General features: G+C 37.8%; 1 protein-coding gene and 1 long non-coding RNA gene across 9 annotated transcripts; both read right to left on the minus strand.

Moving 5' to 3' along the window:
• Positions 1 to 2,017: 2,017 nt before the first annotated feature.
• On the minus strand, positions 2,018 to 25,223 carry LOC141492494 (uncharacterized). The gene is made up of 3 exons (XR_012469938.1): positions 25,117 to 25,223; positions 2,603 to 2,688; positions 2,018 to 2,295 (listed from the first exon to the last, which is right to left on the minus strand). It is a non-coding gene; the product is annotated as an uncharacterized LOC141492494 (long non-coding RNA).
• Positions 25,224 to 27,727: 2,504 nt separating this feature from the next.
• Positions 27,728 to 57,275, minus strand: LOC141509851 (cytosolic phospholipase A2 gamma-like). Of its 8 annotated transcripts, none has more exons than XM_074219691.1 (18): positions 52,625 to 57,275; positions 50,972 to 51,042; positions 48,172 to 48,339; positions 45,931 to 45,987; positions 45,623 to 45,669; positions 45,289 to 45,400; positions 44,731 to 44,867; positions 43,952 to 44,153; positions 43,328 to 43,445; positions 38,968 to 39,030; positions 38,173 to 38,226; positions 37,986 to 38,051; positions 34,868 to 34,978; positions 33,982 to 34,119; positions 33,333 to 33,428; positions 32,094 to 32,245; positions 31,652 to 31,829; positions 27,728 to 28,033 (listed from the first exon to the last, which is right to left on the minus strand). In XM_074219691.1, exons 4-18 carry the CDS (start codon positions 45,946 to 45,948, stop codon positions 27,873 to 27,875), a joined length of 1,653 nt encoding a protein of 550 aa, XP_074075792.1. In that variant the 5' UTR covers positions 45,949 to 45,987; positions 48,172 to 48,339; positions 50,972 to 51,042; positions 52,625 to 57,275; the 3' UTR covers positions 27,728 to 27,872. The 8 variants fall into 8 exon arrangements, with proteins under 8 accessions (XP_074075792.1, XP_074075790.1, XP_074075787.1 ...); XM_074219689.1 differs by having other exon boundaries at positions 34,868 to 34,975; positions 38,875 to 39,030; XM_074219686.1 differs by having other exon boundaries at positions 38,875 to 39,030.
• Positions 57,276 to 72,089: the final 14,814 nt, after the last annotated feature.

Raw genomic sequence — 72,089 nt, forward strand, 5'->3', positions numbered from 1 at the left:
CTCTCCTGAGATCACAAGTAGGAAAGCACCAGTGAGCTGAGATCCTAGAAGGTTTTTGCCCACAATGGAAGATTTTCTATGTAGGGGTCCCTGAAAATGAGGTAGCAGGTGGAAGTGGAGACGTGGCAGGGGAATAGAGAGACTTTTTGGACAGTGAAAGATGGCAGGGGGGGAGGCTTTTCAAGACCCCACTCAGAGGATTTTTAAAACCATTGCCAAGGTTATGAGACAAAGAGGAATATTCATAAACAAGTGAGCATGCAGGACAAACCCTCCTTACCAAGAGGGAAGTTAAGTGTGATGCTCATATAGCATAGAACTGAAATCAAAGTGATGCCCATCAATCAGGAAAAGCTAAGCAAGATGGCAGGGTCAACCGGGAGACAATGTGAATAGAGTACTGAACTTAGAATCAGGAAGACCCATCTTTCTGAGTTCAAATCTGACCACAGGCACTCAATAGCTGTGTGACTCAGGGCAAGCTACTTAACCCTGTTTGTCTTAGTTCTGTATCTGTAAAATGACCTGGAGAAAGAAATGGCAAACCACTTCAGTATCTCTGCCAAGAAAACCTCAAGTGGGGTCATGAAGAGGTGGACATGACTCACCAAGAACAAAGTGTCACTCATTAATGAATGGAATTTACTATTATTGTGCTTTCAAAAGCAGCAAATGTAATGATGATAGAAAAATTGGGAAAGATTCCCATGAACTTATGCAAAGTGAATTCAGGAGAATCAAGAACAAGTTTCTGAGGAACTTCTTCCCTATCTTCCTTCCTCTTTAAGAAACAGATTTCTCAGAAAATATGAGAGAAGTATGTGAAATTGAAATAAATCAACAAACCATTATATAACAGATCTGGGCAAGCAATTCTTGAAAGCAGATTAGAATATAGTCCAACTTGAGCATGTCAGAAAGAAATCTCCCAACCCAACCAAATTCCCATCATTTCAGCATTGCTGGGGCAGCTAGGTGGCTCAGTGGATAGAGCACTGGCCCTGGAGTCAGGAGTACCTGAGTTCAAATCTGGCCTCAGACACTTAAAAATTACCTAGCTGTGTGGCCTTGAGCAAGCCACTTAACCCCATTGCCTTGCAAAAAAAAGAAAAAAAGAAGTTATTTCAGCATTGCTACTCAAAAAGGGGAAATGAAATCTATAATACACTCTCTTCAATTCTTGAATCTCTTGCGTTCTTGCTATTCCAACTTGGGCCTCATGAGTTGAACTCGAATGTGCTTCAACTCACATTCTGCTGAATGGAGAATTTCAGTCAAATGATCTACTAGACATTTAACTGCAGCCTCACAGAAATTCCATAATTCTCTTTCCGGCTGATTCTATCCACCTCCCAACAATGGCTCTTCAAAAGCTTCCCCTCTCTTCTCAGTATTCCTACACAACCTTGCCCACTCCCAGCAGAGGGTCATTCCTCATTACAGAGAAAATCGAGTTTATCAATCAAATCAATGATTTAGAAAGCATTTATTACTAGGCCCGAAATAATAGAGATACAAAGATTTAAAAAATAGGAAACAGTTGCTTCCCTCAAGGATCTGACATTCATTGGATGAATCAGCTGATACACATACATGTTGCACACAAGCACAAGGTCAAGTTAAGACACTAGCAGCTGGGGATATTGATTAAAGAACTTGTGAACTTAACTTTGAAGGTAAAAAAATAAATGCAAAGAAGCAGAGGAAAAGGGAGAATGCATTCTTGTCATGAAAGACAAAAAAACAGAGACCAGAAATGGAATAATCTGTGCAAAAAAACAGAACTATTTGACTAGATGAAAGACTATGGAAAGAGGAGCAATTACATAATCTTGGACATAGAAACTAAATTCATGTTATAAAGGATTTTCGATGGCAGAAGAATTTGTAGTTGATTCTACAAGTAACAGGGATCCATTACAACTTGTTGAGCAAGGTAGTGACATAATCAAACTTGTACTTTGGGAATATCACTTTAATAGTTATATGGATGATATATATCACTTCGATGGCTATTTGAATGAGAGGAAAAAACTAGAGACAGACAATCCAATTCATTAACTACTGTAGTCTTTGATACTGTCAGTCATGAGGCCTTGTGGAAAATTATGTCAAAATTTGGTTGCCCAGAGAAGTTCATTAGCATTGCACATCGGTTTCATGAGGACATGCTTGCCCAGGTTCTGGATAGTGATTGATGCTCTCTTGATTTTCCAGTCCCCAATGGAGTGAAACATGGTTGGTCCTTGCTCCCAGGCTCTTTTGTATGATGTTTTCAGCCATGTTGTCCAACACCTTCAATGAGGACAAACACAGAATCAAAGGTCAACTACCCAATTGATAGTAAATCCTTCAACTTGAAAGGGAATTTTAATGCATGGTTTTTTGTCCACTGGTCATTGTGCCCTCAATGCAGCCTCTGAAGTCAAGAAGCAGCAAAGTAGGGATCAAGTCTCTGCTGCTTGTGTCAATTTTGGCCTAATAATTAACATCAAAAAAAAAAAACCAGGTGCTCTATCTGCCAACACCATACCATCTATATGTGGAACCATCGATTACAGCAAATGGAGAAGTTTTGAGGACTGTGAACACATTCACTTACCTTGGCAGTGTCCTTTCCAGGGAGGGACACATTGATAATGAGGTTGTCATTCACAGCACCAGAGCTAACTCAATATTTGGGAGGCTCTGAAATAAAGTGTGAGAGAGAAGAGGTATTAGACTGACACCAGACTAAAGGTCTGCTGAGCCATTGTGCTGACTCATTGGTACATGCCTGTGACACCTGGACACTTTACCAGTGCCATGTCAGGAAACTGAATCATTTCCATTGAAATTGTCTTAGGGGAGAGAAATGAGATTAGGAGGAAAATTGCAAAATTTTAAATAATAAACAAATTTTTAAAAAAAAAGAAATTCTCTTAGAAAGATTCTGAAGATTGCCTGGAAGGAGAAGATGCCAGACACTGAGATCATTTCTCAAGCTAAACTACTAAGTATTCAAACTCTATTGCCTTCATACTAACAGATGTCAGTTCCCAGAAAAGGTCCCATGAGACTAAATTTCAAACTCAGATACCAGGGATAATTATGTTGGGGGGGGGGGGAACATAGGGATACACCTATTCCCCACAGAAACTCCTGAGCCCAGTCCAGTATGATTCTCATGACAGAATCAATCATTCACAACATTTTTAATGTATGTTTGTTAAGGGCAGAATATAATGGTATCCTTTCCCTCTTCCGTTATGTTGTGTCGCTTTTATCATAGGCTGAGGAATATGTGAATTGTGAGGAATATGTGGGTGTGTTTGGGTTCCACAACAAACTTCATCTGGAGTATTGTGCTCAGTTCTAGGCCTATCACACGTTAAGAAGGACGTTGTTAAGTTAGAGCTATGTCCAGAAGGGAGTAGCTAGTATGGGGAAGGGTTCTGAGTTCATGTCATTGGAGAATTGGTTAAAGGAAGTGGGAATGCCTAGCCTGGATAAAAGAAGACTCAGGGAAACTATCTTAGGGGATGCCATGTGAAGGAGGAATTAAATTTATTCTGTTTGGCCCTAGGGGCCAAAGTAAGAGAAGTATCTAGAAATTACAGAGGCAAAATTCAGTTTGATGTTAGAAAATATTTTTTGCTTAACAATGAGATCTCTGCCAAAGCAGAATGGTACCAGGTTCTCCTTGCTGGTAGGTATTCAAGAAGAAAACATCTCATTGGATATGACATCAAGGTGATCCCTTTTAGCAAGAGATTAAATAGCTTTCCAATTCTTCAATTCTGGGGACCTGATGAAATCACCATGAAAATATAGAGATTAAAAAGGAAGAAGAGACAAAGAACAGAACCTTCAGAAATGAGGGATCCAATAAATAAGATTAAGAAGTAGCTGTCGGGGCAGCTAGGTGGCACAATGGATAGAGCACCAGCCCTGGAGTCAGGAGTACCTAAGTTCAAATCTGCCCTCAGACACTTAATAATTACCTAGCTGTGTGGCCTTGGGCAAGCCACTTAACCGCATTTGCCTTGCAAAAAAACCTTAAAAAAAAAGTAGCTGTCAGGCAACATGGGGATGATGAACAGCCTTGATGGCCTTGCTCATTCCATCATTGGAACAACCAGGAACAATTTTGGGCTTTCTGCAATGGAGGAGGCCATCCATATCCAGAGAAAGGACTGTGGAGTTTGAACAAAAACCAAAGACCTTCATTTTAGGGGGGAAAAACCATTATCTTATTATGTAATTTTGCTATCTCTTTTACTTTATTTTTCTTCCTTAAGGACATGATTTTCTCTCTCATCACATTCAATTTGGATCCATGAATACCATGGAAACAATGTAAAGACTAACAGAATGCACTTAAACAAAAACTGACCACATACTAGGATGTAAAAACCTAATGATCAACTACAGAAAGGCAGAAATAGTGAATACATCTTTCTCAGATCATAATGCAATGAAAGTCATATATTGGTCCAGGGAGATATAGACCCAGAACTAATTGGAAACTAAATGACCTCATTTTAAAGAATGAGTGGATCAAGCAACAAATTATAGAAAGAATGAATTATTTCATCCCAGATAATGATAATAATGAAACAACATACCAAAACCCTATGGGATTCACTCAAAGTGGCTGTCAGGGGATATATTACACCTTTAAATGCTTACATGAATAAATTAGAGAAAGAGGAAATAAATAAACTAAATATGCAACTAAAAAATTAGAGGAAGAACAAATTAAAAACCCCCAATTAAATACCAAATTAGAAATTCTAAAAATAAAAGGAGAAATTATTAAAAAATCAAAAGCAAGAAAACTAGTAAACTAATAAATAAAACCAAGAGCTGGTTTTATGAAAAAACCAATACAATCAATAAACTTCTGGTCAATTTGATTAAAAAAAAGAAAGAAAACCAAATAGCTAGTATCATAAATGAAAAAGGTGAACTCACCACCAATGAGGATGAAATTAAAGTAATAATTTGGAATTATTTTGCCCAGTTCTATGCCAATAAATTTGACAATCAAAGTGAAATGGATGAATATTTACAAAAATATAAGTTGCCCAGATTAAATAAAGAGAAAATTAAATACCTAAATAACCCTATCTCTGAAAAAGAAATGCAACAAGCCATTATTAAACTCACTAAGAAAACATCTCCAGGGCCAGATGGATTCACAAGTGAATTCTATCGAACATTTAAGGAACAATTGATTCCAATTCTATATAACACTTTGGAAAAATAGGTGAAGACAGAACTCTGCCTAACTCTTTATATGACACCATTATGGTGCTGATACCTAAACCAGGAAGAATTAAAACAGAGAAAGAAAATTATAGACCTATCTCCCTAATGAATATAAATGCAAAAACCCTAAATAAAATCTTAGCAAAACGATTACAACAAGTTATCACTGGGATAATACAATATGATCAAGTAGGATTTATTCCAGGAATGCAGGGTTGGTTCAATATTAGGAAAACTGTTAGTATACTCAATTATATCAACAACAAACCTATCAGAAATTATAAGATGCTGAAAAAGCATTTGACAAAATACAGTACCCATTCCTACTGAAAACACTAGAGAATGTAGGAATAAATAGATTATTCCTCAGAATAATAAGTAATTATCTGAAACCATCAACAAGCATTATATGCAATGTGGATAAGTTAGGCATATGCTTAATAAGATCAGGGGTGAAACAAGGGTGCCCATTATCACCACTACTTTTCAATACTGTATTAGAAATGTTAGCTTCAGCAATTAGAGAAGAAAAAGAAATTGGAGGAATTAGAATTGGGAAGGAAGAAACAAAAACTCTCCCTCTTTGCAGATGACATGATGATCTACTTAGAGAATCCCAAAAAATCATCTAAGAAACTTCTAGAAATAATTAGCAATTTTAGCAAAGTCACAGGATATAAAATAAACCCTCATAAATCCCCAACATTTCTATATATGACTAGCAAGATGTAGCAGAAAGAGCTAGAAAGAGAAATCCCATTCAAAGTAACCTCAGACAATGTAAAATACCTGGGAATCTACCTGCCAAGGCAGACTAAAAAACTTTTTGAAAACAATTACAAAACACTTCTCACACAAATAAAATCAGATTTAAATAACTGGGAAAACATCAACTGTTCATGGATAGGTCGAGCTAATATAATAAAAATGACGATTCTACCAAAACTCAACTCCCTGTTTAGTGCCCTAGCGATCAAAATGCCAAAACATTTCTTTAATGAGTTAGAAAAAAGTTGTAAATAAATTTATATGGAGAAATAAAAAGTCAAGAATGTCCAGGGATTCAATGAAAAAAGTGCAAAAGAAGGGGGCTTAGCATTACCAGATCTAAAATTATATTATAAAGCATCAGTCATCAAAACTGTCTGGTATTAGCTAAGAAATAGAGTGGTGGATCAGTGGAACAGAATAGTTGCAATAGCAGGAAATGATTATAGTAATCTGCTGTTTGATAAACCCAAATAGTCCAGCTTATTGGGATAAAAAGTCTCTCTTCAATAAAAACTGGAAAATTGGAAACTAGTATGGAAGAAACTTAGCTAAGACCAACACCTCTCACCCTATACCAAGATAAGATCAAAATGGATACAGGGTTTAGACATTAAAAAAAAAAAAGCAGTGTTACAAACAAACTAGAAGGTCAAGGAGTAGTTTACCTGTCAGATCTATGGAAAGGGAAGCAGTTTATGACCAAGGAGTGGATGGAGAACATCATTAAAAACAAACTAGATAATTTTGATTACATTAAATTAAAAAGCTTTTGCACAGACAAAACCACTATAAGCAAGATCAAAAGAAATGTAGTAAATTGGGAAACAATTTTTACAACTAGTATTTCTGACAAAGGACTCATTTCTAAAATATACAGAGAACTGAGTCAAATTTCCAAAAAACAAGCCATTCCCCAATTGACAAATGGTCAAAGGATACACAAAGGTAATTTACAGCTGAGGAAATCAAAGCATTCCATAGTCATATAAAAATTTCTCCAAATCATTACTTATTAGAGACATGCAAATTAAAGCATCTCTGAGATACCACCTCACACCTCTCAGACTGGCCAATATGACCAGAAAGGACAATGATCAATGTTGGAAGGGATGTAGGAAATCTGGGACACTAATACATTGTTGGTGGAGTTGTGAACTCATCCAACCTTTCTGGAGAGCAAGTTGGAATTATACCCAAAGGGCAACAAAAATGTGCATACCCTTTGATCCAATACCACTACTGGGTCTATACCCTGAAGAGAAGATGAAAAAGGATAAAAACCTCACTTGTACAAAAATATTCATAGCAGCCCTGTTTGTGATGTCAAAGAACTGGAAATTAAGGGAATAGCTTAACAAACTGTGGTATATGTATACCATGGAACACTATTGTTCTATTAGAAACCAGAAGGGATGGGAATTCAGGGAAGCCTGGAAAGATTTGCATGAACTGATGCTGAGTGAGATGAGCAAAACCAGAAAAACACTGTATACCCTAATAGCAACATGGGGGTGATGATCAACCCAGATGGACTTGCTCATTCCATCAGTGCCACAACCAGGGACAATTTTGGGGTGTCTGTAATGGAGAATATCATCTGTATCCAGAGAAAGAATTGTGGACTTTGAACAAAAGCCAAAGACTATTACCTTCAATTTGGGGGGGGGGGATGTTATCTTATGTAATTTTGCAATCTCAGACTTTATTTTTCTTCCTTAAGGATATGATTTCTCCCTTAACACATTCAACTAAGATCAATGTATACCATGGAAACAATGTAAAGATTAACCCCTTCTGTGGGGGGTAGGGGGTGGGGGGTGGGGGGAGGGAAGCAAGAATGGGGGGAAGGATTGTAAAACTCAAAATAAATAAAATCTTTCTTTAAAAAAAGTAGCTGTCAGACAAAAGGAGAAAACCCAGAAGTTGACTATCCAGTAGGAGAGAGTAATTATCAGTCCTGTCAATCTTGCAGTGAGTTCAAGGATGAGGACTGAGAAATGGCCATTAGAATTAGCAATAAAACATCTTGGGCATTTTTAAAAAGAGAAGGTGCAATTGAGTTAGGTGGATTGAAAGGCCTGGTAAGGTTGCTTGAAAGTTTGTAAAGCATTGAGAAGTGTGGGAGAAAAAAGGAGAAAAAATTCAACAAGCAGAAGACATATAGAATAATAGCTTGAGGGAAAGCAGGGACAAGTAAAGGATTTTTAAGAAAGAGGAAAATTTGGGCATGTTTTTAGATAGTCAGGGGACAGTGAGCCAATATAGAGGAAACAATTAGACAGAAAAGGGGTGGTTATAAGCACAATCTGGCCAAAGAAATGAGATCAAGAGTAAAAGCAGAGGGACTGACCTGGGTGAGAAGGGTTGGTTATTTTATCAGACTAGAACAGAGGAGGAGACTTGTTTCCTGGCCTTCTCTCTCTCAGTCCAGCGCCTGATCCAGAGTAGGTGCTAAATCAAGCAACATACACAATGGCAATGTCTAGATATCATTGCAGAAATGAAGGAGAGGGAGAAAATGAGTAATTAAACATATATATATATATATATATATATATATATATTAAAATCTATTAACTCAAACTTATTTATAAACAGGTTGAAAACATTATCTAGAATAATGTTTGATTATCACAAAATTACTACTACCATATTTTAAAACACAAAATTACTATTACAAAATCAAGCTAGATTCCAAAGAGTTTATGTATCTCATTGAAACCTATAATCAATTAATTTTTTGACTTAGAAAAACTCTGATTCCCCTTAGCAAGAGGAACAGTGGCAGAGCCTTGATCCACTCAGAACAGGGTCAGAGTCAGAGCAAGGTCAGAGTCAGAGCAAGAGAGCAGCCAGGAGGTGATGAGGGCCCCATGGTGACCTCTGAGCAGGGACAGCACATTGTGGTAGATAGAGCACTAAAATCAGAATCAGGAAGACAGGTTCAAATTCTGACTTTCTTGGGAAAGTCACTTTTCCTCACTGAAACTCATTTTCCTCATCTGAAAAATGGGGTGGAGGTGGGGGGAAGCATTCAGTGCTCAGACCTCTAAGATCCATTCCAGGTCTATGTCTCTAATACTTTGAGCATTTCCTCATCAACCCTGAATGGATGATGACAAAGTTAAAAGTTTTCCAATTTATAATTCTGGTCAAAATCTGCTTTCTCAGCTTCTAATCAAACATTATAAATCTGAATATTAACTCTAGGTAAAATGTCAATTTATCATGTCAAGGTCTGCTTCTCTGAATGTTGACTCTGACTAGATCAATAGCATTGTAGTCATTCTTTTTTTTTTTGCTTTTTAGTTTTTTCAAGGCAATGGGGTTAAGTGGCTTGCCAAGGTCACACAGCTAGGTAATTATTAAGTGTCTAAGGCCAGCTTTGAACTCAGGTACTCCTGACTCCAGGGCCAGTGCTCTATCCACTGAGCCACCTAGCCTCCCCTATTGTCATCATTGTTGTAATGGATAGCATCTATATTCATTCATCTATAAATTCTTTTGTATCAGCAATCATACAATGACATCCATCTTGGAAGAGAAGAGAGAATTCTCTTTTTTAAGAGATTCCTTTTTTTTGCCTAAGAGGATTCTTAGTAATAGGAATTTGTAGCAAAATTATAATTCAATGAGAAAATCATCAATGTATGCAATGATATTTTTATGAAAGAATATATAATCTCAGGGCAGCTAGGTGGCGCAGTGGATAGAGCACTGGCCCTGGAGTCAGGAGTACCTGAGTTCAAAGCTGGCCTTAGACACTTAATAATTACCTAGCTGTGTGACCTTGGGGAAGTCATTTAACCCCCTATTGCCTTGCAAAAAAAAAAAAAGAATATGTAATCTCATTGTTATGTCCAGAAGTCTAATGGTTTCTTTGACTCTTTTCTATATTTAAAAAAGGTCCATTAAATTCACACTTTGTGTTAGGTAGTAGAATTGGCCCTACTCATGAGTACGTTTAAGCCTTAATATCTGTTTGCCTTATTTAGGACAAATCTCTGGAAGGTTTAACATACTTAAGTTGAAGCTTTTTGCTTTTGTCTTGTGAAAGAATAATTTCTCAGAACTATATTGTGATAGAAGATTAATTTCTCTGGGCTTCATATAGATGACCTTGCTCCCTAGTTAAAAATTAAGACTACAAAAATATCACTCCCTATGTTAATCACAAACCTAGGAGGAAAATGAGCAGGATATAAGAAGTCTATCCTTCCAGGAAGAGATAAGATAAGATAAGAATTTATACAAAGATGATAATCTTTGAGGAGCAGTTTCCAGGTAGCAAAATTATGGTTAGACCACTAAGGAGGTTAATTATTTTCCCTATACTCAGATGGTATTAAGTCCAATTTCTTTCCCAGTTCTTCGTAGTTATTACCTCAGAATGGCCTCCACCTCTAGTTTAGGGGTAATATCTTAAAGAAGAAATCTTAAAAATGTCTAAACTATATTTTCTGTCATTTTAGTTTAACCCTATATTCTTAAGATTGTAGATTTTAAAGTTAACAATTTTGGTGCAGTGACTTGGATGGATGGGAATTTTGAAGAGGAACACATCTCTGCGTGGATTCATATGTGCTCCTTGGAAGAAAAGAAGTCTATAAAACAGGTCCTTGGTCTGTATTTAGATGTGTTACTTGAGAAGAAAGAGGTCTGTAACTTCTTTAAAATCCCAGCTCTATTCCAAAGCAGTGTTTTAGTTGACAGATGTGGGTTTAGATAATTTTGACTTGGAAATGGGCAGACTCCCTTTTAAAAATGTTTTTTGTGGGAACCCTAAATAAAGGTGGGATAGTTTTTGAGCCTAGCCACAAACTGAACTTGGAATAAAGTGAAGCTACCACTTTTTTAATTCAATAATGAAATTAAATATTCTCTGGATTTTGTCTCTGGTTTGAGGGATTATCACCTGTGTTTTCCAGCTGGAGTGCATGATGATGACTTGTCCCTTGATCTCAGTGTAACTTTTTTTGAAAGGGCAAAGGGATAGATCCTTGTGGCATTTTTGATGAATCCACAGGTCTTATTTGGCATGCCATTTTCTTTGTCTATATTGTGTTTTGGGGACCCTCTATTGTGGAAAGCAATGTGGGTTTTACCTGGAGTTTGTTTTAAACTGTTTTCTATGTGGTACAGGCAGAATGGAGTTCTCCAACAGTTCACAGAACTGTGCCTAGTCAGGTTGCTGCCCTGTCTCTGTGTTCTGATTGACCAATTAACCTTTTCAATCTGCATGTTCAAATTTGATCTTTTCCTTTTCCAAAAACATGATTTGGTGCCACAGGAAAGATTTTCCTGAAAATCATGTTGTTTTTTTAAGGGGAAAAAAGGGTTCTATTTTTCTCTTCCTAATTTTTATTAAGTTATGATCTGATAAACTGGCAAGGTTCTCTCTCTCTCTCTGTCTCTCTGCCTGCTTCTCTCTGTGTCTTTGTCTCTCTGTGTGTCTCTGTTTATCTCTCTCTCTCTCCTCTCTCTGTCTCTGTCTGTCTCTAAATATCTGTCTCTCTGTCTCTCTCTGAATCTCTCTGTCTCTCTCTCTCCCCTCCCCCATCACTCTCTTTCCCAAAGCCTTTTGGAGAGGAACCAGCAAAAGGCAAAAGCTATTGTTTGGATTGACCTGTTGTACAAGTTTCTGAAGTCCCCTTCCCTTTTCTACCTGGGGAAGAAGATGGCAGAAGTTTCCTGAGTGATTGCTATTTATTCTATTGTTTGGATTTGCCAACTGTGACGTCCTGACTCTCTCTCTGAAATGAGAGTGGTATTTTCTCCTTCTATGATTTTTTTTCTCTTTAAGCTGTAAAATGAGAGAGATTAAATTTCTTTCTTAGAATAAGAAAAAAACTCTTGTTTTATCTATTTAAAACTGGCCCATTCAAGTCTTAAAGTTTGCTATGATAATGTGGTTGTACAGTTCTCCCTGTGGCCAGATCTCTTATCTCCCTTTGCCTATCTCATTTGCATTTTGGAGACTTTTCTTCCTTGAGCCTTCATCTCTGCCTCTTTCTAAATCTAAAAAAGGATAGCACAGGCTAGCAATTATTCTGAACTAAAAGTTTGTTTTAAAAAAATAAATATTTAAGTTTAACAAGGTATTTTAAGGGTTACAAATTAAGGATTGTTTTATGTAAAATGTTCTGTTGATTGGAAAGATATATTGTGGACATTTAGAATTTGGATACAAATTATACAAAACTTAAATACCTTTTTAAATCTGTATTTTAAATTTTAAAATAAATGTCTTATTCTCCATAAACTGATACAGTAACATGAAAATAATTTTATTACTAGCTTGTGAATAAATTTAAAGGGTTAGAAATATATTTAAAAGAAGTTTAGGGTGGCTAGGTGACTCAGTAGACAGAGCACCAGCCCTGGAGTCAGGAGTACCTGAGTTCAAATCTGACCTCAGACACTTAATGATTACCTAGCTGTGTGGCCTTGGGCAAGCCACTTAACCCCATTGCCTTACAAAAACCAAAAAAATAAAAATAATAATTTTGGTTAGTGGTTTTTTATCTTTTAAGGTATATCTAAGTTATAACAAAGAAAAATTTAGTGTGATAGATGTTATAACATTTATTTACTGATTGGTTATTTAAAAATCTTAATTTACAATACAAGGTACTTAAAAGAAATTAAATTGGCCCCCAAATTTTTCTCACTGGTCTTAATTAGCATGATTAAAAATATATATATATATATATATATATGTATATATATACATATATATATATATACCTGTATGTGTGCATGTATTTGGTCTGAAGAACTGAGAAATCACTGGGCTTTTCTTGGGGTTTGGGGAGTTGGGCCAGAGCTCCCAAATCTCACCATACAAATGAACCAATGCATAATCTTTATTCTACTGAGAATTGTCTCAATATATACATTAGAACTATAAATAAAAAAATATATAATGAAATATACCTGGGAATGTGCAATGCACATTTGAAATCATTTAGGATGTGTTCATGTCTGAGGTAGATTGAATCCTGCCTTCATGAAACAGTGCTGGTTCTGGTGAGTTCGCATGAAAGAATCAAGGGTTTGATTTCAGAATAAAGAATAGAAACTGAAAATTCTATTTTGATATTAACACTTTTTCAGTTAGAAACTGCAGGAAGAAAAGTTTGTTCTTTTGTTTTGTAGGGGGGAAAAAGAGAGGAATTTATGTACCAGAAGTCAAGAATCAAAAATACAGAATTGGTTTGATTTCATCCAGAATTTAGCTCTGAAGGGAAAAGGAATAGTACTACATAAATTAAGAAATGTATTAAAGCTATACAATCACCTTTTAAATTAGATAACCTTATATGAGCTGATATTCTAAATACTAAATATTGTATTATATTACAATAATTACAATACTAAAAATGTATCATTAACTTGAGAGGCTTTTAAAGTTTTAAAATGCATAATTATCCTTATGGTATATTCCTGGTGATAATAATGAATGTTCTAATATTAAGAAAATTTGTCATTTTAAAGATTTAATGTAGGATTATTTTTAGTGATACAGTTAAGATAAAGAGGAATGTAATGAGTAAACTGTCTCTCTCTGGCTGTCTGGCTGTCCGTCTCTCGCTCTCTCTCTCTCTCTCTCTCTCTCTCTCTCTCTCTCTCTCTCTCTCTCTCCCCCCCTACTCTCTTTCTCAAAGCTTTTGGAGAGGAACTAGCAAAAGGCAAAAGCTATTGTTTGGATTGGTCTGTTGTACATGTGTCTGAAATCCCCTTCCCATTTTCTAGCTGGGGAGGAAGATGGCAGAAGTTTTCAAAGTCACCAGTCCAGAAGGTAGGACTCAGAGGACTAGTCATCACTGGGTAACGGCCAAAGCAATGTACATAATCTAAGGAATGTGGTGTCTAGAACCTAGGAAGTGTTTTTTGACTGACAGACTGACCAAGTAGGAAATGCCTCTGGATAAGTCAATTTTCTGTCCTGACTTCCTAAGTCAAAGACTGACCCAGGCCCAGTTCACAGCTGATTCCCTTTTTTTCAGATGGTATTCTTTGTAGATGAGGTGGTTGCATAGATGTTGGTTGGGGAGTATCTTCTGGGTTCAAATAAATGTTGCCTGTCCATCCTTTCAGTGATCTAGGTCTCTAAGAAATGCCATCTCTCCTTCCAATAGGTCCCTTATTTTTTTTTATATTTTTTTAATTCTCGGGAAATAAAAAAATAAGGCTCGCAAAGAATTTAAAAGAAGCAACAGCAAATAAAAAGACAATTGACCACCAAAAAACAAACAAATAAATAATAAATGTGACTCTCATTCTGTTTTGGGACACTTTGTCATTGGGTATCTTCCCTCTTTCTTAGGCAAATAGACCTTTCCATTTGCAAAGACCTTTTGACTCAAGGAGAGTTGTATTTAGAAGAATGGGGGAGGGGGTATTTTAAAATACTTTAAAAAATGTTTTGTCCTTCCTTTCCAAAAAAGACCACGACATCAGGAAGTTGATATCATGACAAACATATAAATTGGATTTGAGTTGGGGGACTGTGCTAAGCCACTAACCTCACTTTCTCCTCCAGAGTCATCCAGATCCAGTGGCCAGAGATGAATCAGGATGACTGGATACCAGGCAACCAGGGGTTAAGGGACTGTCCAAGGTCCTATAGCTAGTAAATGTCTGAATCTGGATTTGAACTCCCATCCTCTGGACTCCAAAGCCAAAACACTATCCACTGGGTCAATAAACCAGTTTTAAGACTTATCTTTGCTTTAAGATTGAATAAGAGAGATGTCTATCACTTTACAAGTTCACAATTAATATATTGTCCTTCTAAAAGAAGGAATATTTAATGTTTCTTTTTTTAAAAAAATAACTCAGAAAAACATTCTTGTAAAAAAATTTTAATGTGATTTGTATAAGGTCTACTAAAATTTCATAATCAGTAAGCTTAACTTATTGCAATAATATGAAATATTGCTTATAGCTGCCATGGAAAAGTTTCTATTTTTCAAGGGAAACAATTTGAGAAACAATGAGCTAAAGGTTAATATTAAAAAACATTTAAAGTTACTGTAATAATTACAAATAGAAAAATTTTGTGGGGGCGGAGCCAAGATGGTGACAAGAAAGGATCGAGTCTTAGGCGCTCTCTGATAAAACTTCTAAACTAAGGACTCTAACTAAACTTTCGAGAGACAGAACCCACAAAGGGACCCAGTGAGGCAGTTCTCCTACTCAAGGTAACCTGGAAAAGAACAGAAAGGCTCTGTTCCCCAGGGTCGGAGGGGTGGCCCACCAGAGCGAAAGAACTTCAGCCTCCGGGAGGCAGCCCCAGGGCACTGGGAGCCAAGGCTCACAGAAGCCGGGGAGTCTCCTGAGCTACACCCCGGGGAAGACAGAGCACAAAGTGGGGGAACAGCAGGGGACTTCTGCCAGAGCGAACACATGGAGCCCAGCCCTCAGGGCACACAGCGAGCAGTGGTCTTTCCCCAGCCCTGATCTGGGAACCAGAAGCAGGCAGAGCCAGTAAGCAAGAGCCCCCAGGGCATGAGCCCATTGAGCTGAGGGAGGGGAGTGAAGAGAGACTGCAGAGCTCTGTCCTCTGCCCCTGGAACAGGACTTGGAGCTCTGACCACATTCAGATCCTGATCGCAGTCTAGGCCCCCCCATAGAACAGCAGGGCCCCCTCCACCTCAGGCAGGTGGCAGATGGGAGTGCATATGGTTATTCACAGACCAGGAGGGAGGACAGAGCCTCACACACTGAGACCCTTGTGGGAGTGCTCTAAAAGCTCAGGAAGCACCCTAAAAACAGGCTTAGGGTGGGAAAATGAGCAAGCAGAGAAAAAAGAGGAACACCATTGAGAAATACATTATCTATGATCCCAAGAAGGATCAATACACTCAGTCTGAAGATGAGGAAACACAAGCTCCTGTATCTAAAGACTCCCAGAAAAACAGAAACTGGGATCAGGCTATGACAGAGCTCAAAAAAGACTTTGAAAATCAAATGAGGGAGTTAGAAGAGAAACTGGGAAAAGAAAGGAGAGAGATGCAGGAAAAACATGAAAATGAAGTCAGCAGCTTAGTCAAGGAAATCCAAAAAAATGCTGAAGAAAATAGCATGCTAAAAACCAGCTTAGGTCAAATGGATAAAACAGTTCAAAAAGTTATTGAGGAGAAGAATGCTTTAAAAAGCAAAATTGGCCAGATGGAAAAAGAGATAAGAAAACTCTCTGAGGAGAACAAATCCTTCAGACAAAGAATAGAATTTAGGGAGATTGTTATACTTACCAGAAATCAGGAATCAATACTTCAAAACCCAAAAACTGAAAAATTAGAAGAAAATGTGAAATATCTCATTGAAAAAACAACTGATATGGAAAACAGACTTAGGAAAGGTAATTTAACAATTATTGGAATAAATGAAATCATGATCAGGAAAAGAGCCTTGACATCATTTTCAAAGAATTACTACAGGAAAATTGCCCTGATATTCTAGAAGCAGAGGGCAAAATAGAAATGGAGAGAATCCACTGATCCCCCTGAGAAAGAGATCCCAAAAAACCAACCCCTAGGAATATTATAGCCAAGTTCCAGGACTCCCAAGTCAAAGAGAAAATATTACAAGCAGCCAGAAGGACACAGTTCAAATATCGTGGAGCTGCAGTCAGGATCACACAGGACTTAGCAGCAACTACATTGGAAGCTCATAGGGCTTGGAATATAATATACCAGAAGGCAAAAGAGCTTAGAATGCAGCCAAGAATGAATTACCCAGCAAGGCTGAATGTCCTCTTCCAGGGAAAAAGATGGACTTTCAATGAACCAGGGGAATTTCAAATGTTCCTTTTGGAATGGCCAGAGCTGAACAGAAGATTTGATCTTCAGATACAGGACTCAAGTGAAGCATGGAGAGTGGAGGAGAGGGGGAAAATATGAGGGACTTAATGATGATGAACTGCATGTATTCCTGCATAGAAAAATGACATCGATAATACTCATATGAACCTTCTCAGTTAATAGAGCAGGTAGAGGGAGCTTTTATAGTTGAAGCACAGGAGAAAGCTGAATTCAAAGATAAAATATGGTGTAAAAATGGAGTCAATAGGAAAAAAAGGGAAATGTAATGGGAGAAAGAAAAAGGAGAGGGGGAATAGGCCAAGATATTTCATATAATAAGATTTTTCTTTATTACAATGAGCTATTGCAATGATATGGAAGGGGAGAGGCAAAGGGGAATGAGGGAATCTTCACTCTCATCAGAGGTGACTAGGAGAGGAAACAGCATATATATACTCAATGGGGTATAGACATCTGGAGTAAGAAGGAGGGGGGAGCAGGGGGAAGGGGTGCGGATGTGAATAAAGGAGGAGAGGATGGACCATGGGGGTAGAGTGGTCAGATATAACACATTTTCTTTTTTACTTCTTGCAAGGGGCTGGGATTGGAAGGCCTGTCCAGGACCATAGGGCCAGGTGGATTCTGGGCCTAAGGGGTGGTATGGGGGCTCAGGGCTTCCTGGCCCCAGGACCAGGGATCTGTCTGCTGCGCCACTCAGCGACCCTACAGCAGAGTCAGAGTGAAAGGAGAGAGAAAATATAGTACATGGTAGTGGAGAAATAAGAAAGGAGGGAGTTGCGATCAGCAATGGCAATGGTGGAAAAATATGGAAGTAACTTTTGCAATGGACTTACCATAAAGAATGCAATTCACCCACGATAGAGTTGTTGGTGTTGGAACAAAGACTGAAGCACATTTTTATTATTATTATTATTTGGGGGAGGGTGCAGGGCAAATGGGGCTGGGTGGCCTGCCTGGGGCCGCATAGCAGGGTGGTCTTTGGTGTCTAAGGCTGGATTTGGACCCGGGTGCTCCTGGCTCAAAGGCCAATGCTCTGTCCGCCACCCAGCCACCCCTACTATTATTACTATTTTATTTTATTTTGGGTCTTTTTTTTCCCCTTCTTTTTGGTTTTTGCAGGGCAGTGGGGATCAGGTGGCTTGCATGTCACACAGCTGGGTGATTGTTGGGTCTACGGGGCTGGATGTGGGCCCCAGTGCTCGTGGCTCCAGAGCTGATGCTTCATCCATTGCGCCACCTGGCCATACCTACAATTATTACTACTTTTTTATTTTAATTTTTTTCTCTCTCCCCTTTACTTTATCGCTCAAGCAAGTCTATATACATGGGGGGAGGGGGTATTTCGTTTACTCTTAAACAAGAGTATTTTATTAATGTAAAAAAATATTTGTACAAAATGAAAATAAAAAAAATAAAAAATTTAAGAGTGCAAAAAGAAAGAAAATAAATAAATAAATAAATAAATGGATCTATAAATCAATAAATAATGAATGAATGAATAAAAGAAGTCAAGTGGCATGATTAAAATGAAATAAAGGAAGGTTGTTATATAAGCCAGAGCTCTATCTTTTCATGAAGAACAAAACAATGTTAGAACTGTCCCTATCTAATTATGTGTGCAAATATAATTATCATTCTACTTATATGTTGCCAAGCTACCTGTCTAAGCTAGTATGACCTTCCTTCCAGGTAGAAAAACAAGTTTTGTTTTATTTATTTCTTTTTAAGAGTCTTAATGACTCAGCATGGAAGATATATGCTTTGTTAAAAGAATGACACTGAATAATTCCATTTTGAAACTCTATAGAGATAATAGCCATAGTGTCTGATTATTGAACCCATCTTCAAATGGATGTATGTGATGGTTTCATATCCGTGTTATCCCTAATTATAAATGATCTTATCATTTTGCCATGGAAATATACAAATAAGTAAGAGTGAGATCAGAAAAACAATTTAAGGGAATGTTATTTTACATAAATTTCATTATTATTCATAGAGAGAAGAAATGTTCTAACCTCTGTAAGAGTTTAGCAGAGAGGTTGATAAGTAGGAGAAAATGGTTTTAAGACAACATTAAGTTCATTAAAAAATTTTTTAAAGTTATATATCCCTAACAAGAGCAATTATGATTTCCCTTTGGTTACTATAAAAAAATTATTGATTTGTTCCTATAAAAAAGACATTGATATTGATGACTGATAAAAAAAATACTCCTGAATAAATGCAGAAAATCTTGAAGTTTCCTACTTGGATTCAGGTGAAAAGAATATGTCAATGGTAAAACATGAATATCTCTATTTTAAATAAATCGTAAAATGATATTGTCTTGGAAAAAAAGAAAAATTTTTGCTATTTTGATGGCATAAGTAAGAGTTATATCAATATTTTGAAATTATCATGTATAAGATTAAGTTCTTGAAGAATTTCATTTTTTTTAAGATTGATATGAGTTGGGGCGGCTGGGTGGTATAGTGGATAAAGCACCAGCCTTGGAGTCAGGAGTACCTGGGGTCAAATCCAGTCTCAGACACTTAATAATGACCTAGCTGTGTGTCCTTGGGCAAACCACTTAACCCCATTTGCCTTGCAAAAACCTAAAAAAAAAAGATTGATATAAGTATATTTGGGTAGAAGTGAATAAATTTATAAAACAAAAATGTTCTACTATCCTGGTGAATAACATATAACATCTGTAGTATCTCCCATCAAATGGTAGAAATGAGAGTCTCCAAATGAGAAATATTTAAAAGAGGCTTCTCTTTGCCCTCTGAAGAAGAAGAAGAAGAAGGTTTCAACAGCCCCATTTTCTTTAGGTGTGTAAGTGATGCTATACACCCCATTTGACTCAAAAGAGGAAATTTAGTATGAATTTTGGTATAATTTTGAAATAATAGTTTTGTATTTTAAAATATGGTGTAGTAATTCTTGATAATCAAACATTATAGATAATTTTCAATCTGTTTATGTATAAATTGGGGTTAGACATTACCATTGTCTATGTTGATTGTTTCATCTGAAATGCAAAACATCTATAGAAATAAATGCAAATTGTTTAAGAATCAGCTAAAGATGTTGTTTGAAAGGATTCCAGAATAATTGTGTGTTGGTCATGTTTATGTAAATATGGATAATAAATGAGAATATTAATAGAGAAAATAGTTTTTATAAAATGCATTTCTATTTGCAGTTTGAGATGATTGTATTTATGCATTCCAAATCTTTTGTTGTAAAAGCACCTGGGCAACAGGGATAAAATTTTAGGATTTTACTGTGATACTATTTTTATTCAATCCATTATAAGATTATAATCACTATGTGGCATTTTTTTGATCCTTTGGACTATAAAATTTAGAGCAAAATCTCTGTCTAATTATAGAAAATTGCTATTAAAGACATCATGAGATTGAAAATTGACTTTCTGACTTAGCTATCAAAGAAATGTGGATGGGGGGCATAGTCTATTGATGGCAGAAACCCTCTGGGGATTGGACACTGCAGTGACAGACTCATTGGGAAAAGATAAAGATTGTGTTTATCACAATCTGAGGTTGGACTCTTCTTGACTCAGTTTCCCAAATGTGACTTTGGATAATGTCTCACCTAAAAGGTTTAAAGTCTGACTTAAGGCATTTGGCTATTCATATGACCTCTGTCATGACCCTGATTTTTATGGCAAATTGCTATAATCAAATCAGGTGATTAATATTAAAATCAGGTATAGAAATTTAAGTTTTGGGCCTACATTTGTCCAAATTCTAACAGCCAGCCAAGTTATTATATAGTTTGGCATTTAGTGTCAGCTACAGGTTCCCATATTCTACTTCTAAATATTTTAAGAGAAAATACAGGGGCAGCTAGGTGGCGTAGTGGATAAAGCACTGGCCTTGGAGTCAGGAGTACCTGGGTTCAAATCCAGTCTCACACACTTAATAATTACCTAGCTGTGTGGTCTTGGGCAAGCCACTTAACCCCATTTGCCTTGAAAAAAAACTAAAAAAAATATACAATACTCAGTTAAGGATTTATGCTTCATTTTAAATATTAACACATTAAAACTGTTTTATTTCTAAAATCAATTGACTACTATGTGTTCTACATATATGTGTGTGTGTGTGTGTGTGTGTGTAACAAGCCCAAAATTAATTTAGTAGAGTTATAAAGAATCATTTAGCAGTAAAATCCTCATTTTTATGGATATATATTCTGTTAAGGGAATAGCATCCTCCAAATGGGAGTATAAATGATTCAAAAGGAATAGGATAATGTCAAAAACAAAACTGGACTGATTTCTATTTGTACCTGAATTTTTGGTGTATATCAACATGACAGTGGGCAAGTCAAAATATAAGTTGTGAAGATCTAAGAAGTTACAGAGTTTTATTTTCTAGTCTAAAATAGAAAGTATCTACACATAAGCTGAATGTAGTTGGAGAAGCCTAGTCATTGACCGACTCCAGAGATCCAAAAGGATGGGTTATTTAATCAAAGGGAACTGGCCCTTTTTCTTTTTGATCTCTGTAACTTTCCCCTTGATTCTATAAATGCATCATCCATCATTATGCTCCCTCCCTTTTTAGATTGGCCTCATATTTGTTGCCTGTCCATTCTTTTAGTGATCTAGGTCTCTAAGAAATGCCATCTCTCCCTCCAATAGGTCCCTTATTTTTTCTATACTTTTTTAATTGATCTATAGCTGACAAAATAAGGTCAACTTTGATCAGAATGGGGGATTGTGAAAGAACGATTTTTCATAATGATATTGTGATCGAATATTAATTTCTCTTAAAGAACCCTAGGTTTCAGGTAACCTCACTTTGCTCCCTAGCTAAAAATTAAAACTACAAAAATCTCTCCCTATTTTAATCATAAACCTTGGAGGATAATGAGGAGGAGGTAAGGAGATCATCCTCCCAGGAAAAGACAAGAGAAGAATTTATGCAAAGATGATCCCCTTTAAGGAGCAGTTTTCAGGCAGCACTATTTTGTAGTTTCCATGTTTAGGCCACTAAGGAGATCAATTATTTTCCCTTTTCTCAAGTGGTATGAAGTCCAATTTCTTTCCCAGTTCTTGGCAATTTATATTATAACTCGTTCAGTGTCACGTTGATATACACAGAAAATTTGATTACAAATAGAAATCAATCTGCTTTTGGTTTTGACATCATCTTCTTCCATTTAAATCATTTACACCCCCATTTGGAGGATACTATTCCACTTAACAAAATAAATTTCCATAAAATTCTTTTGCAGTCATTACCTCAGAATGGCCTCTATCCATAGGTTAGGGGGAAGGTTTTAGAGAATGAAATTTTAAAATGTCTAATCTAATCCTTTGTCATTTTATTTTAACCCTGTATTTTTTTTAGGATTCACATTCTGAAGCAAGACAAACTCTGGTGAGAATATGTTTTGTCTGTTGACAATAATCAAGACAGGTTACAAGATGAGGCACTGGGAGGCTCAAGGCAGGGGCCAAGGGAAAAGCCTGACCTTGGGCCATTCCGCAGAAACCCAAAGTGTCGTGGCCTCTGCTGCCCTCTGCAGGTGATTGTTCTCCAAGTTTCTGATTGATCTGATTCCCACAAAAAGCTTCAAGGAGAAACTACTCCATCCAAAGTCACCAGTCCAGAAGGTAGGACTCAGAGGACTAGTCATCACTGGGCAATGACCAAAGCAATGTACATAATCTAAGGAATGTGGTGTCTGGAACCTAGGAAGTGTTTTTTGACTGACAGACTGACCAAGTAGGAAATGCCTCTGGATAAGTCAAATTTCTGTCCTGACTTCCTAAGTCAAAGACTGACCCAGGCCCAGTTTACAGCTGATTCCCTTTTTTCAGATGGCATTCTTTGTAGATGAGGTGGTTGCATAGATGTTGGTTGAGGAGTATCTGCTGGGTTCAAATAAATGTTGCCTGTCCATCCTTCCAGTGATCTAGGTCTCTAAGAAATGCCATCTCTCCCTCCAATAGGTCCCTTATTTTTTTTATATATATTTTTTAAATTCTCAGGAAATAAAAAAAATAAAGCTTGCAAAGAATTTAAAAGAAGCAACAGCAAATATAAAAAGAGTTGACCACCAAAAAAGAAACAAATAATTAATTAATGTGACTCTAATTCTGTTGTGGGACATTTGATAACCACCCCCCCCATGTGGGTTTCTAAAAGCCAGTCCCTCGAGTACACAATCAACAGTCAAAATATATTCTCACCAGAGTTTTGTCTTAGTTCTGACAAAAACAAAATTTATACTTCAACTTAAGTATTCTAAACATTCCAGGGATTTGCCTTAAACAAGGCAAACAGATGGTAGAGCTCCAGCCTTAGCATAAAGTATTCATTGTTCTTATTTCTCTAAGATTTAGAATAACTCATGAGTGGGGTCATTTCTACTAAATGACTGACAAACAGACAGATCAAGTAGGAAATAACTCTAGATAATCAAAAATTTAATGGACCCATTTTACAGAAAAAATAAAAAGCAGCCATAAAATTTCTGACCATTACTAATGAGATTATATATTCTTTCATAAAATGTCATAATATACATTTATGAGTTTCTCAAAGAATTATAATTTTGCTCCAAATTTCTATTATTAAGAATTCCATTATACCGAAAAAGGGAATATCTTCAACAAATATAGAATATTCTATCTGCTTCCAAGATGCATGTCATCTTATGATTGTGGACCCAAAGGAATTGATAGATACTATTTGTTACAAAGATGGCCAGGCGCCATAGTCACAGACAGAGTCAACATTCAATTTTTGACTGGAGAGGAACAGAATTTGGTAAGGCAAATTGGCAAAGAGAAATCTCCTAAAGATCTTTTTATGTGCCAAGCACTATGCCAACTCTGTGTTATAAAAATAAACAAAAAAACAGTCACTGCCAAGGAGCTTATAACCTAACTGGAGAGAGATAACATGAAAACAAATAGATGTAAAGAGTTTTAAACAAGATAAATAGGAGGCTGTTAATACAAGAAAGGCAACAGACTTAAACAAGGTTGGGGAAGACTTCTGGTAAAAGATGGGGTTTTAGTTGGGAATTAAAAGAAGTCAGGAATATCAGTAGTCAGAGCAGAGAAGGGAGCATGTTTGAGGTATAGGAGAGAGTCAAAGAAAATGCCCAGAGTTGAGAGATGCAGGGTCTTATTCATGGAAGATCTAAGAGGCCAGAGTCACCAGGATGGAGTAAGGTATAAGAAGACTGGAAAGGTAGGAGGGGGATAGGCCATGAAGAGCTTTGAACAAAGGAGAAGAGGATAGGGAGGATGGGGATGAGTCTTGAAAGAAAGAATAAGGAGAAATTTCTCATCAAAGTGAATATTCGGATCTGATGAGAGGAAGGGAGTTGTTTGAAAGGCCTGAGGAGAGAAAAGATTTGGGAGAGTGACTGTGAGAGTTATAGAAGGAAAGTGTCCCTTGCTACATCAGGGATCCAGTTGATATACAAATAGAAAATATTTTAGTGGGCCCAATGGTCATGGTTGTGAGTTCCTCCTGTGGTGTTCAGCAACACAAGAGAAGATTAGAGAATAGGAACAAGTTTGGGGCTTGGCATCTCTGGCCAGAAATCTGTCAATCCTATATCATAAAGTACAAACCAGAAATCCAAATCCCATTTTCAGATGCTCTATTCTTACCCAAGTGTTCACTCCCCAAATTCAGTTTTCTCTTCTGAATACCTTTCCTGTATTAGGCAATAGAGAGGAAAACATAATCCATGCCCTTTAATATTAAGCTTCTTACAAGAGTCTTCATGGTCATTGCCAATATTCCTTAGGTCCCTTTTGGTATTGTCAATTGTGCCCATGTGAATCATCAAAAATGATTATTTGTCATTCATTTTGATAAGGAGAAATTCTCTGAATTATCTTGGATACATGCCCCGACACTATAATAGACTTCCCTATTGTTATCAGGGACACCCAGTAATGCAGTGGCTAGAACATCAGTGGTATAGTAAGGAGGATCTGAGTTCAAATCTGACCTCAGACACTTATTGGCTGTGTGATATTGGGCAAGTCACTTAACCCTGATTGCCTCGGAGTCACTAACTTAACTAACTTACCAGTCACTGTTCATTGTAGCCACCATCTTTCCAAGCATCCAAGCTTATAATCTAAGAGTCATCCTTGATTCTCCACTCTCTTACCCTTGATCCCACCATATAGCATCTCTCAAATATGCCTCTCTAATGAAAACCACCATCACATCGCACTAGGATGACCGCAATAACCCTCTGGGTACTATACCTGTTTCAAGTCCTTCCCCATTTTAATGAATCCTCCATTCAGCCACCAAGCCACATCTCAAGTCATCCTGATTCATATCTGGCCACTGGACTCAAAGGGCTCTGGAGGAAAAAGTGAGGCTAATGATTTAGCACATCAACCCCTCATTACAATCCAAATTACTTGCTTTTCATGACACCACCTTCATGATGTTGTGGTCTTCAAGAACAAAGGACAATCATCATCATCATCATCATCATCATCATCAGTCTCCTCAACTCATTAGTGAATAGTTCCATCCTAATGGATTTATCCCCATGCTTTTTAAAGTTTTTAATATAAAGGGGCATTTTATTTTTGCAAACTTTTTCTGTGCCTATATAATCAGTTATTTTTATTGTTTTTCTTGTTAAGATGACCTATTATAGTTACAATTTCCTACTCCTAGACCAAATTATACATTCCTGGTGTAAATCTAACCTTATCATTGTGTGGTCATTATACATATCCTTAAGATACGTAGTCATATCCTCTTTGCTAAAATTTTACTCAATAATTTGGCAACAATATCTTTTAGAGATAGTGGTCTACAGTTTTTTTTCCTTGCTTTCTCTCTCCCTAGATTAGATATCAAGACCACAATTTTCTCATAGAAAGAGTTTGGTCAGATCGCTTCTTTCTCTATTTTCACATACAGTTTATATTATACTGAAATTAATTATTATTTGATAACATTCACTTATAAATAATCTGGTCCTAGATTTTTTCTTTAGAATTTGTTTTATTTTAATGTTCAGCTGAGAAAAATTATTTTCTATTATGTTAATAACCAATTATTAAATTGAAATTAAGATCTTTCCCTTCATTTCCTCATTCAAGAACTAGCTAGCCCTATAGGAATCAGTCAGTCTCTGAAGGACATTGCTGACAGATGAGATTTCCCAAATCTTCAGGGAACTTGTTCCTTTATCTTGGGCAGGACCCTACCCAACTAGAAGACCTTATTTTTGTTTAGAGATTGCAGAATCTAATCTAGATGAATTACCACCCTAAAGCATTAAACCCATATACTGTCCCCACATTGGAGTTTAGGGTAACCCAGCTTATGAAGGAGAAAACCAAACAGAGTAATCAGGATGAATCCCTTTGTCCAGATTGCTTGAGGAGACTGAATCTCATAATCCAACCACATTCTCAACAGGAAGTGCTCAGTCCACCTCCTCATTTGAAAGTGTTCCTCCTTGGGATGGGAATTCAGGGAAGCCTGGAAGGATTTGCATGAACTGATACTGAGCGAGCTGAGAAGAACCAGAAAAACATTGTACACCCTAACAGCAACATGGGGGTGATGATCAGCCTTGATGGACTTGCTCATCGCTTCAGTGCAACAACCAGGGACAATTTTGGGCTATCTGCAAAGGAGAATACCATCTGCATCCAGAGAAGGAATTATGAACTTTGAACAAAGACAAAAGAATATTACATTCAAATTAGGGGGGAAAAAGTTATGTAATTTTACTATCTCATACTTTATCTTTCTTCCTTGAGGATATGATTTCTCTCTTATCACATTCAACTTAGATCAATGTATAACAAGGAACCAATGTAAAGACTAACAGAATGTCTTCTGGGGGGGTGGGGGTAGGGGCATGGAAGCAAGAATGGGGGGAAAATTGTAAAACTCAAAATAAATAAAATCTTTCAAAAAAAGAAAATGTACCTCCTTATTAATTTTTCATCAATCAAGGTTGATTTTTCACCTGTCAGGGGCACACTTTTCTAATCTGCATTAGATATCTGGTTACCAAGAGAAGCCAATGACCATCGATTTATTGGTTATCAATTAGATTAGTTAAAAATTGATTATAAATCTGAGAAAAACTCTTTTCTCTCAGACTTTTCATTCATTCCATAGCCTTATCTCCTCAAATCAATTCCTCTTTCTTGGTTCTCCTCCTTCCCTCTCCCCTTCTCTCTACTCCATGCTATCTACATTCCGGGAATGAATTCTCCCCGGTGCAATCTCTTGAAAGCTCTCAATTTCTTGAATGGGACCATTAAGGGATCATTTCTTTTTTTTTTTAGGTTTTTTTTTTGAAAGGCAATGAGATTAAGTGGCTTGCCCAAGGCCATACAGCTAGGTAATTATTAAGTGTCTGAGACCAGATTTGAACCCAGGTACTCCTGACTCCAGGGCTGGTGCTCTATCCACTATGCCACCTAGCTGCCCCAAGGGACTATTTCTTATGTGAAGCCTTCTCTGCAAACTTCCAGAGAAGAGTGGTATCTCCCCATAAATCTTTTTCTACCTCTTTCTTTTCCCTCATTCCACCATTCCACCTCAAGACAAAATTGTTTCTGTTGTTTCTCTTACTATACCAGTGACAAAGTCTAAGATATAATAAGACCTTGTTGATTATTTCATATTTCCAACCTCTCTGAACAAACAAGTGAGTTAGGCATTGCATATATTATCATATTATAGATGAAGAAACAAAAGCTCAGAGAAACCATGTGAATGACCCCTGGTCACATATCCATTACCTGAGCCAGAGTCAGGACTCAAACTTAAGGGTCTTGATCCTACCAATGCTAAGCTTCAGTAAATAAGAAAGCTGAAGAATGAGTGCCAAATCAACTTTTTTATTGTGTCTGGGAAAAGGTGAATAAAATGTGGGTAAGTTGCATGAAGCATGAGAATACAAAGCAAAATGTTGGGGTCCTCTGAGAAGGTGAATGACTGCCTCTCCCAAAAGGGAACAAGTGACAATTGCTTCCTAAGAGGTTGCCTTTGACAGTTCCGAGATCTTTGCCAAGATACGATCCTTGTTTTCTCTGACATTTAACTTTGAGTCCTCCAGGAGTTGAATAACCTCATCATCAGAATAGTCTCTGAAGCGGAATGTCTCATATGTCTGCCATTTCTTCTCAATGACCTCTAAAACAAAGAGAGACAGAGATACCATGATGTTACCAAGGAGTTCTTCCTGGCCTGTTCATTCATTAGGAGAGTGTCAGTTCTGAAGTCTTGTCATCAAAGCAACTATAGGAACAGGAGGCCACAGAATCTCAGAGCAGCAAAGGATACGAGGGATTCTCCTTTCACAGACTAGTGCAGAATTCATCTCCAATTGTCCAGATCTATATATCTTGCTACTGCATCCAGATAACTCCAAAGGAGAGAATGACTTTGCTCAATCCTGCCTCACTTAAATCCAATTCACTTGCAAATCAAAACATCTCCTTCCTGATGCCATGATCTTCTTCGAGAATAAAGGACAAACTGGGGCGGCTAGGTGGCACAGTGGATGGAGCACCGGTCCTGGAGTCAGGAGGACCTGAGTTCAAATCTGACTTCAAACACTTAATAATTACCTGGCTGTGAGGCCTTGGGTAAGCCACTTAACCCAACTGCCTTGCACAATTTTTTTTAAAAATTATTATTAATAATAATAATAATAATAAAAGGACAAACCACAGCAGAAACCTGCCATTCTTAACAATTGATCACACAACCTCAAATCAAAGGTTTCCAGTAACAATAGAAAAAGAATACCTTAATAATGCCTCCTTGACATACTTGATGACAGTGATGATGCCTCCCAAAATCTTCTGATTTACAGACACTTAATTCCTTCAACCATCCTTCATACAACCTAGTCTCCATGTACCTCCCCATTCTGGGCACCTTTGGACATGGAACTAGGTATATCTTAGAAACCTTTATAGTTTTTCCAGGGCTTTATCTCTCACCTCTCTTTATTGTTTAGCTCTTTCCAAAGTTACTAATAATCTCTTAATTGTATAATCTAATGCTCTTTTCTTAGGTATAGCCCTTCTTGATCTCTCTGTAATTTTTGTAGATCAGTCTTCTCCATGATGATGATTATAATGATGATGATGATGATGATGATGATGATTGTGATACTACTCTTTCCTAGTTCTCTTCCTATTGATCTGACTACTCCTTCTCAGTATCCTTTGCTGAATTCTTCTGTTTTGAGCTCCCTTATTTACTCATTCTAGTATTTTACTTGGTGATTTGCCATGGATTTAACTGTCATACTGATGATTCTCAAACCTATTTATTCAGCCCCAACCTCTCTCCTGATCTCTGGTCTTCCATCTCCAACTACCTGTAGACATCTCTAACTCAACATTTCCAAAACTGAACTTATCCCTTCCCCCAAACTCTTGCTTCTTCCTAACTTACCAGTCACTGGTCATTGTAACCACCATCTTTGCAATCATCCAAGCTTATAATCTAAGAGTCATCCTTGATTCTTCACTCTCTTACCCTCTAGATCCAATCAGCAGTCAAAGTTTATCAACTCCCCCTATATAGCATCTCTCAAATATGCCTCTCTAATGAAAACCAGCATCACATCACACTAGGATGACTGCAATAACCCTCTGGGTACTATACCTGTTTCAAGTCCTTCCGCATTTTAATGAACCCTCCATTCAGCCACCAAACTGTGTTTTTATGCTAAAACAAAGCTCTGACCCTCTCACTCCATTCACCCTATTCAATAAACTCCAGTGGCTCTCTAGCACCACTACATCAAACATAAAATTTTGTAACTGGCATTCAAAGCCTTTCATTTTCTCTCCCTCCCCCTATTCCAGTCTCCCTTCTCTCTCTCTCTCTCTCTCTCTCTCTCTCTCTCTCTCTCTCTCTCTCTCTCTCTCTCACACACACACACACACACACACACACACACACACACACACACACATATTTTTCATCCAGTGACACTGGCCTCTTTCCTAACTTCTATGCACTTTCATTGGTTCCAAATCCCATTCCTGAAATGCTCCTCATCTCTGCCTACTGGCTTTCTTCAAATTCCCATTTTTAAGCTTTCCAATAAACTGTTCCCAATTCCCAATTTCCCAAAACTAATGTCTTCCCTTTATCCATTCTCTCCCATTTATCTTCCCTAAGTCTTTCTCACACATGATCATTTGCATGTTGTCTCCCCCCACTAGACCATGAGCTCCTTGAAAGGAGGAACAGTCTTTTGTCTTTCTTTGGATCCCAAGTATCTGGCAAATAATAGACACTTAATAATGGTTTGTTAACTTACAAAAAAATGTCATAGTGAATAGAGTGTGATACCTAAACTCAGGGAGACTTGAGTTCAAACCTGCCTCAGATATTTACTAGCTAGGTTGTCCTAGGCAAGTTATTTGGCTTCCATGTGCCTCAGTTTCCTTATCTGTAAAATTGAGATAATAAGAGCTCTATTTCACAGGGTTGTTTAAAAGCCTGAATGAGATAAGTTATAGGAAGTATTTTGCCAACTTTAAAGCACCACATAAATGCTAGTCATTGTTCCATCAGAGAGTGTGTCTATAAGCCTGAGTCAGTCTCCTATTGACTGAGTCCATGGAACAGCACCTGAAAGTCAAAAGATGGTGCCTCTGACATGAGAGCAGTGGGAAGACTTCCAATAATTCTCCCCTTAATACCAGAGGTATTGGTTCCCTGATGTGAATTTGGAGAAGGTTATGGGAATCACCCTATTCATTTGGGGCAATTTAAAATCTTGTCAGAATTCTAATTCAAAATTGTTCAATTTGTACAATCAGTAGTGGAAAAGGGTGATGGATTCAGTCTCATAAGACCTGGCTTCTGACCCTGCCTTTGCTACTCAAAATCTGTTTGTCCTTAGGCAAGTCACTTAAAAGCTGAGGGTCTCAGTTTCCTCATTGTAAGATGAGAGCTATATTGCTTCTGTGGTCCCTCTCAAATTCCAAATCTTTGAACAATGAAAAATAGGAAGCTTATAAGCTTGAAATTTTGCTATTATACATCTGTCCCATTGATGTTTTGTTTAGTGCAGGGCAAGTCTGTAGTATAGCAATTTGGAGAGAGAAAGGGATTGGACTGAGCAGTTATTGAAAGAAGAAGAACCAAAACTTTTGGAGAGACTTAGCAAGTTTCCTTAACATAGAGGGGAGACATTCCACAGATTGTAACCTCCTATGTTAATACTAGAAAGTCAAGGGATATTTGCTAATCTTGCTATGAGTTACCAATTTGGGAATATTTACAAGAGAACAGCCCATTAGAACTGTAGATATTCTGATCTTTAGTTGGTGACACTGTTGGACACTGGACTAGGCTCCTAAGATATATCATGTTCATTAAATTAGAAAATAGAACTGATGTTCTCAGTTATTTCTGACAAATACACAAGCCACCAAGTGAGGGGAGCTCTTTTTTACAAGCTGCTGCTGAAGGTCCTGAGGGGCAAGTCAGAAAATTAGAAACAACCTGCAGGGCTGAATGGAATCCATGGGCAAGCTTGAGAAATCCATGTAAAGAAGGTTGTGACAAGACCTTCCTGCCTTCGTTCCCATTTTCTTCCCTCCCCTGAAATGAGCAAACCCCCCATCTAATTGACCACAAGCCTCACTGTTGTACCCACTTAATAAAGGTAAGCTGACTTGATTCAACATCTATCCCTTGGTTAATGTGAACTTAGAGCCCCACCTCCACCAACCCATTGCCTGGTACCTCAATCGCAGTGTAGCCCAAAATCCATACCTGCGCTGCCACAATTCACTCTATTGAAAAGTGGAAAATGCATGACCACAGGTCCCTTCTCTCCTTCAAAGACGTAACAATCCCAGGGAGCATCAGCATCTTGTTTGAGCCTATCCTTATCCACTGGAGGGAAGGGGATATTGCAGCTTTTGCAGTACTTTTCTGTCTCCGTGATGGTCTGAGGATAAGGGACATAGACCAATTCTGGTTACTACTTGAGGGCTCCAGAACCTGAATGGTCTCTGCAGACTTTCAAGCCTCCTCCTACAATTACATTTTCTAGAGAGGGAACATGAAGCTAGAGAAAGAAAAGGACTTGGCCTTCAGATCACATCATGGGTTGAGGATTAGGACTCAGGTCTCCTAACCCAAGCAAGAGTTCATTCTTGCTTGATTAGTCCTGACCAGGGTCTTTGGGAGGAGAAGATGTTCTTCCCATTACCATAAATGGATCCTCACTGAAGTCAAAAGAGAGGATGATGTCAGAGTTCCGCACTGGGGGCAAGACCAGGGGATAGGCAGAGTTGATAGCCAAGCCAGCATCCATCAAATGTAGATTTTTAACATGTGTGAGATGTTTGGCCTCAATGTCTCCTAGAAGGGGAGACAGAAGAAGATCAGAAACTCAGTCACAAAATCCCAGAATCCTAGAATTGGAGCTGGCCCAATTCATTCCTCATTCAAGATCACATGATCTATTGCCTAGAAAGCAATAGAACCTCAGAGAAGTGTCTACTGCTTCTTATGGCTAGCCTTGGTCTCAACCCACCATCAACCAGAGATACATTCTCTTCCTTTCACTAATAAATCATTCTATAGAATCTCTTTCAAAATCTCTGTCACACTTCTCACTACTGCTTCCATTCTCTACTTTTTATAACTTCTCTTCTGGTCCCCCATGTTAAAAGGGCTCCAAGGATGAACTTCAGTAAGGTGAGAAAAGAGGAGGATGGGTAAAAAAAAAGACACTGTATTCAAATACTTAAAGGGTAGATAGGGGAAAGAATGACTGGATCGTTTTACCTGTTCCTAGCAGAACTAGAAGTAATAGGGAGGGGAAAACATTAAAGGCAGCAAATTTTCACCAGACATGAGAGGAAACTTCCTAATATGTTACTCCATCACTTGACTGTAGGCATTTTTCTTGTTTGTCCACCTTGCCTGGAACAGTCTTCCTCCTTATTTCCCTCCTGGCTTCCTTCTTGATTTCCTTTAAGTCTCAGTTAAAGTCTCACCTTCAGAAAGAAACCTTTCCTGGTCCCCCTTAGTATGAATGACTTTTTTCCCCTTGGTTTCTCCAAGTTATCCATCTCTAACTTGTTTGTACTTAATTATTTACATGCTGTCTTCAACACTGGATTGCAATGACTGGGTTAGTTTTTTGCTTTGTTTTGTTTGTTTTTTAACTTTTTGCCAGTATCTCCAGTATTTAGCACAGTGCCTGATATGTAGCAGATGCTTAAGGAATACATATTGATGTGACACAGCATAACAAAGATCATTGGCCCAACATAGAATGGGCCATTATTGGAATGGTATCCCCATCACTGAAGGTCTTTTCAATTAGAAAGGGGAAAGTCACCTACCAGAGATGGTGTACAACTGTCCAAATCTAGATTGGATAAGGGTGACCACTCCAGCCCTCTTATATTCAAATATTATGATCCAAAAAAGCCCTTACCATACTTATACATAAAGTTCTTCATTGTTCCCCATGTCCATGTTAAGAGACACTGGTTAGTTTTCCACAAAAATTTTAGGTAAGATGAGACACGGCCTAGAAGAAAAGAAATTAGAAGGAGAATCAAAGCTGTCTATAAAGGAAGTCCACCATTGGGAAAAGCAAGAACCAAAAAAACAGGTAAATTCTATAGAGAAAGCAGAGCCATAAGATCTGACTTTGAAATCTGGCTCTGATGCTTACTAGCTATGTGATCTTATTCAAGCTATTTATACTCTTTGGACCTCAGTTTCCCACTCCATAAAATAAGGGAGTTAGACTAGATCAATTCTAAGATCCTTCAAGGCTCTAAATACTCTGATCCTGGGATATTTAAGTGTAAGAATTGAATCTTGGGCCAACCCTTGCCTCTCTGAGGCTCAGTTTCACCACCATGAAGAAAATTGGTTTTGAAAAGGCATTCACAGGTGGTCCTTGAACTGTGACACTGTCTAAAATTTTAGGCGAGTTCATCCCACTCCCCACTGTGCTGACCTGCCTTAAGGGAACACATAGACCATCTAACATTGAAAAGAGAACAGGTATTCCCAAGACCACCCTACCAGGTGGTACCACTGCAGCTGCAGGGAAAATTTCGTATTTCACTCACTCTTTTCCACCAAATCCTTAATCCAGGTCTTTAACAGTAAGACTTGAAAGAGCTGATTTTGTTCATCTTTATTGGTCTTGCTCAATTGTTCAATTATCTCAGCAACAAATGCTGCAGCCTCAACAAAATTTTCATCCCCTGTAAACAGAAAGAGGGTGCAGCAGTCTTGACCCACTCTGAGGGCTGCATATATGCTGAATGAGTGGCTCTGTATCTTAGCCCTTTGAAGCCCATGACTTCAGTTAGTCTAGAACAATGCTGGACAAGAAGTGTGGAAAGCAATGAATACATCCTTCCTACCCCCATGTTCTTTTCATCCTCTCACCCCTTACCATAACTCATCGGTCTAAGGCTAGGCATTGCTACAGAATATTACACTGGGATGCAGTCAGAACTGAGTTTTCTATTTCAGCCAAGGGCCAAATCTCTTCCCTTAAATTGGGGGGCCCTCTGAAGTACATTGTCAGGTCAGGACTGCCTCAGTGATGCAGATATTCCTCTTTCCTCATACTAAGGGATACTCCAAAGAAAGGATTATGACTAAACCTCACACAAGAGTCTCTCTTAGAAATGAAAATTATCTTCTCTTTTAAATTAGGAGATGCCCATCTTGTTCATCAGATCAAGGACTTCCTGGGGATAAGTAAAGGCTATTACTGATAAACACTTCTGGATTAAGCCTTCATTGTGAAAAAGCAAGCTTAGATTTGAAGTCAGAAGACTTTTGTTCATCTTCCAATTCTGCCCCTAACCCCTTTTGGATCTAAAACAAAACTCTCATGTGCCTTTCTGCAAAAGGGTCATTCTAAATATGACATCCTATAAAAGCCTGCTCAAGGGAGGGCTCTCTCAGGAGTACTGAAACAATGCCACTACCCCTTCCTACCGGACATTGTAAACTGTAGACTTTCCAAGTGAGGAAGACAGTCTCCATCTGTTAGGAAGGTGATGATCAAGTTGAACAGCTCTTCTATGATGTCTTTCAAAGTAACTCCTGCTAAGAAAAGTCACAAGGTAATGATATCCCTTCTTTTCTCTTCGGGTAGAAGGCCCTGGAATAGGAGAAATGTATCTGTTCACAGACAGATGCCTACTGGTCCAATACTGAGGCCTGAGAGGACTCAATAATTCTTGCCCTTAAACTGTCCTGAAAAGCAATACCAACACCAAGATTCTTAGAGAGATCTTCTTCGGTCACCTCATTTGATCATCTTAGGAGAAAATTCCTCTTTAGAATCATCTTAATTCTCTTCTTTCTGGATATCAGATTTAGGAGAAAGAGCATCTTGAACTGAATTTGAATCCTAGTTCTACTATTTCCTACTTATCAAATTATTAGTCAAGTCAATTTCCTCTCTGACCGTCTTTAGTTTCCTTATTTCCAAAATGGCAGTGATGTTTGCACGTTCTTTTGGGGCAAAAGATTTGTGGATCTTAAAGCATTATGAATAAAGGAGTGATCATTATTGCTTATTACTTCATTTAAATCATGAAGATGACAGTGAAATGCTGTATGTCACATCCCAATTCTCTCTCATTTCCTCAAAGAGTAAGGAAATACATCAAATAGAAGGATTTGAGATCAACCATTCAAGCAAGATTATTAATACCCTACTGTGTGGGGTTTATAAACTGGGTTTATAAATATAAAGAATAAGGTAATCCTTACAGTCATGGAGCTTTCGTTTCACTGGAAAAGACTACCAGTCTATCTGTACAAATGTGAAGAATAACTATTGAGATAAGAGCTAAACTTGTAGTTTTGTTGACATCTCAAGAAAGGAAAACTCCCTCTCTATCAATGTAGGTTGTCACTTTCCCAGCAATTAAAGTCCTAGAGAGGTGGCTAGAATACCATGCCTTGGATCACAGTCAATATATTTTTCAGATAGTGCAGATGCAAGTCAAGGGAGTTGGCCTTCTAAATAAAGTAATTTTTGTCTATGTATCGAGGACAACTGACTTGGCTGTCCTAAAACCATTTCATAAATTGATGTGTTGAATCTCAAAGGGATGAAATGAGGAACCTAGTTAAGAAGTATGGCTCCCACTAACCACAAGGTGTCATGCTATCCAGCTTGAATCATGAACCATTGAATCCTGTCTACACAATCTAGCTCATAAAAATTTCAGCCAAGATAGGCACCTCCACAACAGAGTCACTATGAGTCTGGAAACAATTGTACGATTCATATATTCTAATGAATCTCTAACTCTCCAATAAGATGGTACCCCAATAGCCACCAAGTTCAGTGCTTTCATGGGAACCACTCTAAGTGTTGTGTGAGTGAAATGTTTCCCCTTTTTTATATAATATTTTATATAATCTTTTTAATTGCTAAAAGAAACAGAAAAAAATATCCAAGTGAAAGATAACGGATAAAATGAACTTGAAAATAAACTCAACCATCAAAGAAAAATGCTTTAGATGTCTATGAACTTGAAAGAAAACTCCCTCCACATAAATTTATCAACAGGATCTAATGGAATATAGATCAGTTGAGGTAGGGAAGACTGCAGGGCATTATGGTTTATTCATTCATTTGTATATTATTATATAAAGAATTTGAAGATTTAAATAGACATTATCAATCAAATGCCTATTTAGAATGCATGGAATAATTATATAATATCCATTAGGATCATTCTTGTCAAAAAAGTAAAATGTTTTAGTTTCACATCATAAAACAGAAATATATCCTTGTTTATGAAGAGAGAGGTCCTAATTTGAAGCATTATAAATTAGATAGAGAAAACCAGAAGATATGGAAAATAGGATGAGAAATTAAGCACAGGAGTCAGAGAAGGCATAAAGAGAAAAATATAGAAGGTGTTAGGGATTGATCAAGGTTTTGCAGCTGACGTCAGTAGTTGTTTGGCTGGAGAAGAGTTCTGCAGGTTCTTGAAGGTGGTTGGAAAACAACAGAATCTTCTTTCTTTCTATGGACAAGCTGTTTGGTTCATTGTCACCCAGTGCCACTTGCTAGATAGGAAACCTTTCAGGGTGCCTGGATTGCCCTTGACTGGCCTTTGTAGCTTGAGAATGGAGAACGTCTTATAGTCCTTATTAGTTTGGCTGATTTCAGATTTCATGGAACTGCTTTTCACCAAAAAAGCATATTATATTGAAGAGCCTAACATCTTATCAATGCATTGCCATTGGCAGCTATGTGTTAAAAGAATTTGACATTGCTTCAACAGCCCAAGGACAGTAAAGTGTCTTTGCTCAATAGGGGAGCAACTAGCTGACAAATGGTTTTGCCCACCAAGTGATCCATGCTACAAATGAAAGAGATCAAAAATTCTAAAATCTATTCCAGAGTCATTTGTTGCCCCCAGCCCATAGATTTCTGTATTTGTTTGACTTACTGCTTGACTTCAGTAAATATGTGTCCACTCCACTTTCCCTTCTCTACCCCCCACCTTGGGGACACTGTGCCTTACTGGGAGTGTTGCCCCGGCCTATGGATAGACCATAACCTTTCCATTATTCCTGTGTTTGGCTACTACTAAGGAAATGTTATGGTTACTTTTGCCTTATTATTTAGGAAATACTTCATGAAAAAGTGAAAAAAATGGCCCTTTTTTCTCCCCATAAAGTTAGAGGAGTTGATTGGATTTCCCTAAAATCATTTTACAAGCTGACCTGCTAAACCTCAAAGGGATAAAACAATGAGCCTAATTAGGGAGCCAGGCTCCCACTGAGAACAAGGGCCGGACTGTGAGATATAAATCAAGAACTGATTCTACATCACATAATCCAGGCTCATGAAAATTGTAAGTAAGATGCCTATATTTATATTATCATAATTACCCAATATGACCTTTTAAAAACTGATTCTTGGGACAGCTAAATAACACAGTAGATAGAGGACTGACCCTGGAGTCAAGAGGACATGAATTCAAATTTGACTTCAATACTTAACTCCAGTTGCCTCAATTATATGATTCCCAGGGTCAAGTCCATTCCCAAGGTATCAGAGGTTTCAAGTTCAGTTACTTACCATCAGGTTCAGTAATGAGGAAGGATGCCTGGGTTCTTGAATGATGGGTAAGTTTCTTAAAGAAATCTACAAGGAAAATGGAAATTCTTTCACTAAGGGTTAAGAGAAATGTCCATCCTGGCCCCAAATCCCACTTATTCCCCCACCCTCCTCTGAAGTCTGGTGAAAATTTGTTTCTCACACCTACCCATGATTCCTTGGAGCATAGCATCTTTGTCAGCCAGAACACTGCTACATAATGCTGAAGAGAAAAAGAAGAGTAGGAGAATATCATAGAAAGGAAATCAAGGCTGGGTTCTTATTTGGCACATTGAATCCCTAAGTACCAAAAGAGCACTGCTCTGTCCATTTGTCCTGCCTCTGGACAGAGGCATTCAGATTAGTAGAGGCATTCAGATTAGTAGAAAGTAGAGACACCCAAATACCCAATAAGGACATGTAAGTAAAGAATATTTCACACCTGGGTATGATTTACATTTACATTTGATTACATTACAAATTATTCCATTTTCCATGTAATTTCAGAAAATTATATGAAGAATTAATAAGGGAGTGATCTCACACAGTTCTTTTTCTTTTTAGATTTTTGAAAGGCAAATGGGGTTAAGTGGCTTGCCCAAGGCCACACAGCTAGTTAATTATTAAAGGTCTGAGGCCGGATTTGAACCCAGGTACTCCTGACTCCAGGGCCGGTGCTTTATCCACTGCACCATCTAGCTGCCCCAATCTCACACAGTTCTGCTGAAGCTTTTCAAGCTACTCCTATTCTCTCCTGGATCAATAAAGTTGAAGGACCCAGGTTTACAATTGGATGCCAAAGGGTGCAAGAGTAACATGTAAAGGAGGGATAACCTCATTGCTCCAAATGAATGATAGATTCAATCCTCACCTCGCAGGTAGGAGAGATCCCTTTCAGGTTCTTGTTGGATGAGTTTCCCTCCCTCAAACTTGCTCCCACAATAAGTGGTAGAGACATAAGTACCAGGTTCCGAGTAGCCGAGTGTTGAGTAGCCAGCCCAATCAGGAGTGAATTCAAACCAGGCATCTGGGAGAGACCATAACCTTTCCATTATTTCTGTGTTTGACTACTACTGAGTAAATGTTGCGATTACTTTTGCCTTATTATTTAGGAAAAACTTCTTGATTAAGAGTCAATGGTAAAAAAAAAAAAAAAAAAAAAAAAAAAGAGTCAATGGTCCTTTTTTTTGCTCTGGTCCCCCATAAGACTAGAGGAATTCATTGGATTTCCCTAAGGTCATTTCACAAACTGACCTGCTAAATCTCAAAGGGATGAAACAATAATCATAGTTAGGGAGCCTGGCTTCCATTGAGAACAAAGTAGGACTATAAGATATAAATCAAGAATTGATTCTACTTCACATAATCCAGCTCATAAAAATTGTAAGCAAGATGAGTATATTTATGTGATCATAATTACCCCCATATGACCTTATAAAAATGGATCCTTAGGACAGCTAGGTGGCAGAGTAGATAAAGGACTGACCCTGAAGTCAAGAGGATATGAGTTCAAATTTGACCTCAGATACTTACTACCTGTTTGACCTTGGGCAAGTCACTAAGGATTTGGTGGGCACGTTTTATTTCAGGGTAGGAATCGCAATAGGAATCATAAGATTCACACAATGATCTGGGGTTTCCATAAGGATAGACTCACATAGTCTGAGGCTTAGTATCCAGCTACATTCACACTAAGACATATTTCCACTATCACCTCAGAGAAATCGATTCACTAGGCAAATCTCTTCCTAGTGGCTCCCTGGTACTAACTAGTTGGACCAAATCAAAGAAGGAGACTGGACTAAACTCAGTGGGAGAAAACCAGATGGGTCAGTGCCCCATTGTTCACTTAATACAGTACTTGGAACACAAATTGTAAACCCAAAAACTCAAGTTTTAAAAGACTGAGGATCTCAGGAGCATGGAGAAGAGGAATGTTTTTGGTAATGGCCTATAACAAGTGTGTGATACTTATATTTCTATGACAGTCAAATTACAGCAGGGTGCTCTCCTTCTAGGAGAGAAGAATAACATGACAGTGAGAGTTAAAAGGAACATCAGTAGCCATCTAATCCAATTCACATTCACCCTGCCCCTAATTGCCTCATACATTTGGCAAGTGATTATCCAGTATCTGCTGGAATAGCTCTAGGAAAAATGAAGAAGCCACCTCAAACATGGGGAGCACCAAGGGAGGCCACCAAGGAAGAGATCACCTCAACAGGGAGGTCACCAAGAAAGGCACCATGACAGGAAGGAGGCAACTCTGCTTTGAAACAATTCAAATGATGGGGGAATTTTCAAGACATCATGGTTTTTTAAATTCCCCCCCCCATTGCCCTCTGACATGAAGTAGAACAAATCCAATCCCTCCTCCAAAGGACAGCTACCCATATATCTGAAGACAACTGTCATGTACCCCCAAATCTTCTTTGTCAGTGTAAATCTTCCCAGTCTTTCAACTAATTCTCATGTCTTGAATTTGAGATCCTTCAGCAACCAGGTTGCCTTCCTCTGGGTACTCTCCATCTTAAATCATGGTATCCAGAACTAACAATGTAGCAATAAGGAGATCAAATTATTCAGAGGAAATTAAGCTATATTTAAAAAAAACTTTTTAAAAGTAGAAGTGGGGCTTCAATGTGAAAATAAAAAGTTTAATAAAACATGAAGAAGCAGAGGGGAAATAAGGAGGAAGGATAAAGGAAGAATGTCACAAAGAGGAGGAAGAAATGTGTGCCTTTGAACATTTGAAACCTAGAAAGCAAAGTTGAGAAGAAGAGGGAGCTAACTCTACATTGATGAGGAAGTTATATATTCTCTATTAAGGTAGAGCCACAGTGACTATTAGGTGAGACCTCGGGAATGATTAGGGGTAAATAAGAAGAGAAGAGAATTAGAGTCATTCAACACCTCCCCATTGAGTTATGGTCAACCATCTATTTGTTGACATCCATCTGAAGCAAAAACAGAAAACCTACCAAGATTTGTCAAAATGGATAAACACCACAAACTTCTCAATATCCAAGCACAAATACTGTTGTTGGATAAAATTGAAAATGGATAGCCAAAGATTACAAAGTCTTGGGGGGGGGGGGAGTTAAAGACTACAAGGGCCCATGGAGTGTTGTTATTTGTTCCCTCCTGTCTCTCAACAAGAGGTGCCAAAATGAAAAACTGATCTGAGAAATGAACAGCAGACAAAGTTGATATCTAAGAATGTAGTTTAGGATTCCCAGACCTCGAATATTTAATATGGGAATGACAGTCTACTGGAAGAGGAATAAAACAAAGCTAATGAAATCATGAAAGGGACATGTTTCAGTGTCCTGCCAACATGATCAGAAAGGCTTCCAACAGAAAAGAATGGAGCAGGGGGACCTGGCTCTCTACCTGTCTATACATGGATATGGGTATGTGTATAAACACATTCTCCAAGGTAGATCCCGGAGATAAAAGTTATAATGAAGAATAGCAATTGAGAACCCAGAAGACCAGAGAAGGCAAAAATCCAAGCCAAAAGGTCAGTAAGAACTTATCTTTAGGCATTTACATATAAGTAGATCAGATCAAGCGACTTTGCCAAGCCTCATATAGGCATACAAGAAGACAAATTTGAATTCATATGTGTAACTTAGATTTGGCAGAATAAGATCACTGACTGGAATATGATTCTAGAAGGATGTAATGTTTATTTTTTTAAGCAAGATAAATAAAAAGTGGGTGGAACAACATGAAATACTAAGAGCATATGTTCATATAAAGGAATCTAAGAAAATCAGAGGAAGCTAAGCATGACTGAGAATTTGGGTGGAAAAGCAATAGAGAACCAGAAGATATTTTGTCATTGGAGTATAGTGCAGATCACCTGGAGAGAAGGAGAAACTAGATGAGCACCTCAAAAAACAGATCACAAACCTGGTTCTGGCACAGAACTGGGATACTGTGGAGATGGGGGCTTTTAATTATATAGTTAACTCTTGGAGTTTCCTCTCTACCAACAGCAGAGAAGTTCATAACCTCTTGACTCACATTAGTGCTCATTTCTTCCTTCAAAAGACTGAGGAACCAACAAGGGGAAAATCCATGCTATGATTCTCACTAAAATTTCCTAAAGAACAGGCTATTAGCAAATCACCTGACAAAGTTTTGGGGGGAAAACAATGGATATGTATGCCCTAGATAATACTATAATTTGTGAATTCAGCACTATTTATATGGGCCAATTCAAAGGGTAATTTTTGATTCAATATTATCTTCAAAGAAGGTTCCCCCAGGGATCTGCTCTTCTTCCAGTACTGTTTTGACTATTTCTATCAATTTCTTGAATAAAGGCATAGATAATTCATCAAATTTGGAGATAACATAAACCTGGGAGGTACAGGCAGTCAGCACAACAGTCAGGATCCCCAAAACTTTTAACAGGTTACCTACTAAAGTATTGGGCTAAATCTAAAAAGATGAAGTTCAATCGAGATTCTAAGTCCTTTACTTGAGCTCTAAAAGGCAATTTTTCAATTATAAGGAAAGTGGGAAGCATGCTTTGTCAGTGGTTTGTCTAACAAAGATGTGTATTTAGAAGGCAGTAAGCTCAATATGAATTAGTCATAAGATATAGCAGTCCCCAAAACTGATGCTATTTGAGTGACATTGAGGAATAAAGTGATAGTTTCATTGTATTATGCCTCAGTTTATACCTCATCTGAAAGATAGTGTTTAGTTTTGGAATTTTAGTATAGTTTTAAATATAATTTTATGGATATACTATCATAGATAATTTTAATATAGTCACCTTTAAAATATGAGAAGTGAGCTGAATGAAGGAAATCAGAGAAACTAGACCATGTAGATGAAAAGGAGTGTTCCAAGCAAAATGGACAGCTAGCAGCAAGGAGAGGCAAGATGGAACATTATATTCAAGAAATAGCAAATAAGCTGGTGTTGCTGGGCTGTAGAATATTTGGAGAGGAATTAAATATGCTAAGATTGGCAAAGTAGGAAGGGGACCAGGTGGCAAAGAGTTTAACATGTCAATTAGGGAATTGTATCCACTGGTCAGGAATGGTGACATGAGGATTCTTGTTCTGGTTTGGGTTGGATTCTATGGATGGTTACTAAGATTCCCTTTAATTCTGAAGTTGTGTGAAGATTCCATAAACTTTTCCTCAGAAAGATCTCCACTCCTTGGACTCCCTAGACCTTCCTAGGACCATCACCCTGGTCATACACTGCCTGATGCCACTGCCCTAAATAGGCCTTCTGAGCAGATATCTTGCCACCCCACCCTAAGTCTCCTCTAGGGTTGATGCCAAGGCCATACTCACGTTGAGTTTTCTCCTTTTCACCAATCTTAAGGTTTTCTTCAATGGCGGCGAATATGGGATATGGCACAGTTCCCATCTCAGACTGAAGTCTCACTTGGGATAGACGGGTATTAATAAGCTGATAGGATTAAGAGGAAAAGATTACAATATAGGGAAATGGAAAAGGATCTAGGGAGCTGTGACCACCACAGAGCTAGGAGGTTCCAGGAACTTACCAATTCAGAGGATTTACAGTTGGAAAAAATCTTAGACCATTATTGCAACTTCAAACTTGTCATTTTTCAAGTAAGGAAACTGAGGTACATAGAGAGAAAGATATTTGCCCAAGGTCACACAGAGAATCATCAGCAAAGACAGGATTTGAACCCAGATCTAAACAGGTCTCTTTGGACTAAGGTCAGGCTGGTGGTCACTGTCTCACCACCAATAAGTTAACATGAGATCATCCCACAGTGCCCCAACATTTGATATAGTATCTGACTTAATAAACGTTAATTGATTGACCAGTAAGCCAGAGGTCTGGGCTGGGACAGCCAGCCAGAAAAAATAGAATGGGAACAACTTCACCCCACAATGAAACCTCTCCCTGCTCCCAATTCCTCTGAGTACCAAAGGAGAGCTTACTTCCTTTGTAAAGAAGTAGACGAAGGAATAAGACCAGAAGTCAGTGAGGGAATAGTCATCCCTCTCTGCAGCCTTACAGAGCCCATCCAAGGCAACAAAGGTCTTCCAGGAGCCCTCCCGCAGCCGCCTCTGGAGCTCAACCTCTGCCTTTTGAAGGTCTTCCCACCCATCATCACTCTGGGTGTAGAGGGAGGCCATGCACCTAAGGGATGAAAAAACCATCTGTCAATCAGACTGTAACTGGCCAGTCTTTTCACCAAAGTCATTCAGTCATAGAACCCTGGGAAAGTGATTCATTTCTGTCTCCTCAGTTTCCTCACTATATAGTAGGAATAATGATGGCTCTTACCTCTCAGGGGGGGTTGCAGTGAGGGCCCAATAAGAGAGCATTTATAAAACTGCTTAGCCCAGAAGTGGTGTTTGGATGACCCTTCACTCTGAAAACCCATTGACTATGAGCCCAATGAATCCTACTTTAGTTTTCAAAGTACTGTATACTATTGCTCTGTTTTGTTCTACAAAGCCCATTATTCCTCTCCAACTCTTTCTAGTTTCACCAATTTATTTGTCATTCATTGTGTCCTCTAAGAAACTCTTTCAGTATTCTTTGGGTAGATGGTTTAAGCTTGGGCATGGAACATGCAGGAAATTTAAGGAGTGGGATTTATTGAGAGCCTCAGAGTGAAGTCAGGTTCCCTTTCCCATTGTGAAACTGGGGATTCCCTCCCCAGAGAGTATGATAGATACACAGACACACACACACACACACACACTCTTACCAGGTGGAGCCAGAGACCCCTGCAAGATATGTGACCATGTCCAGGATCCCCAGATGACTCAGTTCGGTAAGGACACCTTGGCAGGCTATTGTAGCCCTCAAGCCCCCACCGGAGACCAGAACAGAAACAATGGGGCTCTAGGCACAGGAGAGAAAGAGGTGAAAGTAGCTTTCCAGGGTTTCTGCCTGGGAAAGGAAGTGAGAAAGGAAAGTGTTACATCAGGAGAGAGGAATGATAGATAGCTTTCTCATTTGGGTAAGGTGTAGAGGAAGTTACACTCTAAGATGAGAGTGAAGAGGGGTGATGGAATTCCCACTGAAAGGAAGAGAGGAAAAGGTTAATGAATTTCTCCTGGAGAAAAAGGAGAAACTATAAAGGTATCAGGAGGGAAAATACCCGGGTGGAAAGATAGAGGGTCAGAGATCAAGAAAGCAGGAAATGGAAAGGCTGAAATTGAGTCCATAAAAGAATCAGGCAAGTCTCAAACAGGGGAAACTTCTGTAGAACATTCAGATACTCCTGGGTTCTACAGGGAACATCGGCCCCATGGTCCCATACCTTTTTGGTATTGATGCCCAACTTCTGCAGGGCCATCAAGACCTTCTTCCCCCGATTTTGCACTGCTACCTTCTCTTCTTCTGATATTCCAAAATGGACACTGATGTTAGATCTGCACAGAATATTAGAAGGCTTGTTATAAACATCTCCTTGGGTTCAAGCCCTGGACCCTGAGTTACCTGACCAGTGTTGAACTCTGCCCTGGAATTGGTTTCTAGCCTTTGCTTCCAATATGCCACCCATGGAACCACCTACCCCAAACCTTCTTTGTTTTGGTCAAATCCACTCAAATATTAAGTTGGCTATCACATCTGCCAAGGACCCCCCTTCTCACCTCTCATCCTGTTTGCCAGGTTGACTCATGGTGCTGAAAGCAGCATGCTGTAAAAAAAAACAGAGGCTAGGAGAGGCCCTTTATAGAGACCCATTAGTAAGGCTGACTCCAATCCTCCAACCCCGCCCTTACCCTCATCAATTCTCATATAGATAGAGTACCCCCTGAAAACTCCTTTAATCATTTAAGGTTCTACTTGGCATCTCTAACCCCTCCATCTCCATTTTCACTTCTCTGCCCCAAGTGACTATTTCAATCACACGTATAAGTTAAAAGATACCCAATAGACTCGAAAACAATGATACTACCTTGGGTTTGTCAGTCATGCCTGCTATCCTCACAACCTTCTCTGATCACAGAAAGATCTGAGCCAGAAAAGAAAAAGGAGGTAGGGGAAAAAACAGAAGCTGCTCCAAAGGTCTAGCTCCATCTTTCTCTCCGTATGTATTGATGTATCTTTCTCTTTCTCTGATCCTCTCTTCTCACTACTACTTCCCCTCCTACTACAATTCCTTTGTTGACCACACCAACTAAATGTGAACTCAGAGAGTCCCTAATGAAACTGGTTTCTAGGGGTTGGAAAACACAGAATACTTGGTACCAACCACCCTTAATTTTGATGCCATTTCTTTACAGCCCCTTTATAGCACACATGGAAAAAAAGTTGGTGATCCATCCTTTGGTCTGTTGCTCAGCATTTCCTAGGAAATCTATCCCTCCTCCCTCCTTTCATCCCTTCCAATTCTATCTCTAATGTCTCCCCAATTCTAAATCCCAGCATAACTATACAAACCAAGTGTTTGTCTCTCCTTTCTTTTTCTAATTCCTTTGCCCAGGACCCTGACCTAGATGGAACTTTCCAAAACTGTCTAAGCTGTCTCATAACTTAAATGATAATTACCCCCCCCAATTGCTTGAGGAAAGAGATATCATTGTCTGATTCCCTTTTCCTCTTTGAATCTTAGTTCCTCCTTCTATAATATGAAGGTGGTTGAATTTAACAGTTCCTAAATCCAGATAGTCTGAGGGAAAAAACCCTAGTTTTGAAGGGTCACCTTGAAGCAGAAAGGCTTTATATGGAACCCATAGAACTCCAGTGTCTCTCCCTACTCCCAGATCCTGCCACAATCCTTTTATATCTTTAGGAAGATGATTTTGGATAGAAGTCTTGTTGTATATAGCCTCCCAAAGCTTAAATGATTCCTATCGCTCCCAATCATTTGAGGAAAGTGATCTCATTGTATGATTCTCATTTTCTCTTTCAACTTTAGTTCCCCTTTCTATAATGTGAAGGTGACTGAATTTGACAATTCCTAAATTTAGACAGCATATCATGAAAAATCCCCTAGATTTGAAAGGTCACCTTGAAACAGAAAGGTTTTCTACAAGGACCCCATAGAACCCCAAAGTCTCTCCCCACTCCCAAATCCTCCCACAATCCTTTTATATCTCAAGGCAGATGATTTTGGATAGGAAACTTGCTATATGTAGCCTCTCTAAGTTCCAATCCCATATTGTCATCAACTGCCTACTGGACATTTTGAACTTGATATCCCATCAGCATTTTAAATTCAAAATGTCCAAAAGAGAACATATGAACTTTCCTGTCCCAAACTCAGCCCTCAACCAAAGTTCTAATTTCTTCAAAGGTTCCAACATCATTTCAGGCAGCCAGGTACATCTACAACCAAAAGGTTATGTGTTCTGAATTCCCCTATTAGCATTCTCCATATCCAGTCATCTGAAAAATATATCATAATTATCTTTGCAGCATCTTTTGAATATACCCCATTCTCTCCTCAGACACTGCTCCTACTCTGACTCAAGTCCTAATCACCTCATCCCCAACCAGTTCCATAGCCTGGTCTTACTTAAGTCTCTCCCTACTCTGCCAGTCAACAAAGTGATTTTCTTACAGTATCTATCTAATGATGTCACCAGTCATGTATGGAGGTCCAGCCTCCATGGGGTCCACAGCTTAGAGACCCTGGCTCCCAACAGTCATATCATTCCTCTTCACAATAAATTTCACTGACTCCCTTTTCTTCTGTTTAGCATTTAAATATTTTCATAAGGGGGTGACTGACTAGGTGGCACAGTGGATAGACCACTGGCCTTAGAGTCAGGAGGACCTGAGTTCAAATCTGACCTCAGATACTTAATAATTACCTAGCTGTGTAACCTTGGGCAAGTCATTTAACCCCATTACCTTACAAAAACAAAAATAAATAAACTAAATATTTTCCCAACCTGTCAGGAGGATTGGGGGTGGGGGGGTGAACTTGCAGGTCACATGAGCAACGAGATCATTTTCTCTAACTTTTACAATCATTCAGACTTTTAAAAACAGAAATTATGTGCCAAAGATAAAGCAACTTCAATTGCTTCCCTAGATACTCAAAATTGAAAAAGATAATTTAAAAAAAGCAGAAAGTGTCACAAACTAACTCTGAGTTTACTAAGCACCCTTCCCCCATGTCATATACTTCCAATAACAAGGCTGCATTACCAAATTCAAAGGCACAACACAAGTTTATATCAAAACTCACCCCCAAAACCCAAGTCTCCACTCCTTCTTTCCAGTTTTGTGGAGATCTCTGATCCAAGAGGTGGGAGTTTCCCTGAGGCTCAGAAGCACCAACTCCAGTGAGAGAAAAAATAGCTTTTGCTGAGGGCAGGAAATGGAGGCTCTGAATTGCTGTTAACAGGTCAGACAACTAAGGAACAGAAGGAATGGGACAAGTCAACAGTAAAAAATATCCTGCATGTAGAGAGCTATATAGCATTCCATTAAACCTGAAGGAAAGAGTACATGAACCAGCATGAGCCAAATGTGACCACCAAAAAGTCAGAAGGAACAAAGACTTTGACTGGAGAACCTTAGATTACAAGATGTAGGAGGTGATTGAAACATTTTGGGATCCAACATCCAAGGAAATCACAATAAGAGGGGAGGGAGTCATAAATGAACAATAAGGAAAATAACGGGGGAGAGAGGAAATGAAAGATCACAAGGAAAAGAAATCTCTTTGTGTTTTAATTCTTTCCAGTTTAAGTAAGGGTACCATATTTATGTTGTATGTTTGGAAGGACTCTTTCTTTGCTTATTTTTTTAAAAATAATTACTATAGTATTGGAATTAATTGTTCTTTAAATATTAGATAAAAATTCTCTTGTGAATCTTTCTGGCCCTGGAGTGTTTTTGTTTTTCATAGGAAGTACACTGATGGTTTGTTCAGATTCTTTTTCTAAGAGATGGATTTTTTTTAAAGATTCTATTTACTCTCTGTTAATCTGGACAATTTACATATTTTGCAAACATTCATGAATTTCACTTGGAGTCAGATTTATTATCTGACTAAAATAGTACCTACTAATTGCTTTAACTTCCTTTTCATTGGTGATAAATTCACCCCTTTCCTTTTAGGTACTGGTTATTTGATTTTCTTCTTTCTTTTTAAAGCAAATTAATCACTGGTTTATCTATTTTATTGAAGTTTTTTTCATAAAACAATCTCCTCTTTTAATATATTAGTTAAATGTTTTTTCTTTCAATTTTATATCTCTTCTTTGACTTTTAGGATTTAATTGGGATATTTTTTTGGCTTTTATGTTAGGTAATGGAGTTAAGTGACATGTCCAAGGTCACAACGCTAGGTGATTATTAAGTGTCTGAGGTCAGACTTGAACTCAGTTTCTCTTGATTCCAAGGTCAGTGCTCTTTCCACTGTGTCACTTAGATGCCCATTAATTGGTATTTTTAATGTGCTCTTTTTCTAGTTTTTTAGTTGTATACCCAAGTCATTAATCTGTTATTTCTCTATTTTATTGATGTAAACATTTAAATAAATAAAATTAACCCTAAGTATTACTTTGGCTGCATCCCATAAATTTTGTTATTTTGTTGCATTGTTAGTCTCTTTAATGAAATTATTGATTTTCTATTATTTGTTCTTTATCTACACATTCTTTAAAAGTAGATTATTTAGAGGTTTTTTTTAGGTTTTTGCAAGGCAAATGGGGTTAAGTGGCTTGCCCAAGGCCACACAGCTAGGTAATTATTAAGTGTCTTGAGACAGAATTTGAACCCAGGTACTCCTGACTCCAGGGCCGGTGCTTTATCCACTGTGCCACCTAGCCACACAGATTATTTAGTTTCAAATTAACTTTTAATCTCTCTTTCCATGGTCCTTTGCTGAATGCAATTTTTATTACATTGTGATTTGAAGAGGAGGCATTTAATATTTTTGCTTTTCTGCATTTGACAGATTTTTATGCCCTGATCCATGGTCAATTTTTGAGTAGGTATCATGTATGCTGGAGAAAAATGGTATATTACTTTCTCTTTCCATTCAGTTTTCTCCAAAGGTCAATAATAGATAACTTTTCTAAAATTCTATTCAATATCTTCACACCTAAAGAAGTTTATTTTTGGTTAGATTTGTCTAATTCTGAGAAGAGAAAATTGAGTTCCCCTACTAGTATAGTTTTACTATGTATTTCCTCCTGTAATTCATTTAATCATCATATCAAGAGACAAAAAACTAAAAACAGAAGTAAACATGAGTTTCATATTTAGTTAATGAATTCATGTATCTGTGAGCAAATACTTCAAAACAAAGGAAGATTAAACACTAGATGACATGGAGTCCCTTATGGAATTTAGGGAGATATAAAACCACAGTACACTGTCCCTGAGTCATTAGAAATAAAAATAAGGATTATGAAAGCAGAATTTCTCCTCCAAAATCATATGGATCCAGTAACCAGATACGAATCAGGATAACTGAAGACAGTCCTGGATTTGAGGCTATCAAGGTCAAGTGACTTACACAAGGTCATACAGCTAGTAAGTGTCTGAGGCAAGATTTGAACTCAAGTCTTCCTGACTTTAGGACCAGCGCTTTGTACACTATGCCATCTAGATTCCTATTTTAAATTTAATAGTCAATCAAAGGAAACAATCAATTCAAAACCCAGGGTACTGGGCCTTAAATACTTAAAGAGTGAGCAGAGAGAGTGGACACATAGTCAGACACCTAATATTTGGGGGGATGCAAAGGGCTGTCCTCTGCCTTCAAGGAGTTCGCAGATTAATAGGGGAAACAACATGTAAACAACTATCTACATATAAGATGCAAACACAATCAATTGGAGAAAATCAACAGAAACAAGGCAAAGCAGAAAGGCACATGGAAAATACATATGATCACAGCAACTCATCCTTCAAGGAATACAGGGTGACTGATAGCCTTATTCTGCAGCAGTCCAGATTGTTTTGGTCTCAAATGTTGCCTTGTCTACTGCCCCCAGCTCTAGAATTAAAAAATGAAAAGCAAGTGCTCTCACCTTAGGAAGTCAGCTTCGTGTTTGTGCACTCCCAAGTCCCCCAACAGATTGCCAGCCTTGGGTTCTGAGTTCTTTGTAAAAAGTGGAATCATTCCATAAGGTCAATGCTTAACCTTTACTTTTGAAGGTTTTTTCCTAATTTAGTGTCTCTTTCCTCAATTAAAAAAAATAAACCTCAGGTGGCTAGGTGGTACAGCGGATAGAGCACCGGCCCTGGAGTCAGGGTACCTGGTTTCAAATCCAGTCTCAGACACTTAATAATTACCTAGCTCTGTGGCATTGGGCAAGCCACTTAACCCTGTTTGCCTTGCAAAAAAAACCTAAAAAAAACCCAAAAAACCTCTATCTAGCTTATGGTGTCTAATATATTTCCTAAATTTTCATCTCTACAGAGAGGTCTGTAAACCAGGCAGTTCTCAATGGCTTATTGACTACCAAACAGCTTCAAGGTTTAGAGTGAGCCAGTTTATGTCTCTTTGATGGAGCAAGTATATACTTGGACTCCTTGAAATATGGAATAGAAAAAGCAAAACTCAATGTCTCAGTGAGACAAGAAATGTTAGAACAAAGTTAATATTTCTGAAAAATTAGACCATAAGAATAATCTACTTTTAAAAAAATAAATGGTCTGGAAAGTAAGGCAAGGAGAAATAACTTAATAATCTTCAATCTATCCAAAAATTGTAACAAAACAAAAAAAACTTGCTCCTATGTTCCAAGAAATCATCAAAGAAAATTTTCCAGATCTAGAAGAACCAGAAGACAATGTAAATATAGTTCTAATCAGGGATGGCTAGGTGGCTCAGTGGGTAGAGCACCGGCCCTGGAGTCAGGAGTACCCGACTTCAAATCGGACCTCAGACACTTAATAATAATTACCTAGCTGTGACCTTGGACAAGTCACTTAACCCCATTGCCTTGAAAAAAAACCAAACATATATATATATATATATATATATATATATATATATATATATATATATATATATCATATATATATCATATATATATCATATATATATATATAACATATATAATTCAAACCTACTATTCATCTCTGGAATCATCAAATTGCAAAAAAAAAAAGCTTCCAGGTCAAAGAAAAAAAAATACTGCAAGCAATCAGAAAATAGTTCAGGAACAAAGGAATCACAGTCAGATTCCTATCAGACTCCACTACAGCTACTAAACGAAGGGAAAGCACTGGAATATAATATTCTAAATACAATATTCTAAAAGATAAAAGAAATATATTTAAAACCAAAAATAACAGGATCTGAAAAAAAACTAAATATAATGTCATAGGAGGGACAAGTGACTTTTATGGTTAGCTTATAGACAAAATTAACTCAAAGCAAAGACAATTGCTGAGACAACATTAAAGGGAAAGGAGCTACAAAAGATTCCCTCATGAACCTGGGGCAAACTCTCTCAAAAATATATGCAAAATAATGGAAAGAGTGGATTCATAAATAAAGTGATACTAATAGAGAAGAGTATAGGTAGTCAATACACATGAATAAAACTGCTAGCATCCCCAGCATTACTGGTCCCCAATATCCTTTTTCTTTTCTTGTGGTGTTATCATATTGTTTCCCTAGATGGGATATTTCTCCTAACAAAATTAGCCATCATGCTCCAGTGATATCATACCTTAAATGCCTGGGTTTGTTCCCTCTTTGGATGCAGTGTCTTCTTATGGAAGGTTGGCTTCACTGCAAGAAGGAATAGCCACTCTCCCTCCCCCTGAAGGGATAAAAAACAATTCCTTCTCAAAGACTGATTTCTTCTCTAACTCTCTGCTGTGCTCTCGGGGTTGATATTCCTCAGTGATATCCCTTGTATCGACTGACTCCCTAAACAAAGTGTCTTGCTTTTTAAAGGACCTACCTTTAATCCAATGACTGACTCCTCTATTTGTATCATGCTTGACTGGAGAAATTACTCATATCCTGTAAAAGGGTAACAAAGTAAATATCCTTCTTGGTCCTTTATTTTAACCTTGTTTACTTTCCTTACCTTTCATCCTCTGGAGTAGGAAGAAATAAATGGTTCTGGGATACTGATAACTCCTTCTCCACTACTACCTTAGAACTATCCTACTAATTCAAGATCTCAGGAGTGTCTTTCAGAGAAAGAGAAGAAAATCAAGGAGGAAAGATGAGGAAGATCCCAAATAGCAAAAGAATAAACAAAATAGATGATAATTAGATAAATAGATAATGATTAGATAAAATAATAATTAAATAAATAAAATAGATAAAGGGGAATTTCAATGTAGAGTAACTAATAAAAGTATTGATAATAGATGGAGAAACTTTGATTAGAACAATTATACTGATAGAAATGATTTTAAAAATAATAAGAAAGTATATATACATTTCTGAGAAAATGACTAAAGGAAAAACAATCTTTTTTAAAAATTTTTATTTATTTAAGGCAATGGGATTAAGTAATTTGCCCAAAGTCACACAGCTAGGCAATTATTAAGTGTCTGAGGTCAAATTTGAACTCAGTGGAGTCAGGAGTACCTGGGTTCAAATCCGACCTCAGCCACTTAATAATTACCTAGCTGTGTGGCCTTGGGCAAGCCACTTAACCCAATTGCCTTGAAAAATCTAAAAAAAAAAAAAAAATTGGACTCAGGTCCTCCTGACTCCAGGACCGGTGCTCTATCTATTATGCCACCTAGCTGCCCCAGGAAAAAAACAATCTTAGCAATGATATTGCTAAAAGAGAATGGGCTACATTCCCCTGATAAAATAGAAGAAAATAATAAATACCTTTAAAAAAGAGAATCCAAGATAAATCTATTTAATGGAAACAAATCCAACTCAGAAAGTTTTAAATAATCAAAATTAAAGAGTAGGTGTCCAATACTTCTGGTAAACAATTTGGAATTATAGAAAATGTGCCTCTAATCCAGAACTCCCACTGCTAGGAATATACCCCAAGCAGGTAGGGAAAGGCTCATATATTCCTAAATATTCATAGCAACGCCCTTTTTTTGTTAGCAAAGAACTGGAAACAAAATAAATGTTTATTGATTGAGGAGCAGATAAACATGTGCAGAACATAAACAGGGGATATTTCTTTTTAATAAGCTATAAATATTAAAAATTCAGAAGCATGGGAAGACATTTCAAATTGATGCAAAGTGAAGTATTTAGAATATAGAAATCAATGTGCAAGATGACTGAAATGTAAATGGAAGGAATGAGAACCAAAAAAACCCAAAATATCCTTGAATTCTATGTAGTTATAATGGCTAAATTGGTCCCCAGAGATGAGAAAATGCATCTCCCTCTTTTTAATTGGAGAGATGAGGAACTCTAGGTATGGAACATCACACATACTCTCAAACTGAGTTGATGTATTGCTTAGTTTTATCAAACTTTCTTTTTATCTTCTCTTAAAAAATTCTTACAAGAGATGGCTTAATGAGTAGGGTTAGGGTAAGATACATTTGGACATGAAGTTGATACAAAGATATGGGGTGGAATAAATAAAAGTTAGATAAAAAGTAGAGACCACAATTAAAGGTTAGATATTTAACTTGTGGTGCATGCTACAGTGGAAATGGAATGAGATTATGTCATAAAAATGACAGTGAGGCATTCAGAAAAATATGGGAAGTTTTCTATGAACTAATTTAGAGTGAAATAGAACAAAATGGACAATATACATTATTACCAAAAAAGAATGGAAAAAATGCCAAAATAATGACCAAACTGAGTACTCATATTATTGCCATTGACCCTAGAAAAGAATTGAAAAAAATAATTTTCAATTTTCACTTGAGAAGCTACCATTTTTACATCCTTTGTTCCAGTCCCTGCCTGAATGGTTTTCCTTACAGCTCATTTATGGGAAATGGAAGGGTGGAATGTTTTGGGAAATAACAGTGATGTAAAAGAATCAATTTTTTTTAAAGAAAGGCTGATAAGGGGCAGCTAGGTGGCACAGTGGATAGAGCACCAGCCCTGGAGTCAGGAGTACCTGAGTTCAAATCTGGCCTCAGACACTTAATAATTACCTAGCTTTGTGGCCTTGGGCAACCCCATTTCCTTGCAAAAAACTAAAAAAAAAAACTGATAAAAAATGCAAAATGTTACAAGCAAATCCTAGAATTTCAGAGTCAGATAAGACTTCAGCTACCACCTACTCTAGCCCCTACCTGCACAAGAATCCTATTTACAAAACACCCGACATGTGGTCATTCTCTCATAATTTTCTCATCTTGGTTTCTGCCACTTTTGACACCAGTGTTTGATCTCTCTTCCTTGATAGTCTCTTTACTCTAGGTTCTTGGTTCTCCTCTAGTCACACTGCTCCTTCTTGGTCTCCTTTGCTGCATCCTCTTCCAGATCACAATCTTTAACTGTAAGCATCCCTCAGGATTCTGTCCTTTCTTCTCTTCTCCCTCTATACTTCATCAGCTCCAGTGGATTGAATTACTACAGTAAATATTTCTAAATCTCCCTTTTCTGCCCTAGTATCTCTGCTGAGCTCTAATCTCACATGGTCAACTACCTTTAGAACATTGCCATCTGAATAGCTGACTTAAACTCAACATGTTCAAAGTGGAACTCATTATCTTTACCCTCTACCTCTCCACTCTCCCACCTTCTTTATTTATGTCCATCCTCCCAGTCCCTCAGGCTTGCAAGCTAGGAGTCATCCTCAACTTCTCATTGTCTCTCACCTTACATATCCAATCTTCACTTTTGTGACATCTCTCAAATATACTTCCCTTGTCTCCTGTGACACTGCCACCATTCTGGTGTAGGTCCTCAATTCCTCACACCTGGACTAAAAAGCAATAGTGTGCTGGTGGGTCTACCTATCCCCATTCTCTCAACTTTGCCCTTCTATCCTCCATTCAGCCACTAGATTTTCCAGATACACAAGGGCCAGTTATATTATCCCCATACTCAATAAACTCAAATGAAAGTTAAATAAAAAATAGAGACCCACAATTAAAGATTAGATATTTAACTTGTGGTACATGCTACAGTAGAAATGGAATGAGATTACATTGTGAAAATGACATTGAGGCATTCAGAAAAACATGGGAAGAATTCTATGAACTCATTTAGAGTGAAGAAGAACAAAACGGTCAACATACACAATTGTTACAAAAAATGAATGAAAAAAATACCAAAATAATGACCAAAGTGAGTACTCATAATATTGCCCTTGACCCTAGAAAGGAAGTGAAAAAATAAATTTCAATTTCCATTTGAGAGGTGAAAAAATAATAGCTACAATTTTTATATATGTTGTTCCAGTCCCTGCCTGGACTTACTGTCTCCAGAATCAAATAAAAAATCCTCTGTTTGATATTCAAATACCTTCTACTTTTCCAGTCTTCCTTCCTTACAACCTTCCCCATTTGCTTTGATCCAGTGATATTGACTTCCTGGCTGTTTCAAGAACAAGACATTCCATCTCTTGCCTCTGGAAATTTTTTTTGGCCGTCCCCATTCCCAGAATGTTCATCACCTCAGCATCTTGGCTGCCCTGACTTCCTTCAAGTCTCAAATAAAATCCTATATTCTACAAGAAGCCTTTTATAAGCCCTCAATATTAATGCCTTCCCTCTGTTAATTTCTGTTTATCCACTATTTATCTTGTTGTAACATAGTCATTAACTTGTTTTCTCCCATTAGACTGTGTGCCCCTATAAGGAAGTCTCTTTTTGCATGCCCAGCACTTATCACAACTGTCTGGTACATAGTATAAGTCTAATAAATGTTTCTGGATTGACCAATTGGTCATCTAGTCTTTAAATAAAAACCTCAAGTGAGAAAGTCCATGATATTTTCTGAGAAAACAGGGTCTACCTTTAATCATCTCTAGTTATTAAGAAGTTATTCTTTATCTCAAACTTGAATTTAGCTTGTCACATCTTCCAAATACTGTTCCTAATTCTGCTTTCTGGGGACAAGAAGAACAGATTTAATCATTCTTCCTTGTGAATTCTGCAAATACTCTAAGACATCTCCTACTCTTCAGTCTTCCAGGCAAAATAAGTCCCAATCTTTCACATGATCCTCATGTGTCATGGTCTTGAGAACCTTCCCCTTTCTGACTTCCCTCCTCAATACACTCTCCAGCTTATCAATGTCCTTATACTGTAATGCCACCAGATGTGGTCCAACGATGGGATTATCATGTCCCTAGTCATTTAAGCAATCAAAAAGCATTTATGAAGTAACTATTGTATTCTAAATACCATAGGAGGCTCTAGAGACAAATATGAAACACTCCTTGTCCTTAAAGGGTTTCATCATATCAGGAGAATAATATACTCATATATATATATATATATATATATATATATATATATATAATAAACATGTAATATAATATATATAAGTATGTTTCAAATAAACACTAATATAACTCATCTTCGATTCAGCCCATAGAGAGCAGTGACTTAAGAGACCTGGGGTAGGTCCCTATCAAAAGACTTTGCAATTAACCCAACATTCTAGAATCTAAGGACATGCCCTTGAATTGATCTGGAATGGATGTGTGAGGAGAAGAGAAGAAAGACATAGGAGTCCTCATCATGGCTGTGGAAGAAGCCAGCAAGAGTTATTAGAATCTGGGTCAACACAAACAGAATGATCAACCAAGTGAGAAGATGATGGAGATGTTCTGAGTGATACCTATAGGATGAGTTGAATCTGTATTGCTACCCAAAGATGACAAAGAAAAAAAGAAGCAAATGGTGACTCTCTCCCACTGTGTGTCTCCTCCTCCAAGAAGTAGGATGTCTATGAATCCACACTGTCTGGTTCCTTCCTTCCATTTGGCCTTTCTAGGATTCTGGAAACTTTGTTCTGTTCTCAAGTGTTGACTTTGTTTTAAATTATTTATCTATTGTAAAGATTTTGACTTAGAACATACCCAGGCTCTTTGATCTCAGTCAGTTGTTAATGCCCTCCCTCCCAACTACCTTATATTTAACTCCATATTTGTTCCTTATTTAGACTGCATATATTTTTATTTGTGTTTTTTGTCTCCCCCCATTAGAATGAAAGCTCCATGTGAGTAGGGATTGCTTCATTTTTTGCACCAGCGTCTCCAGCAGTAGTTACTAGGCGCTAAATAAGATTTTATTGATTGGTGATCTTTCAGATTTTACTAACATGAGTTGTTCAATCCCATCTACTAGTTCCTAGGGTGTCCTGAAGTCAGAGTTCATCTGAACCAACTGAACTGAGCTCTTCTATGACTACATCAGGAAGAGATTTCTGTTAACCATTTTTGTTCTAGCTTCTCTGATGCAAAGATCATTCCCCGTGACAAAGAAGAGTTGAATAGCGCTGCCTTCTCCCTATTGGGAGTTACCATCCTATTCACTCCAAGCTGTGACCTAATCACCGCCTTGATTTTCCTCTTTTCCACAAGCTAGCCTTAAAAAGTCCTTTCTGTATCTCAGCTATTGACTGCCTTCAGAACCTTCACCTTCTTTTTACAGGTCATTCTATACTTTCACATTCATCCTCAATTATCTGTCTTTATCCTTGATCCCATCATCTGAATATAGTTTTTCAAATTCTAAGTTGACTCAAGAGTTTCCTGTGCATCTACATTGATCTCTTTAGTCAACTCCCTTTTTTTCCTCCTCACTGGAATTGTCTGGGTCTTCACAATTTCATTTTGGGGAGTTCCCCATCTATTGTGCATTAAATGAATGTTAGGGGTATTTACAGCTATCTCAGAACCAAATATGCCACCCTAGCCTAGGCTAAATGACCAAGAGTTGAGGTTGGAAACCTATTCTATGGAGTAGACCCAGTACCAAAGACAATTATTGACAAAAGTGGGATTTTCCATGTGTCTGCCTTGTGGTTGGTTATTAAAGGATTTGGCAAGTAATAAAGAAGGGATAAGTTATAGATGTGAATGCCCTCTTGTCCGATACCTTAGAATATGAGGTATCATGGGATGCTTAGTGAAGGGGAATGAGGTGAACTCCTGATTGTTTATAAAGGGAAACCAATGATAAGAGATGGTAATATGGCAGGAAGCCAACAAGCCCTATCACTTGTTCAAATTGTCCTCGTACTGTGGACCTGAAAGAATGGCCCACCTCCAGGAGAACATTGTAGTAGTATCAGAATGATCAGCTATGATAGACTTAAGTCTTCTCAGCAATACAATGATCCAAGACAATTCCAAAAGACTTGTGATAGAAAATGCCATCCACATCCAGAGGAAGAATTGTGGAGTCTGACTGCAGATCAAAGCAGTATGTTCACTTTTTTTTTTTTAGATTTTTGCAAGGCAATGGGGTTAAGTGGCTTGCCCAAGGCCACACAGCTAGGTAATTATTAAGTGTCTGAGACCGGATTTGATCTTAGGTCCTCCTGATCCAGAGCCCGTGCTCTATCCACTGTGCCACCTAGCTGCCCCTACATTCACTTTTTTAAATTTGCTTTTAGTTTTTTCTTTCTCATGGTTTTTCCCTTTCATTCTAATCTTTTATTTGCAATGTGACTAATATGGTAATAGGTTTAACATGATTGTACATGCATAACCTATATCAGATTGCTTGCTGTCTTAGGAAGGTGGGAGAGAATGGAGGGAGGGGGGGGAAATGTTGAACCCCAAATCTTACAAAAATGATTGGTGAAAACGATTTTTACACACAATTGGGAAAAATATAATACAAGCTCAAAAAGAAATTAATAAAAATAGAGAGCTAGAGAGAGAGATAAAAAGAAAAGTCCTATCTCCTATTTCACTGAAAAGTTGGGAGCAAACTCTTATCAGACTTGTTCAGGAAAATGTGGTTAACTGAAGCAGCCATAAGACTTCTACTTTTGAGAAAAATTGGAAAAGGGGTGAGGGGGATAATCACAGCAGTTACATAGGGAAGCAAATAATCCTTAACCTTATACTGAGAAGCAGGTCCCTGCTTGGCTAAGCCAAGATATTCTGAATGGGGGCCACTTGGACCTCAATTCTTTTCACATCCTGATTCCCCAGAAAACAGGGGAAAGAATAGAGAAAGTTAAAGGCCCTGGCATCAGTAAAAGAGAGTTAGCTCATAATGGTCCAATTTTTCTCCGTTTCTTTATATGAATGAGAGGCATGGCATGTGTCAGCCTGCTTTTGCTGTCTATTTGTATGTGGCATTGAAAAGGGAAAATAGACTTCTATTATAATTGGATTAAAAGAGAGAGAAGGAAAAGTTTCAATGAGAAGCTTAACTAAAAAAATTGGTCTTGAAGTTAGATTTCGACTGAGTCATTATTTTTTCAAAAAACCTGGCAAAAATAAGAAGGTAGGGGGCAGGAGAAAAGTAATTTCTTGGTTCAGGATTTGTGACTTCAAAGAGCAGATTAAATTTATAAACCAGGAGAAACACAAAAAATTAAGAAGTACGGTATAGGGGCAGCTAGATGGCACAGTGGATAGAACACAGACCCTGGAGTCAGGAGGACCTGAGTTCAAATCAGACCTCAGGCAATTGATACTTCATTAGCTGTATGACCTTGGGTAAATCACTTAATCCCATTGCTCCGTTTGAAAAAAAAAGAAGAAATATGGTATGGCACTTTTCATTATAAATCTGTTAGACCTGGGGAAATTTATAACAGGAGAAAATTGGCCTTTGAACCTTATTTTCTCTTTGGTGGCTGTTTTTTTGAATGCCCCATCCTAGATATTAAATTGGGATGGAGATTTTAAATCACTGAAATACCCACAATACTGAGAAAGTCTCCTCTTTTTCTCTCATTGATGATATCATCCTGATTTCCTTCTCTGCCTGATCTCAGGACAGACCAACCTTGAAAATTTAAGTTAGAATTTTGAAATCAAAATTGAAGATATTCTGAAATTTGTAGATACCTTAGCTTGACTATAGGAGAGAGCCCTGTCTCTAAAAATAGGAAGATACTACAGGAATTCCAGTAAAAGATTTTGACCTTGAGAGTTTGGCCAAATAGCCTTTTCCCGTTTTTCAACAAAGTAATCTTGGATTCCTAAATGTCTGGATGTTCATGGAGAAAACTAATTATCAGGGAATTGAGAGAAAATCTAACCAGGGAATATAGTAAAAATGAAAGAGGATTTTAACAGACTTGCAATAAAGATGGATAGAGGAGAGCGGGGTGGTAACTAGCCCTGCCTGTAATACCTCTTAGCTATATAACCCCAGGCAGATAACTTGGCTCCTTAGCTCTCAGCTCCCTCACCATCATTTTCTTAGACTAAAAAATGAAATAACAAAAAGCTATGTTTTATCCATGAAGTTTTATTTTCTAGGATGTTCCCATGGGGGTATAGTATTATTAAAGATATCAACCAAGAACTTAATGAAGAAACAATATAGAAATTTCCCAAAGGATCGTAAAATTTTGGAGAACCAATCAGGTTGCATATTAGTACATAAAAGTGTCATTGATTACTTTGTGATTCTCTAACCCATCCATGAGGTCTATTCTATGTTAGAATTGATAAATATCCAATTAGCAACAGGACAATTGTCTTCTCTTCTGAACTGATATTTTATGTTGTTATCAGTTATAATATAGATATATAAAAGCATTGAGATTTCCCCCTTTCCAAAATGTCATATTTATAAGAATTCAGTCTCTCATAGAGATAACCAGACCAGTTTTCTCCCTTTTCAGGGTGGTCTTTACTCTGTTTATTTACATAACTGTGAAAGCCTAAACTTCCAGATACAATTAGAGGGGGGACCAGGCTGTTTCATAAAGACATATCCTGCCTTCAAATTTATAACCAGAGAGACATAGACCTTAAAGGGGCAGAGACTAACCTTCAGACTTACAAATCCCAATTAGAGGCTAATAAAATTACTTTTTATCAGAAATATAGAATTAAATTAAATTAAATATAGAATTCAAGAGTATAAAACTTAGACATACTTTATAAAACTGGTTCTTGTCCTTCATTATCAAAGAAGGCCAAAATGACATCATTATGTTTGAGACAATGACAGTGCATCCAACTGTGGCTGATCAGACCAATGCGAGCTTGGAATGTCCTACCATAGGTCTGGCACTGGTAGTCCATGTGAACCCCTGGGGATGGGGGTACTCTAAACTTAGAATACCTACCTCAGAAATGGCCCAACTAATTGGTCTGTTAGGTGCATTACCTCAGGCAGATCACTTTACCTTCTGGATCTCATTTGCCTCACCTGTAGATTGAAGTGCCCCACCTGTAAGATGATTGTTGAAACTGGATGAGATAATAACAATGTCCATTATTTCCTGATTGATTTTCTGCTTGCCTTTCCTATAGGGCAATTTCTGTAATTCTGATTAAGGCTGGATCTGTGTCTGTAAGCCCAAGTCAGCCTCCATAGAATGAATCAATAAATAATACTTGCCACATGAGACCACACTTGATCATATAAATACTGATCACCTGTTGTGCATTTAGAGAAGGCTCCTGGAATCCCCCTGCTGGTATAAGGGACCATGAACAATTGGGAAGCATAGCTGGCCTCTGTCTCTAAATCAAAATGGAGCTGAGATAGTGTCACGTTTACTTTCGCTCTTATCAATTTGGCACCCAATGAAGTTAGAATTGGAATGCATCATGATGGCCATCTGGCAAGTGATACATGAGGTCAAAGAAGAAGGAAAGTACTTGGAATACATCAAAGTAACATGTGTTGGAAACAAATTGTGGGTACTCATCCATTTGAATACTTTGGCATTAAAATAACTAGATACTTGAAAGAAGAACCAAAACAGAATGGGTAGGGTGTAGTGGATAGAGCACCGGCCCTGGAGTCAGGAGAACCTAAGTTCAAATCTGACCTCAGATACTTAATAATTACCTAGCTGTGTGACCTTGAGCAAGCCACTTAACCCCATTGCCTTGCAAAAACCTAAAAATAAATTAAAAAAAAAAAGAATAGGGAGGAGTGAAATCAATTGTGGCCCACATATGTGAGGAATTTTTAATGCCAGAAGAAACAATAAACAAGAATTCAGGGCAACATAGAAAGGCATATGTAAACTGATGAAAAATAAGGTGATCATAATAATCATAATAGTTACTGGTAAAACTAGAAAATAGTTTGGAAGAAACTAGGTATGGATCAACAGTTATACCATATGCCAAAATAAGGTCAAAATGAGCCCATGAAGAAGATTATAAAGGGTGATACCTTAAGCAAAAATAGTTTGCCTGTCAGATCTAAAAAGAAAGAAAAAATTTATGGCCACACAAGAGATAGCTTAACAAAAGATAAAATTGATATGTAATGTAATGTAAATGGATGTGTAATATAAGTGTAAAATTTTACTATATTAGGGACAGCTAGGTGGTGCAGTGGATAGAGTGGCCCTGGAGTCAGGAGTATCTGAGTTCAAATTCGCCCACAGACACTTAATGATTACCTAGCTGTTTGACTTTGGGCAAGTCATTTAACCCCGTTGCCTTAAGTAAATAAATTTTTTTAAAAATTTGATTGTATTAAATTAGAAAGGTTTGGCACAACAAAACCAACACAACCAAGATGGGGGGGGGGGGGACTAGAAATCTGGGAAACAATTTTTACAAAAAGTGTCTCAATAAAGGCCTCATTTCTCAAATATATAGAGAATTTATAAGAATATAAATCATTCCCCAACTGATAAATGGTCAAAGGATATGAACAGGCAGATTTCAGATAAAGAAGTCAAAATTATCTATAGTTATTTGAAAAAATCATTTTTGATTTGAGAAATGAGATACCAGCTCACACCTATCAGATGAGTTAACGTGACAGAAAAAAATGATAACTGTTGGAGGTTTGTGGGCTTGGAACACCGATGCATTGTTGATTGAATTGTGAACTTATTCAACCAATCTGGAGAGCAATTTGGAACTATGCCCAAAAAGTAATAAAATTGTCCATACTTTTTCACCCAACAATATACCATTAAAAGATCCCAAAGAGGAAAAAAGGGTGGGGGGGAGTAAAAAAAAAAGACCTATTTGTACAAAAAAAATTTGTAGTAGCTCTTTTTGTATTGAAAAAAAATTGAAAATTGAAGGGCTGTCCATCAACTAAACAATGGCTGAACAAGTTGTGGTACTTGAATGTAATGGAATATGATTATGCAATAAGAAATGATGAGTGGGTGGAGTTCAGGAAAAACCTGGAAAAATTTACACAAACTTATACCAAGTGAAATGAGCAGAACCAGGAGAACATTGTACATTGTACAGTACTGAACAATGATTAACTATAATGACTTAGCTGTTCTCAACAGTACAATGACACAAGACAATTCCAAAGGACTTATGATGAAAACTGCCATCCATATTCAGAGAAAGAACTTTTAGAGTTTGAATACAAATCAATGCAAACTCTTTTTTATTTTATTCTTTTCATGGTTTCTTTTCTTTTGGTATATTTCTTCTTTCATAAAATGTCTAATAAGGAAATATGTTTTACATGATGGCATATATATGTAACATATATACAATTGATTACTATCTTAGTAAGAAAATTTGGAACTAATAAAATTTTTAAATGAATGTAATGTAATTGGGAAAATAAATAAATAATATGGACTATGCTACATATAATTTTAAAATTTCAATTTTATTTTTTTAAAAATTTAAGTGTCTCTCTCCAACAAGGTGAAGGTAGGTGAGATGCAACAAGAACTCAGTCAAATCTTGACTTTGCTGTGTCCCCATGTGACTTTTTACTTCATCAGTCCTTTCTCTCTAAAATTAAGGAGTTGGGCCAGATAATCTCTGAGTTCCTTTTTGACAACATCTCAAACATTCTTTTCATTTCCCTTTAAAAAAAACTGCCCAATAGTCACAAGATGACTTTTATGCCTCTCATTAACTGGCCAAGACAAAAAATTTACTATTGCCTCAGACCATAATAGTCAAGGGAATCCAGGACCAAGGCACTATCTCCTTACAGGGGCCAATTTCACCTGTAGAATTGAAGTTCAGAGTATTCCATCTACCCTTCCTCAGGTTTCCCCAAGCATTTACTTTTTAATTTTTTCTTGATCTTGATAGCTTATTCAATATTGGCCTCATCTTACTTTTCTTCACTGTGAAGCTTTTTGAAAGAAACAGAGGCTCCACTTCCCCCAATGCCAACTCCTAAAACCCCTATCATCCTCTTGTCTAGAAGTCTTTGATTCCACTACTCTTCAGAGGCATCATGGCAGAGGAATACAGGTGCTGGACATGGAGTCAAGACACCTGAGTGATAGTTCACCTCAGAGATTCATTAGCTATGCAATTCTGGGTAAAGTACTCAGTCTCTCTGGATCTCAGTTTCTTTACCTGTAAAATGGAGATAAAAATACTACCTGTTCAACAGAGTTGTTTTGAAGATAAAATGAAATAGCATATAAAATAGTTTGCAAGTATTCACTAAGTGTTGGATTTTTTTATCATGTATTAAGTGCCAACAATGTGCCTGGCATTACTGTAGGCACTGGAAAGACAAAAAAAAATCTTCGACTTCAAGGAGTTTCCTTTCTATTGGAAAAAATTAACCTAGATAAAAATTAATATGGCTAAGTAAATTAAATAATTAATAAACAGCTAGGCAATAAAATAAATGAATATTAAATAACATCACTATAGAGAAGTTAGAAGCATAGATTAAATAAAAAGTAACTTCTAGGGTAGACTCTAGCAAATGGAAGAAACAAGAAAGCCTTTATGAAAGAAATGGAAGGAACAAGAGAGCCTTTATGAAAGAAATGGAAGGAACAAGAGAGCCTTTATGAAAGAAATGGCATTAAAGTTCAATCTTAAAGGAAGCTCGGCATTCTAAGAAGTTGGGAAGAAGAAGATGAGCATTCCTGCGATGTGAGACTTCCACCAGACAAAAGGAAAAAAAATCAAAGAAGCCTGATGCTAAGAATGAAGAGAGAAGAGTGACCTGAACCTTCTGCACTCTTATTCAAATGGAAGGATAAAGAGAGCGGTCAAGACACAAGAAATGTCCTGCCTACTGGTTCTACCCTAGTGAGGTCACAAGGTCCTCATCCAAGGTATAGAACTGGAGTTATCTTAGAAGTCATTGAGTCCAACTCCCTCGATTTATAGATGGGGAAACTGGAGCTGAGAAAGTAGAAGCAGCTTGCCCAAGATCAGTTACTAAATATCTCAGATGGACTCTGAACCCAGGTCTTCCTTACTCCAAGTCTTTCCACTACCCTATGCACTACACCAAATTGCTCCTTCTTGTCTACTCCTCGGTTCCTTTTTCCTCTTCTCACCTTAACTGTGATCATTGTAATTTATTTTTTCAAAGAAGACCATGACATCAATGAGGTGCTGCCATGACACACACATGAATTAGATCTGAGTGAGGGGGAATACTGTGCTAAGACTCACTTTTCCTCTGGAATCATCTGGGTCCAGTGGCCAGAGAAGATGCAGGATGACTGGAGATGTCCCTGGATGTGAGGAAATCAGGGCTAAGTGATTTGTCCAAGGTCATACAGCAAGTAAGTGTCTGAGGCTAAATTTGAACTCAAGTCCCCCTCCCCTGTGAGGGGGTGAGAGGCACTATCTTATCTTCCCCATTCCCATAGCTGTCATTTCTGAAGATCACTGTACTCCTACCACTATCCCCAGAACTTCCCAGAAAATAATCCATTTTTCTCCTAGTATATAGAGCCCTGGACTTGGAATCAAGAAAACCTGAATTCATATCCCACCTCAGACATTTACCAGCTGTGTGATCCTGGACAATTTACATAATCTTTTCTAGTCTCACTTTCCTCATATATAAAATGGAGTTGTTGAGAGGAACAAATAACATGTTATTTGTAAAGCGTTTTGAAAAATCATTATCTACTATTAACTTTTTAAAAGAAATGCCCCCAAGGGGCAGCTAGGTGGTGCAGTGGATAGAGCACCAGCCCTGGAATCAGGAGGACCTGAATTCAAATCTGGCCTCAGACACTTAATAATTACCTAGCTGTGTGGCTTTGGACAAGTCACTTAACCCCAATGCCTTGCAAAAACTAAAAAAAGAAAGAAAAAGAAATGCCCCCTCCTCAATTGAGAAAATTTTGAGGACCATAATTTTTTTTTTAGGTTTTTGCAAGGCAAATGGGATTAAGTGGCTTGCCCAAGGCCACACAGCTAGATAATTATTAAGTGTCTGAGATCAGATTTGAACCCAGGTCCTCCTGATTCCAGGGCTGGTGCTCTATCCACTGCGCCACCTAGCCACCCCAACCATAATTTTTTTAAAGGGAATCCTGACCTGTTCCTCAACATAAAGCTGCCCCATCCATACAGTTAACTTAATTCATTGGGACCCACTTAGCTAGTTAGAGGTAAATGAGATAAAGTAAGGGGCCCCAATCCTGACACTTAATTCTGACACTTAATTACAAAACAGCTAGGGATGGCTGATCTGATGGGATTCTAATAATAAAACTGACCATATCCATCCCATTAGCCCTCAAACTCCTGCTCTGGCCATGGTCCCCCAGATACCACCACTAAATGAGCTGGAATTGTCCAAAGATATATAGATCTTTCATCATGTATCTAGAGTAACTGTATTGCTGGGCCAGCTGCCCAGCCAAGCAAGATAGTATAGTGCTATGCCAATTAAATTGTTGATCAGATGAGAGGAAAAACATGCTTATTAATAGTGTTTCTCCTATCATGACCCAGGCCTCCACAGTCACCTCTCAGGAGGTTTCTCTGACACCCCTCACAAACTCTAAACCCTCCTGAACACCCCATACTCCCTAGATTGGCTAATTTGACAGAAAAAGAAAATGATCAATATTAGAGGGAATGTGGGGGAAATGGGGCACTAATGCAATGTTAGTGGAGTTGTTAACTGATCCAACCATTTGGGAAAGTAAGTTGGAACTAAGCCTAAAGAACTATAAAAAGTTGCATGCCTTTTAATCCATCATGTTATTATTAGGTCTGTATCCCAGAGGTTTTTTTAAAAGGAAAATGACCCATACATACAAAAATATTTATAGCAGCTCTTTTTGTGATGGCAAAGAGACACTAAGGGGTTGCCCATCAACTGAAGAATAGCTAAAACAGTTGTAGTATATGATTGTGATAGAATACTAATGTGCCATAGGAAATAATGAGGGGGATGCTTTCAGAAAAATCTGGAAAACTTACATGAACTGATGTAAAATGAAGTGAACAAAAAAAGGGGGGGAGGGGGTTCAGCTAGGTGGTGCAGTGGATAGAGCACTAACCCTGGAGTCTGGAGGACCTGAGTTCAAATCTGGCTGTGTGAAGTTGGGCAAGTCACTTAACCCATTGTCTTGCAAAAAAAAAAGCAAAAACAAAAAATAAATAAATGGATAAATAAATAAAGTGAAGTGAGTAGAATGAGGAAAATATTGTACACAGCAACAACAATGCTGTTACATTGTACAATGGTCCACTGTAAATGACTTAGTTATTATCAGTAATACAAAGATCCAAGACAATTCCCAAAGATTTATGGTGGAAAAAAATGTTAGCTAACTGCAGGAAAAGAAGTGATGGAGTCTGAATGCAAATTAAAGAATATTTTTTTTACTTTATTTTTTATGGCCTTTTATCTGTTTTCTTTCACAATATGATTATTAAATTAAATTGTTTACTGTCTCAGGGAGAGAATTTGGAATCCAAAAATTTTGTAAAAACAAATGAAATATGTTTTTACATATAATTTGTCAAAATAAAATATTTAAAAGATAAAAATACACAAAAAATTTCAAATCTCAATTACTCTTTATTATAGTAAATATTATTATCTGTCTTCTTAAAACAAAATGTACTCCCATTAAATAAGCAAGTTTTCAAATATCTTTTTTATCACATTGTTTTTAAATCCTAACAATATACACTTTTTTAAATTGAAGATGACTTCAATTCAAGTGAATACACTCCCTACTTATCTTACACAGAAAATTATTAATCTTATTACCGTTGACATCTAAATTCCAGGGTAGAGATCACGTATGGAGTTATTTCATTCAATTAAAAAATAATAAAGAAATAAATTAAAATAAAGAAATAATAATTTATAATAATGACAATATGTCATTATTACAAACGTCAACATTATATTTGGGTTGATTGGTTGTAGTCCTTCATTATGGAAGAAAAGCAAAATGACATCACTAGATTTGAGACAAATGACGGTGGGTCCAACTGTAGCTAATCAGGCCAGTACAAGCTCGGGAATGCTCTATCACAGGTTGGGCATAAATGTCCATGTGCACTATGGGGGTGCTTACTCTAAATTTACATATGCCATATTTCCTTTGAGCTGCTTCCATTCTGCCTTCCTCATAGACCGATGAGAACACACCACGCTGGGTGGTCCTGTGCCAGGGGATCCCATGCTGTACAATCGATTCTAAAGTTCCCAGTATCACTTCTGCCCCCCTTGTGAGTGCTTGCCCTGGGTGAGTTCTCCATAGAATAGTCTTGGCAAAAGCAGCTAAGATGCCTGGGAGCTCTCCGTAGCAATGTTGAAATGCTAGCAATTTAGTTGGAGAAAGGACTTCATTGTCTAGTACCTTTTCCTGCCAGAATCTTCCTAAGACAATTTAAATGGAAGCCATTCAGTTTCCTGACATGTTGCTAGTAGACTGTCCAGGTTTCACAGGTATATAGCAATGTGGTCAGCACAACGGCTCCATAGACCTTCGGTTTGGTGGTCATTCCAATATCTCTTCTTGCCCTCACTCTTTCAGAGTGTTCCAAATCCTGAGTTAGCTCTGGTAGTGTGAATGTCAACCTCATTGTCAACATATTCCTCCCTGGAAAAGACACTGTCAAGGTAAGTGAACCTGTCCACAATCCTCAAAACTTCACGGGAGCGGCTAGGTGGCGCAGTGGATAAAGCACCGGCCCTGGAGTCAGGAGTACCTGGGTTCAAATCCGGTCTCAGACACTTAATAATTACCTAGCTGTGTGGCCTTGGGCAAGCCACTTAACCCCATTTGCCTTGCAAAAAAAAAAAACTAAAAGAAAAACTGCATTTGCTATAACCAATGGTCCCACATATGGATGGTGTAGTGCTGGCTGATGGAGCACCTAGGTTTTCTTGGTTTTCATTGTTAGACCAAAATGAGCACAAGCAGCAGAGAATCGAGTCATACTTTGCTACATCTCAACTTGAGAGGCTGCACTGAGGGCACAGTCATCAGCAAACAGAAGATCCTGTACCAACAGGATCTTGGTCTTGGCTTGTAGCCTTTTCAAAGTTGAAGAATTTACCATCAGTGCAGTAGTTAAATTTAATGCCGCCATCATCCATCTCTATAAAGGTAAAGGTTATAGACGGTCCTGTGACAATCATGGGGTATTTCTTTTTTAGTCATTACTGGTAAGATTCCTGCCAGAGTCCTTCTCAAAAAGCTGATCCATCACCTGGAAGATGGTCTCCTCCCTGAAAGCCAGTGTGGCTTCAGAAAGGGTAGAGGAATAGTCCGTGTGGAATTTGCTGTCCAACAACACCAGGAAAAATGCCAGGAACAGAACAGGGGTTTGTATAGAACATTTGTGAATCCAACCAAGACCTCTGATGTTGTCAGTTGTGAGGGTTTATGGAAAATTATGTCAAAATTTGGTTGCCCAGAAAAGTTCATTATCTGTTTGAGACAAATGACAGGGTGTCCAGCTGTGACTGATCAGACCAATACAAGCTCAGAATGTTCTACCATAGGTCGAGCACAAATAGTCCTTGTGAATATCTGGAGTGGGGTACTCTAAACTTATGGATGTCACATTTCCTTTGAGCTGCTTCAATTCTGCCTTCCTCATAGAGAGCAGCCCCCTCTCTGATGAGGGCATGCCATGCTGGGCAGTCCTGTGACAGTGTCTCCCATGCTACTTTAATCAATTCTAAAGTTCTTAAGAGAGACCTTCAACATGTCCCGGTATCGCTTCTTCTGACCCCCTTGTGAGTGCTTGCCCTGGGAGAGTTCTCCATAGAATAGCTTTTTGGCAAACATACTTCTGGCATTCTAACAATGTATTCAGTCCATTGTAGTTGCACTCTCTGTACAGAGAGTTGGAATGCTAGGCAGTTTTGGTATTAGCTGACTGGTATTAGATGACTTGAAGAAAAGAATAGATGGTGTAATCACCAAATTTACAGGGGTAAAGAGTTGAAATGAATAGCTAATACCAATGTTGGAGTGCTAGGCAGTTTGGCTGTGAAAAAGGACCTCAGTGTCTGGTGATCTTCAGAATCTTCATAACACAATTTAAATGGAAGTGATTCAGTTTCCTGACATGGCACTGGTAGATTATCTGGGTTTCACTGGCATGTAGCATTGAGGTCAGCACAATGGCTCTGTAGACCTTCAGGTCTGGTGGTCAATCTAATACCTCTTCTCTCCCACACTTTCTTTCAGAGAGTTCTAAATAATGACCTAGCTCTGACAATGCATCTGTCAACTTCATTGTCAATGTGTGCATTCCTGGAAAGAATACTACCAAGATAGTGACCTTGTCCACAATACTCAAAACTTCTCCATTTGCTGTAATCAATGGTTCCACATACGGGTGGTGTAATGCTGGCTGATAGAGCACCTGGGTTTTCTTGGTATTAAGTTAGACCAAAATAGCTCAAGTAGCATAGAATTGATCCATACTTTGTTGCATTTCTGTTTCAGAGGCTGCATTGAGGCATAATCATCTACAAATTGAAGATCCTGCACCAATACTTTCTCTATATTTTTTTTGCAAGGCAGTACGGTTACGTGACTTGCCCAAAGTCACCCAACTAGGTAATTATTAAGTGTCTGAAGTCGGATTTGAACTCAGAACCTCCTGACTCCAGGGCCAGTACCCTATCTACTGTACCACCTAACTGTTCCCATTCCCTCTATTTTGGCCTTGGCTTGCAGCCTTTTCAAGTTGAAGAATTTGCTATCAGTTCAGTAGCTGACTTTAAGGTCATGTTCATCCTCAGTGAAGGCATTCCATAACACAGCTGAAAAGAAGCTAAAAAAGCATTGGAGCAAGAATACATCCTTGTTTCATTTCATTGGTGACTGGGAAATCTCGAGAGTTATCAACCACTATCCAGAACCCAGGTAATCACACCATCATGAAATTGATGTACAATACTGAAGCAAACTTC

Source organism: Macrotis lagotis, chromosome 1, assembly GCF_037893015.1.
Source record: "Macrotis lagotis isolate mMagLag1 chromosome 1, bilby.v1.9.chrom.fasta, whole genome shotgun sequence".
NCBI classification, from domain to species: Eukaryota; Metazoa; Chordata; class Mammalia; order Peramelemorphia; family Peramelidae; genus Macrotis; species Macrotis lagotis.

Excerpts from the sequence above, each read along its gene's own strand:
- LOC141509851 (XM_074219688.1), bottom strand. Across the intron at positions 45,401-45,622 it reads CCTGGCAAACAGGATGAGAG|ATCTAACATCAGTGTCCATT; the intron begins GTGAGAAGGGGG and ends TATTCTGTGCAG. Across the intron at positions 39,031-43,327 it reads TGAAAAGGAGAAAACTCAAC|ATGCCTGGTTTGAATTCACT; the intron begins GTGAGTATGGCC and ends GGTCTCTCCCAG.